Consider the following 72,089-nt stretch of genomic DNA (forward strand, 5'->3'; position numbering starts at 1 on the left):
TTAGGCAAACCCTGTTTTGCTTGGGTAAGAAAACCAAACAGTGATTCCTCAATTATTTTCTGATATTTTTGCTTGAGCGAAAGTTGTTGTCGCTTGAGCGAGAAGGTGTCTAGAGAGTTGGTCATTTTCTCCTGTGAGTCCTCGCCTAAGCCTAAGCGACTTATCTCGCTTGGGCAAGATCTCTGCTCACTTGAGCGAGATCGCTTCTTGACTGAGCGAAAGGACAGTTGGACCAAGTTTATCTTGTCTCGCTTAAGTGAGACTTATCTCACTTGAGCGAGATCGCTCTAAAATCATGTGGTTCTGAGCAACCAGTTTCGCTTAAGCAAGACTTGTTTCGCCTGAGCGAGACCTCCTGCACCAAACCTCTATCAAACATTCATTAACTAAAATTAAAACACTTTCCAATATTACTCAATATTAAAATAATTTATCAAATAATTAAATATAAAGAGTGTGTTACAAGTATACTCACCTAACATTTGGCGAAAGACATTATTTAAGAATTTTGTTAAATATTCTCAAAGGACCAAAAAGTTACGAAGAAATCAAGACAGTTGGTAGAGTGGCACATCAAACTTTAAAAAAAACATGCTATGCTCTTGAACTTCTAAATCAGGATGTATTGAATGAAACAAGGCATTGGCCATTACCTTGTGAGTTAAAAGAATTATTTGCTATAATTCTTCTTTTTAGTATAGTAAAAATTGTCAAGAAACTATGCAATAACAATTAGCATACACAATTTAATGACATTCTTTATAAAAGAAAAGTAAAGCTATTTCATTACTTTGGTTTGTGACTCACTGAACAACAAATTCAAACTTATTGTTTGATTAAAATTAACTAGATATTGATTAGAAACAGAAAGATTCTCCTGGACATCAATAGAATGCCTTTATTGGATAAATCAACAATAGAAGTGATGGACAATATACTTATATACTTATTAGAGAGAACTTAATTATAATATTGAAGAGTTGAAAAAGAGTATGAAAGATGCTACCCAATATTAAAGACAGATATACAATGCAGTTATTAATGTTGTATCTACTAATATAGTATAGGTGAACTTTATTTTGTTTATGGGTACAAAAATACCGAAAAAACTTTTCTTCATAGGACTATCATTTCTAAATTAAGGGTAGAAAAAAGAATAGTACTTGTTGCATCTTAGGTACTTAACCATTTGCTTATACTTGATTTTATATTTTTATTAATTATATATTTTCCATTTTCAACACTTTCGTACTTGTTATAAAACTTTTAACAAAAGTGTGTGTATAATTACTAACTTTCGTATTTACACATATGATATTTAATTTTTATTTTTAAAATTTTAAAAATTTACATATCTTAAAATTTCAAATCAAATTATTTGTTTTATTATATTATTATAAATTAAATTTACCATTAATAATTGCAATAAAAAAACATTATCTATAGAACTTAAAATTTTTTCATATATTAAATAAAATAAGACGGTAAAAACTATTTTTCTTATTAATAATACACAAACATATATAAATTCAAAATTTTAATATTAACATCATCAAATTTTTTTAATTTGTGATAAATATATAAAATATGCTTTAATATTTATATTTTTTATATTTTAATGAATATTTTAATAAAATATTATATACATGATTTTATTTATATCTCATTTATTCATACTTTTAAATTTTATATATATTGCATCACTATTACTTCTAGGTGGTAGAACAACTCTTTTAGTAGATTTTAGATGTCATTAGATATTTTTTAAGACAACATATGCTTGATTTTTGTGAGATTGATAAAGCAACTTATAAAATTACTTAATTAAGAGCTTATCTAGTAAAATTTTAGAACTTTAAATTTTAATAGATTTCTCCACCACTATTTATAATTTAAGAGGAAATGTCAATTATGCTACTTAAGAACATTAATTTAGTATTAAGAATGTGCAATGAAACACAACTCCTTATTATGCATTTAGAAGAGTGGATAATTGAAGAAAAAAATAATTACAGGAAATAATATTAGTGCTAAAGTACTTATTTTGTGGATAGTTTTAACATGTAACTAAATATAAGTGACCTTTTATGTTAACAAGAAAATAATTTTTAATAAAAATATGGTATACAATAACAATAAACAGAAGTCATAAATAATCGTCAAATTATAATGAACTATATTTAATTATGGTCACTTGTCCATTACATTGTTTAGAGTAACGTCAATAAAAGAAATAAAAATATTTATTGTTAAAGAAGTTAAAAGAATATATAAAATATAAAAAACTATTATACATAAAGAATCTTCCTTAACATAATTAAATTTAATATTATAAAATTTTGTTATCATAAATTTTTACATTTAAATCATATTTTTATTTTAAAAAAAATAATTTAATAAAATAAATAAAAGAAACATGAGCAAATGTATATACATTTTTACTAGTTATTTGTAAATGAGCTCGTTCTTTTTAATTGTAAAATTAGTACTATAATATACATAATAAATATATATTTTTTAAAAATAGCCTAATCATTGTTTTAGCACTATATGTATTTTTTATGATAATTTATTTAAATAAACTAATAAATTATATTGATAACGTAATTAAATTAATTCTTAGACTTCTTTCTATATATACAAAGTTTAAATTTAGATTAATTGTTTCATGAATTAGTACTTAATTTCATTACTTAAAATTTAAATTTCTTATTTTTTATTGTTAATTATAAATAAATTACTAAAATATAAATATTTTAAAATAGTTTTTATTTATTTATTTTTATCATGTGTCATAAATCTTGTTATTATTGTTGATCAAATTCTAAAATTTTTTATTTTTAAAAATGAATTACCATTAAAAATATAAAATTAATAAAATTTTAATAGGCTTTTTTACTATAATAAAATAAAATAAATTTAAAATTACATAAATGTTCTATAATGAAAAGAATTATACAAATGTTCTGTTTAGCATTAAAAAGAATACGATTTAAATTGATTTTTTTGAAAACACAAAAGGATTTGAAATCAATTTCAGTTTTTTGTGCACTGCGCCGTATTTGCTTTTACAAAAGTCGATTCTAATTGACTTTGGCTACATTTTTTTACTATGTGAGACAATTGACTTGAATTGACTTCAGTGTAGAGTGTAACACCCTTGTTTTTATTATTTATTGGTTTTGTATTTGGTATGAGATGTTAATGCATGTTGCTTAAGATTAGAAGAGTTTTAGATGTTTAAATTGCAAGATTTTTCGCTGTAATGAGATGTGTCTTGCTGTAGCAAGAATCAGTGTCCAAAATCAGACATTCTGATACTCTCGCTGTAGCGAGGAGCTCTCGTTATAGTTAGAATGACAGATAACAAAGTGCAATTTTATCTGTTTTTTTGCTGTAGCGAGAGGAGATTTCGCTGTAACGAGAATGTCGCGAGTTGAGGACTATTTAGAAGTTTTCAAGTTAAGAAACTTGAATTATAATCCAAGTTACGATCCTCATACGTTCTCTCTGACTTCTCTTCTCATTTTCTCAGCAAATCTTTAGAAAAACCCTAACTTTTCTCTGATCAAAGTTTAGAAGATCACTTTCCTTATTCTTTGGTAAGTTTTTGGAGCTTTGTTCTCTATTTCTTTGGTTATTTTTTTTATTCTTCCTACTCTAAATAGAAACTCTTGTGATATTTAGGAAGAACTCAGCCTTTTAAGCAAGATCCTTCGAAAACCCTTTACTAAACTTTTATTTTAAGGTAATGAAAGCTCTATTTTGTTACTAAAAAGTAGTATGCTTGTATTCATGAAGATTTTGTCGTGAAGTGTATGATTTTAAGTATATGTTGAATAAGAACATGTTTTTGTTATGATTAAAGCTTGTTTTGTGATGTTTGATGATACGTATGATTTTTATTTTGACTGTATATGCATGTACATAGTGGACAAAAAGGACTAATTCTTGGCAATGAATAATATGTTAATAAATAGATAGTGAAAAATATAGAAATGAGAATGAAATATGATAAGGATGAGTATGGATAGTTCATAGGCACACTGAGAGTGTGGAAAATGGAGACGACTGAGAAGTCTTAGGGAAATGAGGGTGGTGGATGCTCCTCTTGAATTGCGTAAAACAAATAAAAGTAGGAGTACCATAGGCTTCACACTCGTTTTTTGACTAATACTCCTGACCATGCTTTTGCTAAAAGGGGCCGGGTCAGCACACATTGTATCAGTGTAGCTGTGGCTATCCAGCGACTATCTATGCTAAGGAAGATCTCGAGGGATCACAGGAGCAATGAAAGTGAAATGAGAATCCTAAGTATTAAGAAAGAAATGAAGATTAATAAGTTGAATACTTAAAATTTTTTGCATGGATATGAGTATGACTTTGTAACATCATCGATGTATTATCTTTGTTTTACTGTGTGAATAATTGTGAATGTATGCTTGGTAATATGAATAGAGACTCATCCTTATGTAAATATTTCAGGGAACCCAGATGACAACACCCACCGAGAGAATTAGATTAGTAGATAGCTCTGTAACTAATAGACTGAATTATGTATTTAATGAGTATCAAAGAGTTTGTTTCTTTAGGATTGCTATAGACGTAAATAATGTACCTAGTGATACTATTATGATGGAAATAGAATTAGCTTTTAGTGTCCCTTTTGATTTTCCCTCAAGTAGAGTCCATTATACCCTTTGTATATATATCTTTCCTGGTACTGAGAGGATCCCAGTAACTTTGACCTACTTGTTCATATACCATGACCACAATCATCTTGGGAGACCATCTCATTGGACATTTAAGCGAATTACTGGTGCCCAGGTTACTGCGGACCCTGGTGATCTGTATCTCAGATCGAATGATGAGCTCAACTTTGATGATATCGCGATGATAGAGGGATGGCACGGGGATGGCTAGTGTCTCTTTGGTTGCATGATAGATAGACTGCCTATCAGGACTTATTATATTTTGTATTTTGTAAATGTTAAAAAAGAGTACTAATGTATTTTAATGAATATTTTGTAAATGTTAACATCTTGTAAATTATGAGCACAATGTATGTTCATATTATTTTAATATTTTCTCTTAAAATTGTTTAATTATTATTATTTTGTTATTTAAAGTTCTCATGCATTTAAGCAAGATAAACATAATATATAATGATTTCATGTGTTTCATTTGATCGGTAATAAATTTAACTAAATTTTCATATAAATTCCAAAATTATACTATTATTATTTTGAATAAAAGAATGATGTTATATAGAGGGGAAGTGGACTTAAATCGACTCCAGTGTAGAGGGGTAGTCGACTTGAATTAACTTTGGTAGAAGGAAAAGTTCAACTTGATATTTAGGCAATGTGATTTGGTGGTTAAATGTAGTCAAGCCATAACATCAACATTTGACATAAATGATGAATTTAATTATATAAATGTATAAAGTCCATTAAAATAAATAAACAAATTACTATAACACGAATGAACAATTAAAACTTTTGAAATATAATTAATACTCACTAAATTTAAATTTATTCTAATTTACCAAGTTATAGTCTAAATGTTTACTTGCCTAAAATTATAATTGTTTAATTTATTGTAATAAATAGTAAAAATCTTAATATAAAATACACTAACAATTTTATAACCCATAATTAATTAAATATGTAACAGATGTTTATACAATATATGTAACAAGTTATTTTAATTAGATAACTAAATATTTAATGATAGATTAAATTAAAAAATTCAAAGAAAATTAAATAAATTTTTAAACATTTACACAATAGCTTACTTGCAATATGATCAACAAAATATAGTCAATTTAAATTATTATTCATTTCCATTATAGTTGCACTATATTTTCTTTCTCTTTCTTTCTTTCTGCATATTCTTCTCAAGGATGTTTCTTCCTTATAGGGTAGTAGGGCAAATTGATTGAAGTTGAATCCCTCTCTCTCTCTCTTAAAGTTGACTGCCTCTCTATATTGAAATCGACTTCCTTTCTCCACTGAATCAACTTCCACACAGCAATAAAAAAGCAACTACAATCAATTAAAATTAACTTCTCTAGAAACAATTACTATGTAGTGTATAATTGAAATCAATTCAAATTGTTTTCTATTTTTAAAAGAAATCAATTTAAATCATCCTCTTTTAAATACTAAATAGGACATTTATGTAATTCTTTTCATTATAGGATATTTATATAATTTTTATTTTATTTTATTATGGTAAAAAATTCTTTTAATAGTGTTAAAATTTTATAATATTAATTTATTAAAATAAAATCTCGCTATCTTTCTGGTGAAATTGCTATGTCCTTGGAAATGTTCATAATTGTCCCGTAATTTAGAAAGGCAACGATTGAAAGATGGAAAGCTGAGAAATCAAACTTCCGTACAAGAGCCACCACCAGCATAAAGTCCAGCACTATTCGGATTGTGACAGAAAATCTTGACATGGATCAAATTTTTATAAAATTTATTTAAAAATAAGAAAATAAAATTTCATAAATAATGACATATAACAAGAAAATTTAAAATAAAAAATTGTTTTGAAATATTTTATATTTTAATAATTTTTTTAAAATTAACAATAGAAAATAAAAGAGCATTAAAAATTACTCAATCTAACTTATTTTGTAAACAAAATTGCTAAATAATCTCTTATAAGCATAAGTGTGTTCAATAGTCATTTTCTTTATTTTTCCGTACATGATCAATTTTTAGAAGGATAAATATGTATCGATTTAATTTTAAAAAAAATAATTAATAACCCAAATTAATCTTCAAAATATTAATTAACATAAAAATTAAAATATTTCACACTTAAAATTTTAAAGAATTATTCAATAGCTTTAATAATCATATTTATTTTTGTTCTTAAAAAAATCAGACATATATTTCAACCAACTAATTATGACCCACGATATTTAATAAATTAGTCAAAAATTGTATCCAATATATTAATTAAAGGAAATAAAATTTGGGTAAAACTTAAATATTTTTAATTAAAATTTTATATTAATATAAAGGTAAATGGTAACTAATATCATCGATTAAAGTTAATAAAAAAATAAAAAAATGATTAAAGTATTAAAAATATTTTTATAAAAAATATAATAAATATGTCTTTCTTATAATTTTTAATACATTCTAACGTAATTTTTTGAATAAATTTTTTGCCAGTAATTCTTTAATAAATGTTCTGAAGGTAATGATTAGAATAACCTAATAAAAAATATACAATATGTATTCTATTTACTGTTATTATAAGTTATTAAAATAAATTTATATTTTTAATTAAAAAATAACGTTAAAAAAAAATTGTGTTGTTCAGTTATTATCGACCAGCGCTTGTGATTTTTCGAGCTCACCTCAGAGGCTGTTTGTGTAGGAATTTCCGATGCAATTTATGTGAGAAGCTGAAAAATTTCAAATTTGTATAACTCAGTTTGAAGCATTACACAAAAAGGCTCTTAATTTCTCCCTCAGTTCTTTCAACCCATTTGCATGTTTTTGAATCAATCGAGATTCAAATCTAAGCGCCAGCCATGGATTTCCCAAACAACCTTCAACCAAGACCTTCTTCTTCTTCTTCTTCCTACATTCCACCCCACCGTACCCAGCTGCACCCTCGCATGATCTCTGTCTACTCATCTTCACTTTCTTCTTCATCTTCCAATCAAAAACCCCACACCACCAAATGCCTTCTCTTCCTCTTCGCCTTTCTCTTCTTCACAGCACCTTTTCTCTTCTACCTCTTCTCCACCGCCCTCCAAATCCACTCTTCTCCCAAATTCTCCGATTCCCACCCCGCCTTCTCCGCCCTCGTCCTCCGCGCCGGCCCCTCCGCTCTCCGCCTCTCCCTCTTCCACTTCCTCGGCCCCACTCTCCTCGCCGGCGCACATTCCGCCTCGGCCCGGCCAGGCTTTGCAGCTGGTCCGGCCGGGGTTCGCGGCGCGGCGGCGGAACTCGTGGAGTTCGCCCAGGGGAGGGTGCCGAAGAGGGAGTGGGGGAGCACTAAGGTGCAGGTTGTGGCCACTGAGGAGTTGGAGGGGCTTGGCGCTGAGGCTGTGGAGAAGGTTCTGGAATGTTGCAGACAGGTTTTGAGGGAGTCTGGGTTCTTGTTTAAGGATGAATGGGCACGCGTTGTTTCGGGTTAGTTGATGTGTGTTTGGTTCAGCTTATTTTAAAGAATGTTTATTTAGTTTTTTGGTAGTGTTTTTTCCTTTTTATATGGAAGTGATTGTTTCTTTAAAATTAAGTGAAAATGGTTTTTTTTTTTTTTAAATGTTTTTGGATTTGGTGAGGTTGTGAATGTTGATGTGATGCCTCTACGGAAGTGTGCCAAAATATGATTATAGTTTTATAGATACTTGTTTTGTACTCTTCAATCTTTTTGAGATAATGCGTAGTTTAGTTCCTGAAAGTGGTGACTTGTATTGTTTTGGTATAGTACATGATCATTGTTTTAAATTGCGGTTTTGCTCATGGTTGCAAATTAAGCAACACGTTGGGGAATATTTGCGGGCAAATTTGGCAACAATTGCAGTTGAAATGAACAGGGATCTTAAAAACTGCAAAATATGGCTATAATAGTGGCTGAGACAGCAATTTAGAGCCATGGCTACATGTGTATACTAATTGATCTTGGAAAGTGTCAACTTCATAGGAAGTTTACCCTACTACTTTCTTAATTTGTAAACAATTTCTTTCCTCAGTGGACTAGTCTGTGTAGATGTCAGTGAACACGATTTTTCACTTTTTGAGACCAAGTTATATTAACTCAGATTTTGGAATGTTTATGTTTGCAGGAATTTTTATGCTATAATTGGTGGATTCTGTTCCTGTCTTAAAATGAAGTCATGGTCTTATTAGATAGCTGTTTCAGAAAGTAAATAATTTAGTAAATATATTATTTACTTTCTGAAAGTGCACTTATAGACAAATTGGTTTCCGAAGCGTCAATTTGCTAACTAGTTTATCCTATCAAGTTGTTAATTTGTAAATAATTTCCTCCCTCAAGGGATTAATTTATATAGATGCAAACTTTTGGGATTAGAGCAGCACAAGTTGCCACTTTCAAGGATGAAATTGTAGATTAAACTATTTTGTTTACAGATTAGGAGATGAATAATGGTTTTTGAAGCTGGTTTGCTCATAATGTAGCTGTGGGATTAACTTTTGCATTTCAAAAGCCCGTCACAATTGAGGTTGTTGTTTTTTTAGATTCATTGGAATTAGGACTTTTCCTGAAATGTAGTAGACCTTGCTGCTTGGTAAAATTTGAATTTGGCTGTGGTTAGTTAGTGGTTTATGTATTAGGGTTGCGGTGAGAGACTGTTGATCATTGAAAGTTGCAATTCTTTGCAGTTCATGCTGTTGTCTTTACTGTGTGCTTTGGGTGTTGCAAACAAGGTATTTAAAATTGGGATTTTACTTTAAATCGTACAGATGAGTGAAAATCGTAGATTGAATCATAAGATTTTACAAAATTCATATATATGCATATAAAATAGCATAAATTGGGGGGGGGGGGGACCTTTAAATCAGTAAAAGTAATAGAACCCTCTATTGTACTGAATATGAAAGACTGTTCTTTATTGCTGAACCTAATTCCCAATGCTACACCAATTCTATTCCAACCCAGAAAACTGAAAACTAACTATCTTTGTGCTCTTATTTATTTACTAACAGAGCCAGCTGTCTATTATTAATAGAATTGGTTATTGACACTTTTATTTTCTGACTAGTCTTCTTTCTCCTAGTATATACATGTTTGAATCTATCAATACCCCCCCCCCCCCCCCCCCCCCCCCCAAAAGAGCCACCTTGTCCTCAAGGTGAAAGTTAGGAAAAGCGTCTTGAATGGTGCTAGCTGATTCCCAGCTATTCTCATGATCTGACAGCTGCTTCCACTTGATAAGGACTTCTGTTTCACCTGCCACAGTCTGGCGGGTCTCCAATAGCTTGTCAGGACTTACTTCCAGTTCATACTCTGCAGACAACATAGGGGGTAGAGGCTGTGCTGTTGTAGTTGGATGAATGACCTTTTTAAGGAGTGATACATGAAAAACCAGGTGTATATGACTGTTTTCCGGGATCTGCAGTCTGTAAGCTACCTTTCTCCATAATCTGATAAGGCCCATAAAATCTGGGATTCAACTTAGCATTAGGCCGTTTAGCTAAAGATCTCTGTCTATAGGGTTGTAATTTCAAGAATACCCAATCACCCACTTGATAAACAACATGACATCTATGTTTATTTGCCTGTAATCTGTTTTGATCTTGAGCTTTACACAAGTTATTCCGCAATTCCTTCAAAATCTCATCTCTTTGCTCTTGTAACTGGTTGACCTGCTCAATCTTAGATGGAATAGTAGTCCCCTTTAACAAAAGTGGAGGGTCTTCGTCATACAAGGCTTTGAATGGAGTCATTTTGGTGGAAGCACTGTAATTAGTGTTGAACCAAAATTCTGCCCAGCTCAACCACTTTGGCCAATGTTTGGGTTTAGACCCTGTCATGCAACGTAAATATGTTTCTAAACAGCGGTTCACTACCTTTGTTTGACCATTAGATTGAGGATGGTAAGCAATGCTAAAGTTCAATTTAGTGCCAGCTTGTTTGAATAATTCCTTCCAAAAAGCACTCAAAAAGATTTGATCCCTGTCAGATACAATGGTGGAAGGAAACCTGTGTAACTTTACCACTTCTTTCACAAAAGTATGAGCTACCTCCACTGCTGTGAATGGATGACTGAGTGCCATAAAATGGGCATATTTATTAAGCCTATCCACTACCACCGTGATGGTATCTTTAACTTGAGCATTGGGTAAGCCACAGATAAAATCCATGGAAATGTCCAACCAAACCTGCATCGGGATAGGCAGTGGCTGCAATAATCCTGCAGGGGAGAGGGTCTCATGCTTATTTCTTTGACAAATCTCACACTGCATCACAAATTCTTTGATATCTTTCCGCATTCCCTCCCAATATAACACTCCAGCCACCCTTTTGAAGGTTCTGAAATAACCTGAATGTTCCCTAGTTGGTGAACTGTGGAGTTTATTCATGATAGCTGGAATCCTTGAAAACTGTTTAGGCAGAACCAGTTTTCCCTTGTAGTACAATTTGCCGCCTCTCATGGTGTACCTAACATTTGTATTGGGATCAACTAACAACTTCTGCATTATTGCTTGTAAGTGAGCATCTTTCTGAACTTCTTTATCCCAATTCTCCCATTCATCTAATTGCAATACTGTCATTGTTGAAAACATGGGTTTCCTGGAAAGTGCATCTGCAGCAGAGTTTTCTTTCCCAGGCCTATATTTAATCTCAAAGTCATATCCAATTAATTTAGAAACCCATTTTAACTGTTCCTCTGTCAGTAATCTTTGTTCAGTAAGGAATTTGAGACTTTTTTGGTCAGTAACAATGGTAAAACGACTGCCCAATAAGTAGTGCCTCCACTTCTGCACGGCTTGCACCACTGCCATCAATTCCCTTTCATAAACTGACTTATTCTGCCCTCTCTTAGATAGTGCTTGACTCCAAAAGGCTAAAGGTTTACCTTCTTATAACAAGACAGCTCCTAAACCTTCACTTGAAGCATCGGTCTCCACAACAAAAGGTTTCCCAAAATCAAGGACCGCTAGAATAGGTAGCTGGGTTACTGCTGTTTTTAACTCCTCAAAAGCCATTTGTGCTTCTCTACTCCACTTGAAGCCATCCTTCTTCAATAGCTGAGTCAAAGGTTGAGCGATTTTTCCATAACCACGCACAAATCTTGGGTAATAACCCGTTAAACCCAAAAATCCCCGTAACCCATTGAGATCTTTAGGAATGGGCCAAAGCCACATTGCTTCCACTTTTTTTAGATCTGCCGAGACACCTTTCTCTGAAATAATATGACCTAAATATTCTAAACTTGGCCAAAGCCACATTGCTTCCACTTTTTTTAGATCTGCCGAGACACCTTTCTCTGAAATAATATGACCTAAATATTCTGAACTTGGCTGCCCAATTGTACATTTCTTCTTGTTCACCTTTAATTTATGTTCTTGTAACACCCACAATACCTCTTTCAAATGGGACAAGTGCAGCTCAACAGTGGGGCTGTATACTAATATATCATTGAAAAAAACCAACACACACTTTCGAAGGAAGGGTTGAAATACCTCATTCATGAGAGCTTGAAAAGTGGATGGTGCATTCGAAACCGAACGGCATTACCAAGAATTCGTAGTGGCCTTCATGTGTTTGAAAAGCAGTCTTTTCCACATGTTTTTTCATTAGAATCTGATGATAACCAGATTTCAAGTCCAGCTTAGAAAATAATGTAGCTTCTCCCAATTCATCTAATAATTCTTCTATAACAGGGATTGGAAATTTATTGGGGACTGTGACCTTATTCAGAGCCCTATAATCTACACAAAATCTCCATCCTCCATCTTTTTTTTTTTTCACCAGAATAATAGGACTAGAATATGGGCTAATGCTAGGCCTTATAATCCCTGCTTTCAATATCTCTTGCACCAGCTTCTCTATCTCATTTTTCTGATAGTGAGGGTATTGGTATGGCCTAATAATCGGTATAGATGCTCCTTCCTTCAAATATATTGCATGATCATGGTTTCTGCAGGAGGTAAGCCCTCTAGATCCGGAAATAACTCGTTGTAGTGCTGCAACACTTCCTCAATGAATGTAGGGATTGCCACTGTTTCTGCTGAAGGTTCAGTTTCTACTAATTTCACCAAATACCCTTCTCTTCCTTTTAATTTTTGCATCATCATCTTCATTGAGGTTTTGGTTCTGCACAAGGTTGGATCTCCTACTAGAATTTGTTGTTGCTGTCCCTTCCCAATAGTCAGAGTTAACTTGCCAAAATTAGCTCTAACTTCTCCTAGACCAGCCAATCATTCCAGCCCCAAAACTAAATCTGCTCCCCCTAGCTCAAACAGGAAAAAATCTTGATTAATTTTTAATTCTTGCAACTCTAGTATAAACCCTTTACACACCCCTTGACTTTTCACCTTGTGTCCATCTCCTACCTCCACCATGTAGGGAAGAGTTTCTTCTTTGACTAGATTGCATCTTTTCATTAACTCAGGGGATATGAAGTTGTGGGAAGCTCCACAATCTATCAAGATTATCACCTTCTCCTCTCCTATCCTTCCCCATACCTTCCAAGAATTTCTAGATGTCAACCCAGCCATCGTTAACATAGACATCTGCAGTGTTTTCTCGGCCCCTTTTTCTTCCTCTTCTTCCCATTCTACCCCCGGCACTGTCTCTGTCCCCCCTGATTCCTCATCCTCTATCAGCAACATGTGTAATTGTTTATTTTTGCATACATGGTTCGGACCAAATTTTTCGTGACATTGAAAGCATAATCCCTTTTTAATCTTATCTTGCATTTCCTCATCTGTCAATTTCTTAAAAGCTGCACCTCTGTTTCTGTTCCCTCCATGATTATTACTGCCAGCGCTGCTTGTCATGTCAGAACTCTCCCCCTTCCCTCTATTGTTACTGAAATTTGATGATTGCATCCCTATTTCTCTGGTATAACTTTGTGTCCCAGTGTATGACCTGAATGAATTTCCTGTCTTGTTCACTTGCTGTGTTGCCGCTTTCATTGTAACTTGATTTTTTCCTCCACCATTTGGGCTTTCATCATGAGTTCTGCCAAATTGTCAGGTTTGTGCAATTTTACCTCTGTTTTGATCTCCTCTTTAAGACCATTCAAGAAAATTCCCACCAAATAGTCTTGATTAATTCCCTTCAAGAAACCTGCATATTTCTCAAATTGTTCGACAAACTCTTCCACTAAATCTGTTTGTTTCAGCGCAAGCAAAATCTCGAAAGGGTTCTTCATCATAGTTGGTTGAAATCGCCTTACTACCACTGTTTTGAATGAATCCCAAGTAGGATTGGGATTGCAAGATTCCCACCATTGAAACCAATTCAGTGCCTTTCCTTCCATTGCTACCATAACTGCCTGGATCTTCTTGAACTCCCTTCAACCGAAAATACCTCTCTAAACGATTCGTTCACCCATATGCCTCATCACCTGTAAAAATAGGAATTTCAAGTTTTCGCCATTGCATATTTTTTGGTCATTCTTGTTCTGAATCGGAATCAGAATCTCTCGCTGTTCGATCTCTTCCATGACTGCTATCTCTTTCTTGACTGCGATCTTTCCCATGACCTTGATTCCTCCATTCTTCTGCTACAATTCCCCTACGATTTCTGTGAGATTTGAAATCATATCCTCCAACTTCTGAAATCTTTCATCTTGCACGTTTTCTTGTAAATCACGATCATGATTCCTGATTCCAGTTCTGCAGTGTGCGCTCCAAGGCTTCGACCCTTGCCTCCATTCTCGTTCTTCCCATGCATCAATCTCCCCCAAAATCGTCGTTCAGCACAGGATCGGTGCTTTGATACCAGTTGATAGAACCCTCTGTTGTACTGAATATGAAAGATTGTTCTTTATTGCTGAACCTAATTCCCAATGCTACACCAATGTGGTACAGATTAGGAATAGGAAGAATCGTTACAAAATTCCAATAACCTTAGGTAATTCAAGAGACCTCACTCTCCAGACCAACATATTCTATTCCAACCCAAAAAACTGAAAACTAACTATCTTTGTGCTCTTATTTATTTACTAACAGAGCCAGCTGTCCATTATTAACAGAATTGGTTATTTACACTTTTATTTTCTGACTAGTCTTCTTTCTCCTAGTATATACATGTTTGAATCTATCAAAAAGCACTTAAATAAAGTAGCACTCAAAAATCATAATCTATTCCATAAGAATGTAATGCATAGACATAAATCGGTAAGGCTTCCAAAATCATAAAATTGTAGGATTTTACAATTCAAATCGGGATTTTAACTACCTTTGTTACAAATATTTGTAAAGGTGGTTTTGTAGTGTTGGAGAAGGGCTTCTAGTTTGCTGGAGGGTAAACTAGGAAGGGTATGGCTGTTGGAGTCTGTTCCATTTGTCTGGTATTGTTTGAAGTTGTTTGGCATTTCACATATTAATTTACTTTCGATAGTGATGTAAAATCTTTGAAGTAAATCAATATTCAACAGTACGCTTCTGAATTCAGGTCAACGATGAAATTTACTTTCATTAGCGATGTGAAAAAATAGTTTCACTGATTTTATATTTTTTACTATTGATTTTGTTAGTGTGTGAAGTTATTCATGTCAATGATGAGATTTATTATCCAAATATAGGGGAGGAACAGGGCATCTCTTCTTGGGTTGCTGTAAATTATGCTCTTGGAAACTTGGGACGCGAGCCTCAAGAAACAACTGGAATAGTTGAACTTGGTGGGGCTTCTTTGCAGGTTTTTTCATTCACTATATAATATATGACAATTTCATTTGTATACAAACAAATCCATATGCATCAATTCTTATTTCTGCATCAATCCATATGTATCATTGTGGGGGTATTGTCTTGTACCTGTTGTAATTACATATATGTGATGCATTGGTGTGGAGCAAGGTTTTTTTCCTCTGGAATATTAATGATGGGCCATGAGGAAAAGATTTTACTGACCCAGGAACACGTGGTCAGGATCAGAATCTTTAACAACCATTTAATCATTTTTGGTGAGTTTTGCTTTTATTTGTGGTTACTAGGTCAAGGGTGTATGATTTTTATAGGGGTTGGGATTGGATTATAATTGCAGAATATAAATCTTGAATCATTTCATTATTATATTAATATTTGTTTGGTCCATAAAAATCCTTGTCGTATTCCTTTAAGTGTTCAAGAAGAAATCCTCAAGATGTAGATAATCCCTTTTTCATTATCGATTAGAAAGAAAATAAACTCCTAGCATACTGTTTCTTGTCCCAATTCTACTGCTTGGTTTTGCTAGGAAGTATCTAGTTACTGTCAGAGTTTATCCATAGTTACAGGTATTGTTGGAATCTTTAGTTACTTTGTGAAAACATATTTGTATTGCTTTATAGCCATTGTTACAAGCTTTATAATTATAATCGAGGGTCACACATTCCTAAAGTTCCTTTCTTGATTTCTTTTTTGTTCTATGATGTATTTTTATTTTTCTATTTTGAAGATATCTTATTCCCCTTTAGCTCATCTTTCCCTTGTTTATTCTTTAATACAAAACTTGCCTACTGTATCAAAAAATAAATTATTCTCTATGGACATATCTGGAAAATTTCTGAATAGTTTTTGAACTGTATGCTGATATTTTCAGGTTACATCAGCTAAACTTAATGCAGAGTTAGTTCAGTCTTCTCGGACTATAAGATTATCTGGGGTTAAATACAACCTTTACACTAGGAGTTGGCCACAATTGGGTCAGGTGCCCTCTTGCTCTTTTCTGATGTAAACCATTTACTTGTTTTTCAAATTTCAATGTTTTTGACAATGCATATTAGTATATGTTATTAAATTTTATAACTTTCAGTTGTTTTACTAATGCTATTGAAATTCTAATTTTATCACTTATCTACTTTTTGCGAAAGTATAAGTATGTGGATGATCAGGTGTCCTCTAACTCTTCCAATTTGTGAAATCATTTATACGTTTGTCAAATTTCTATGTTTTTGACAAGTATATATGATGCTATCAAATTATATAATTTTTGCTTGCCGTACTGATGCTAATGAAATTAAGTTTTATGATTTATGTTGTTAGGGACCAGAATCTATGTTCAGGTAATTGAAGAAAAAGAAAAGGATATTTTATTGATTATGATAGGAATCAGGATTACAAGAATCCTCCAGAGCCAAAGCTCCTCCCAGAGAATGTTATTCTCTTCTCCTAAGTCTAGCTGAAAAACTCCCTCTCCATTCCTCAAACTAACATTTAAATAAAGAACAATAAAACAAACAGAATCTGATAACAGAATATCCTAATTGACTTATTCAAATTCAAAACTTAATCTAATACCAGAATATCCTAACTGACTTATTCAAATTCAAAACAGCATTCTAATAACAGAATAATAATAAAACAGAATAATAACAGACTTCCTAATTATTGATTATTGACTTTCTTCCTACGAGAGTAAACCCGCCACACAGTGGGCCTTGTAGGGCTTGTATTCCAAAGGCCTTCATTGCTGTTTTGGGGTCCCATCAATACCACCCCCTAAACTTCCACTCTTGTCCTCAAGAGTGAATGAAGGAATGACTTTTGATGACAGTCACGTTTTAGGGGCCTCACTTTCCTCTTCTTCCGCTAGCAGAGTCGCGACAACACCACCCTCTCCTTGCTCCTCTTCTTCATCTAAGAGGATTACTCTCAACAATTTTTCGGGGCATTGATGCCGAGGGCCGAATTTCTCTCCACAGCGGAAACAAAGCCCTTTGTTTTTACGATCCATCAACTCCTCCAAAAGAAGGTGTCTTACACCACGAGATCGCCCCCCGTTTGTTTGGGAAATGCGCATGAAATTTCCTTTTGAATTTGGATCTCCCGAGGAACCCAAGGGCCCTGTCATTGAGTTTCCTGCCCGCAAATTCTCTCCAACCTTGAGATTGTCGTGGACAAAGGGCGTGATACTTCAATTCCTATTAGATGGTCGATTCCCTAAGGGAGTAGGTGCATAATAGCCCTTATTCTTTGCTTTCGGCGCTTCTAACCTTCCATCAGCGACCAGATCTTCCTCCACCCAGCGAGCAATGCGTATCACGGCTGTCCGGGAGGTTGGGGACAGCAACCGCACCTTTCTCCAGATTTCTGGCCGGAGAACATTCATACAGAAGCCCAAAAAAATGAGCATCCGATAATGGGGGTGACACCTGCGACGCAAGGATTTCAAAGGTTTCTATGTATTCCTCAACCAAACCGGTTTGCTTAACCGCAGCCAACTCTTCAATGGGATTGTCAAGCCTCCCGACCCCAAACCTTGTTACCATGGACCTCTTCAAGCGCTCCCACGTTGCATTGTCTTCTTCATCACGCCATAGATTAAACCAATGGATAGTATTACCACCCATGCTCAACTTTGAGAGGCAGATTTTCATCTCTTCCGAAGTACCATGGGCATCGAAGTAAGTTTCAGCCCTGCAAATCCACCCAACAGGGTCAACCCTGTCAAATTGAGGCAATTCTACCTTCTTGATTGAAGCTCGGTAATCGTCCCCATCATTGGGTGCAGTTCTGGGAGGATGCAAATTCAGATTCGGACCCTCTTCGCTTTTGGTTTGAAATAACCTTTGTATGTCCTCCAAGAGCTTCGCATCTCTTCTCTCATCAGCGCTCGATAGTCAGCAAAGGCTGTCTCCATGCTCTAAATTCTTGCCATCCTCTCTGCTGATCTCGTGTGCATGGAAAGGTGATCCGGCTGGTCGGACCAATTGTTAGGGACCAGAATCTATGTTCAGGTAATTGAAGAAAAAGAAAAGGATATTTTATTGATTATGATAGGAATCAGGATTACAATAATCCTCCAGAGCCAAAGCTCCTCTCAGAGAATGTTATTCTCCTCTCCTAAGTCTAGCTGAAAAACTCCCTCTCCATTCCTCAAACTAACATTTAAATAAAGAACAATAAAACAAACCGAATATCCTAACTGACTTATTCAAATTCAAAACAGCATTCTAATAACAGAATAATAATAAAACAGAATAATAACAGACTTCCTAATTATTGATTATTGGCTTTCTTCCTACGAGAGTAAACCCGCCACACAGTGGGCCTTGTAGGGCTTGTATTCCAAAGGCCTTCATTGCTGTTTTGGGGTCCCATCATATGTACTTTTGGGAAAAGGCAAGTAAGTATATGCATGCTTGTGAAATTATGAAGCAGATGGGGAAATAAAGAAGCAGTTTCCCCATTTGGTTTTACCCTGGACCTGACCAGGTCTATAATAATATAAATGGTGCAATGCAATGGGCAACAGAAATTATATTGTGGCATGATTTCGACCAGTCTGTAGATGCCAACCTTTCTTGATTCTTATACACAAGTTAAACACCCACACTTTTAATTTGAATTGTGAAATATATGAATACTTACTACCATGTTATATTCATTATCTATGGTACACATGGTCATGCAGTTTTTTGAATTTACCTTAATAACTTCAACTCTGATGAGTTAACGATACTTTAAAGTGTTTTTTTTTTTTTTTTTGTTGGTGTTTTCTATTGTTACAACTATTTGTTTACATCAAATTTGGATCATTATGTTTGAAGGTATCTATGCCATGTTTTGTTGTAAGACCAAAATCCAAAATTCTTGTACAGGATGTGGCATGGAAATCATTAGAGGAGCGGCTGAAATATAGAGAATTGAAGCTTTGTAAGTATTGAGTTACTGATTTTATTTGTTAATAAACATTTGTCTTGAGCAGTAAGCACTGCCTTGAGAAAAGATATTTGTTTTTTCTTTATATGTGAGATTGGAAAACGTGTATTTTTGCTGTGCAAAGAGCAAGTCGATTCCTTCAATAGTATATTGTCCACCTTGCACTTTTCCATAATTGAGGGACTACATTTTTTAAAACTTTTTTGGGAGGATCAAATTGTTGCACTTGTATATGAATTATGAGGACTGAAGTGGATATTTCCTTTTAATTTGTCAACAGCCTCATTCGTATTTGAAATAAACTGTTTGACTTTCTTGACATTATTTTCTTTGTTCCTTTGGTAATAATATTCATTACCAAGTTCCATGATTTGCTATGCAGAAGAAAATGAATTCAGCTTTCTAGTCAGTTGATATGCTGGTTGTTAGCATTTATTTGTGCATATAGAATAAGCATAAAGAATTAGAATTGTTCAACATATAAATATATATTTTGCTTGGGGTTGGGATACATGAGTTCTAAAGAAAAACACCATTAATAAATGATTATTTTGATATACTCAAATGAATAATTGGCATTAGTTGTTTATTGATTTGCAGCTTCAAAATCCAATAAAAGAAATTTAGTTAATCCTTGCATTCCTAGAGGGTATGAGTATCCTTGGATCTCTAATGCAAGTTATGTAAAACACCCGGTCTTCCAACCAGCTGGAAATTTCTCTGTGTGCAGATCTGAAGCTCTATCATTGTTGAAGAGAACAGAAGGTTGTGTAATCTTTTGATATTTTACTGGTTTAGCATGAATTTGATCTTGATCATGTATGATCCCTCTTTCTTTTTTCTTGAATGTTTTTTAACATGATCTGCATCTTGTAAATTAATCGAGCCTTGTCCTGTGTTGGTTGGACATCATACTTTTAGCTGGCAGTCTCCCATAATTCCTTTTTAGTTCTTAATTCTGGTCCAGTCTTGAGGAAAAAGGTTGGTTATGTACTCGATTGGCCCTGCAAACTGTCACATTCATGACTATATGTATAATGAGGATATGTTTTATGAGTAAAGGGCAATGCCTATCTTCATTTATAATTAGATGCTTGCTAAAGAATGTGTTGAAGAATCTTTTGTTGAACAATGGGTATGTCCTCAAATACTGGAGAATGGAGACATGTTGATGACTTGATTTAGGGATTCTAGAAAAGGAAAAGAGGGAAGATATTGAGAAATGCAATGTGTATGGTACAAAGTAATCTAGCATCAAAGGTCAACTCAAATTGCTGAAACTTTATTTAACTATATATATATATATTTAGACAGTTTTTCTGGTTACTTTTAAATTTCTCTAACTTTGCAAAACCTGTTATTTAACAATTTTATTTCCTTTTTTTATCCTTTTTGCTCCTGGGAAGGTGTCTGATTCTCTATATTTACATGACGGTTTATTTTAAATATATTCACCAATAATTTTTGCTCTTTATATCTTTTTACAGAAAGATGCCTGCACCCACCTTGTAAAATCACTTCATCCTTTTACGAGTCATTAGGTGAACAAGTTTCTTCAAGAAGCTTCTTGTATACTTCTGAGGTTTGTAATAACTTCACTTTGTAAAATCACTTCATCATCGTTGTTATTTCATAAGTTATTATCAAGGTAGTCAAAATGAAGATCCTACCTAGGATTGGAAAGGTTAGAGAAACACGAAAGTCGTGTCATTGTAAGATCCTACTAAAAATAAAAAATGATTTTGAATTCATATATATGCATAAAAATTAATAAAAATAAGACCAAATAACTTACTAACAGCCATAAACTTATAAGTCACAACAATTTCAAATTCAGAACCCCCACCGGCAGCATCATCCTAGCTGCTTCCAACTCTAGCAGCACCTGAACTTCCATTACCCCCGCTAGAAGCTCCTTTTCCACTTAAAAGACTTTTGTAAATAACTAAACAGATTAAAAGAGTGTAACCTAGTAGAGATCAGAAACTTGAATCCAGGGTCCCAAATAGTATAGCAACTGAACCAAAGCAAGGAGTAGTTAGGAACCCTCAAAAAAATGAACCAAGAGTTCAACCTAGAAGCAACAGAACTGAAGTGAATAGGGCCAAACTCAGAAGTAGAAAAACCAAGAAGGGGTTTAGAACTTTTGTGTGGATAAGAGCAAAAAAAGGTGAAGAAAAGTGCCAAAAAGAATGAGTTAATGGTTTTTTTTCAAAAGAAACGAGTTCGAGCAGGATCAGAAAAATTGTTCAATCCTACAATCTTAGGAGGAAGATCTTACAATCCTACCTATCCTAGCAAAACGACTCACAAAGTGTGATTGGGATCGTTGAGGTAAAATTGCGATTTTAACTAGCATGGTTAGGATTGTTATGAGTGCTGGTTAGCTGTTCACTACTCCTGTTTTCTGAACAATAAAGCTCTTACAAACACAAGACGGACTTTGTTTTCTGTTTCCCCTTTTTTTGTACATTTATATATGGCACTGATATGGCTTAACCAAACATAAAATAATACACTAATAATTTTTTTTTAATTAAAATGACTCTGTTAATGTCTCAACGTTTCTTTCCTCCACTTCTACAAGTTGCTACTGCTTGGCACAACTCTTTTATAGCATGTAAATAAGGGAAATAATGTATTATATTCCTATTATGGGCAAGGGAGAAATATGTAATCAAGTATTTTTGTTATGATCGCAACTTCACAGGTATCTTTTTGTCAATTGTGATCTTCCTCTACTAATATGGTTAATGGTTACGTAGTAATGAGAAATGATCAATGTATCTTTACTAATATTTATTCATCCATGTAAAATATATGCCCTTTTAATAAATTTGTATTGACTTATATAGGCCATGTTATATTTTGAAGTTTTAAGAATTCACCATATCACTGCATATGTGTTGTATTATACCTTTGTTGTATTTAGTATGGGATTTCATAGGTTCTAAAATAGGTAAAGGATTTGTGTATTTTAAATATGTGAAAAATTAGGGCCATGTATACCAAACCTAACTTCTTACTATATCCTTGTGTTGCTCTCGCACTGTTTCTTTTCATTGTTGAATGGGAAAAACAAAACTGAAAGCTTCATCTCTAACTATTTTACACCGTGTCTGCTAATTTCTATCAGATTCTTAGGATGGCTCCTGGGACTTCTTTGTTTGAACTGGGGGCAGCAGGCCAACATTACTGTGAAAATCACTGGGATGCTCTTAAAGATCAACATAATGAAATTGATTATCTAGATTTGTTGAAGTATTGCTTCTCTTCTGCATATATGCTGGCACTATTACATGATGTTCTTGGGATTGCAGTGGAAGAGAAAAGGTATTGCGACTGTGTTCCTAACTAAATAGGCAAAATGGAATATTCTTTTAAAAAAATTATATTTGACAGGCAGTTAAAATGACATAAAGGCGCTGTGATTCTTTTGGTAAACCACCCATTAAAAAAGTTTACAGCTGAAAGGAGAGTGATAACTGTGTTTTTTTGGGAACCATATATGCAGGATTGGATTTGGGAACCAGAAGATATACAGTCATGTTGACTGGACGCTTGGGTCTTTCTTAATTGAAACAATGGCAGAACCCCTTGACTTGGAACATATAGATACAGGGATGATTGTTGGGAATGAATCAGTCACATATTTTTCATTATTTGCATTTCTTTTCTTAATCATACTTGCTGCGTTCTTTGTAATGCAATGGAGAAAGCCACAATTGAAGACAGTATATGACCTTGAGAAGGGACACTATATTGTTACACGTATACCCAGGTGATTGTGTTACTACTGCTTAGAATCTGTTCAATTCAATTGTCCACATTTGAGAAGAACATGCAAGCTGATGTGATTTCATGTTCATACAATATCGCAAAGAGAGTCCAAGGTCTAGCGCAATCTTGATATTTATGTAGCAGATTACAGCCTTCATTATCAGCAAAATATTCTACGAACAGAAGGGACCATTCTCTGGAATATGGAAAGCTAGCTCATTGATTTTTTGTCTGTTTCATGATTGTAATTCTTTTTCTCCTACTTTGTGGCTTTGTCTTCCAGATGTGGGATTGGGATGGTGAAGAAAAGACAAAATCTGGCAGGTTATATACATTTGTAACTAAAGGGGATGTTATAGTTGGATGGTTATGATCAATTAGATAGTTAATTGCATTTTCTGGTATTTAAGTCGCACTGTATCCTAATAGTTAATATAAATTCATTCATCAAATTCTCAATTTCTTTGGGGCTTTTGCTATGTTTCCATACAGGGCCAAGAGGCCTTAAATACTGCCATTGTAAATTTGTAGTTGATAAGCATTTTTATTGGTTCAATTAAATACCAATACTAATACTCTAAATTTATTATTTTAATCGATGCACGAATGATTTATTTATTTTATCCAGTAAAACATTTCAAATTACAACTCGCAAAGTCAAATTTAGCATACTAAAATTTTATCTATCAGGAAATGATGTCAAAGCTTTATTTACTTGTTCAAAATCCTATGAATTCATCAAAGTTTCCAAGCTCACATCTTAAGCTACCTAGTTCTGATTTCAAATTTGCTAGCTCCACTTTGGCCATTTGGAGACAAACCTCCAGGTCCTCCATAACAGCATGTTGTTCCTTTACTTGCATTTCAAGTGTCTTCATGTGATCAATGGTTTCCTTGTGTATTTGGCTTTGCTTAATCAATGTCTGTGTTCCTCAACCATTGAATATCAAAGCCAAAGGTCTCCAACTCACATACTAAAGACTCAAATTCAACCTATTTTGTTTCAGTAAGGTCTCCCCACCTTGTCAATGTGAGGAATTCCAACATATCACCCAAAATGGTGTATCCAAATTCTCTCATTTTTGGTCGCATGAATTTCTCACGCCATGACCAAAGAGAAGGGTAACTTGATATAGCTTGCTCTAAAAGAGGGACGTGCCTTTTCTTGATTGGCCCTATATCCCTAAAAGCAGCATATTCTGTTGGAGTAATATCCCATTGCCCCATTGAAGAATCCAACGGATCAACCTCAGTAGGTATTCTATGATGAACAAGAGGAAGTGAAACTGATGACTCTAGATCAATGGAGGGAGCTATTGGAGAGGAATTTGTAGCTTCTGAATCCAGAATGACAACAGGTGAAGGATCATAACCATTCAGAACTACTGGTATAGAAGTAGACAGTTTTCTAAGCCTTAGGCACTCCAGAGTGGGAAGTGAAAGTGTCTGCTCTTGTTCAATCTCACATTCCTCCCCAAAGACTTTCTCTAATAGAGAGCAATTTTCTATAAACAGGTATTGTAGCTGAGGAAACTCATGAGATGAGGAGATAGATAAAAGACATTTCAAGTCATTGCACTGCTGAATATCAAGGATTTCCAGCCTTGGGAAACATACACGCTGACAATGATGAGATAAAAAATTTGTATCACCTTTGTCTTCAATAATTTGCATCAATTGGTCACATTTTTTAATAGTGAAGGACATTAAATGGGGAAGGCTTCTCAAGACTGAGGAAGAGAAGATGTGTTGCAATTTTTGGCACTCAACTACAGATAACTCTATGAGATTTTCAAGGTTCAGAAGTTGTAGGGGACCCTTCCATATATGCTTCAATTCAGGTAAATTGTGCAGATCTAAGTAGCTTAAGCTTAAGGTCAGTGGATCTTGATCTCTATTAATTGAAGGTCCTTCTATTTGGAAAATGGCTTCTATTTCACAGTTACAAAGCGAAAGTTTGCCTGAATCTTCTATGGTTTGTCCATATTCAACTTCTTCCAATGACACCTGCGTACATGGTGGAGAAAATTAAATACATTAGTCCTTTCAATTTATAAGTGATAGTTGATGACTGAAATAAATTATTGAATTTATTTATTTTTGTTGAAAACAATAACTATTGCCAAATTCTCATTCAAATTCTGACCACCATCTATCTTAGCCCCAGGACTGCACATATCTACTGGTGGTACGACATCAAAGCCAAATAAGCTCTAACATGATATTCGAAATGGACTAAAACTGACTCAACCCCAAAAGCTAGATGTCCAATTTATAAGGAGTATTTTAACTGTATTCCCAATCAACGAGGACATCTTAACCAAGACATTTTTCTACACAACATTAAAAACATTATAGATTTGAAGTTCTTAAGTTGACACTCTAATAGTAAGACTTTTTCTTCTTGTTTTGGACCAAAGTAGCTAGAGTTCTCTAGTAAAATGGTAATACATTATTGTTGTGCTTTTTAATGCTTTCCTATCCTATTTTAGGGTGTATTTGTGTTGGGGTATGAGAGTTAAAATCAAGAAAAAGACTGAGGAATATTAACAATTGTTATTGACCTCTTTGAAAAGAATCAAGATTACAAGAATCCTCCAGAGCTATCCGCTCCTGAACAGAGAACAATTCTCCCTAACGGTATTTTACAGAAAAACCAAAAGTCCCCCTAGTTCAGTCTAACTCTATTTAAAGGGTATTAACAACTAACTAGCAGTTGGCTCCTTCCTTCCCTTCTTCCTAACATACACTTTCCACACTTAAGGTGTCTTGTTAGTGTCAATCATATGTTCTTCTTCCCTGGTCCTAACAATTTGGATATACTACTTAATTAAGTGCTTATTTATAAGTTGTTTTAAAATGCTGATTTATGTCATAAATTTAATCATGAAGCTTTTTGGAATAAGCTAAAATAAACTATTGTAATAAGCTATATCAAGAAGCTAATAGAAATAAGCTAAAAAGAGCTTATGGAGATCATAAGCTATTTATAAGCTCTTCCAATAAGGAGTGTTAACACTAGGAGTCTAGAAAAAAAATACGGAAGGGCACAAGGAATCAAGTGGCTATCCCCTTTTAGTTAGACCTTTTGAGAGTTGACATTGTTAATCAGATGTTAAAAACCGTTTAGTTGGTTAGGTTGTTATACATGGAGGCAGAGAATGTAATGCAAGTTGATTAGTTGGTTATTGAGTTCTGCAGGACCAAAATCTCTAAGCTAGTATTGATCAGCCAATTTGAAGATTTGATTGGAAACTTGACACTGATTTTGAAGTCTTGAAAGACCTGATTTGTTACAGTCAAGATGTGTGAGTGTGACAATGGTGGAGCATGTGTGTTGACAAGAAGACCTGAAGATTATTTATATTTTTGTTGATGATGGAATTTTATCGCATGGTTCAGTGTTCAGATAGTTTGGCAACCTTTCTTTGCATTCTTAAAGCACACAGTATTGTTCATAAACTAACAAGTATTGATACTTCTCAGAAAAATAGTCTTCGTGAAAGAAAGAATCATCATTTACTTAAAATCACTAGAACTATATTTTCCCAAATTTTTGTTGCTACCTCATTGTGGGGTTGTTGTTTTTGGCAATGTAAGTTCCATACAACTCATGATATCTTTCTTTCCTTATGTTTTCCTCTTATGCAAAGTGGACTAATCAACATACTACATGTTCCTTTAGGGGTTCAAAAGACAAATATTTCATGAAAAGCTACAGTGAGGTTTTAAGAATTTGTTGAAAAGCTAGGAATGATGGATATTTATTCACCAACTTGAAGGGATTGTTGTAACAGTCCTACATTGTCTGCTAACATAACCATTTGTTATTTTCTATTACTAGTGTAGATTATTAGTTACCATAAATTGAGTCTTATTTTAGGAAAGACAAAAATTAGAAATTCTTTACTCTAGTCTATACAGTGTCCTGTAGTGTGCAATTTGGTATTCGTTGATATCCCAGAAATAATATTCAATAATACTTCCTTTTTATTCAAGTCAAGTCAGACCACATTAAATTATGCCTGATTTGTTTGAGATGGTTTTCTCCAATTTCAAGATTTATGCGAGCATGTGAAGAAGGGGATGTGATATTCCCCAATTATATTGAAGGAGATATGTTATTTCCGAAAGAGATTGAAGAAAATGATGTTTCCTTCAACAACAGAAGCAGCTAAGAATTTCTCCTATTTAAGTCTGGTACAAATCTGAGCTACAGAGATCTTTATTCATTCAACAAATTAAAGTAAATAGACAGATAGAGAGAGAGAGAGAAGCTTACCTGGTTGGATGTGGAACCCCACTGTGATGCTTTTGAAGATATCAAATTCCTAGTCAACATGTTGGGTAATCCAAGTGAATCAAGAGAAAATCGTCGCAAAGATAAGCATGAAACATAAAACCTTTCTGGGCAAATGCTAATAATTCTTGATAGACCTCTAAGACAAAGTTCAGTCAAAGCAGGAAGCTGAATTTGGATCTGACTTTTGTTTTTATTGGAAGAATTCTTTCTGTGCTGACTTTCACCAAATATATACTTTATCTGGGGAGCTTCACATACAAACATAATTTTCAGTTCCACTAGACCGCGAGCATAATAAACTGGAAATAAGTACTCCAATAAATCACATTTTTCAACCCTAAGAACTTCCAATTTGGGGAACAATACATCACAGTTCCCTTCATTAGCCTTCATAATCATCTCCTCCCTGTTATTTTCTTGAACTGCCTCTTCAGTTACTATGAATTTCAATCCATGACATTCTTCTATTGTCAAATATTGAAGTGACGTCAAAGTTTTAGCAGTGAATGGGGTGAACAATGATCTCAACATAGGACAAGATGCTATTTTCAGCTGTTTAAGATTGTGCAAACGAAATGGCCCTGAAACAAAATGCCAAGAGGATCGATCAGGAGTTTATGCATTCTAATGGTGCAATAAATGTAACATCTATTATGTTTTTCCTTTATAGAAAAAATATAAAATGCTAAATTGAATTTTGTTTTGGAACAATGTAAAAACATTGCACATGCTGTGAGATCACTGTAATTCACTTAAAAAGTTTAAAGCCCAATTTTAGTGAACACAGATAAACATGTATTCAGCCCAATTAAATTTTTGGCCGTTTGCAAAGATATGCAATGAACTTTCAAGTCATTATAATTAGTCTCTAACTATTATTTTAACAGACGCTTCCATTAAATTTGTTAAATAACTTACAAAAATGATACATGGAAAAATCCAAACCATATATTTCTAACGTTCTATCCAATCTCAAACCTTGACTAATTTTAAACTTTTTAAATTAAAAAAAAATTTAAATACTTTCAAAATTCAAAATAACTATTGCAAATCACCACTTTTCTCTTCCTCCTTCCCATTCTCCCTTCCACAGTGACAGTGCCACTGCCATCTTTGGAAGTAGGCGACAGAGACAATGGGAGCTCCTACAGAAAAGTATTATGTGGCCATGTATAGAGACAATGGAAGCACCTACATTGACACTATCATAAGCTTAAATGGATACAAATCTAATCTTAAAAACAAAAAAAAAAAAAACTATACTGAGAAACTAAAATCTCCTACTTCTAATAACATGTTGAAGCTAGGTAGTCCTTGTGCAGGCAATCCATTGGGCAGTCCCCCGTTTGCAGATATTATGCAGTCGTAATTGACTGCTGGGATGAAGTTACAAATGGTTGATGCAGCATAAAATAGATCTGGCAAGAAACATGAGCAATAGTGCCCACGGACTTTTTCTACCTTTTTTGTTTCATTTTCTTAATTTCTCATTATTTTAAAGTATTTAAAATTTGATGTGTTAAAATTTAATATTAATCAATGCTTGCGATTAAGCAGAATTATAAGAATGGGATTTAGTCAAGCATCAGTTCTATTAGTTATTTAAAAGAGAATTTTACCTGAAGGATCTATTACATAATAGTTGAAGTTCAGAGACTAATTATAGTTTATGGTTTCTCTTTGTAAATGGACAAAAGTTTGGGGGGTCCCTTAAAAATAATTTGAAATTCAATCTATTTCCATGTTCACTTTAAATTCCCCAGAAAAAAAGTCCCTAATACAATATATTTAAGAATTAAACAATTGACACAATAAAAAACAAAATTATTAAGATGAAAGAAAACAAAGAGACATGAGAGTAATTCTGTATGTTTCAATTACATCACGGGATGTATATTTATATTGATAACGAGAATCGTAATCATAGCTACAAAATTAAAGACAAATATACGATTATTTAATTACTATAATTATACGGATATTGTTTTTCTAAATAATATATTTAACAGATAATAGTTCTCTAAATAATATATTTAACACTCCCTCTCAAGTTGGAGCATATAAATCATATGCACTGAACTTGTCACATATGTACTGAATACAAGGACCCCTTAAAGACTTTGTAAATACATTTGTCAGTTGATCATTTGAATTGACAAAACTTGTGGCGATAACTCTAGATAAGATCTTTTTACAAAGGAAGTGATAATCAATCTTAATATGCTTTGTTTGTTTGTGAAAGACTGAATTCGAAACAATGTGTAAGGCTATTTGGTTATCACAAATGAGTGTCATTTGTGTATCTTTTTTAAATTTCAATTCTTTAAGTAGTTTCAGTCATACACATGTGATTGAAGACATGACTCAATATTTTGCTTCTGCACTAGAAAGAAAAATCACATTTTGCTTCTTGTTCTTCCAAGAGATTACCTCCAATTAAAGCACAATAGCCAGAGATAGATCTCCTATCATGAGAGCTTGCATAACCTGTATCAGAATATCCAACAATCTTATCATGACCCTTATCCTTGTACAGGAGACCTTTTCCTGGAATACTTTTGATATATCCAATGTCCTTCACAGGGAGCATTAAGAAACTGACTTACCACACTAACAGCAAAAGAGATGTCGGGTCAAATAACTGAGATAATTTAGTTTACCAACCAATCTTCTATACTTTTCTAGGTTAACAAGAGGCTCTCCCTGACTTGGTAGAAGTTTAGAATTAGGATCCACAGGAGTATCTATATATTTGGCCTCCATTAAACTTGTTTTCTCCAATTTATCCAATACATACTTTCTTTGAAAAATTACAATACCATGCTTGGATTTTGCCACTTCTATTCCCAAGAAATATCAAATTTTTTCAAGGTCTTTTGTCTAAAAATTGTGACATAAGTGGTTCTTCAACTTTGTAATGCCATGATGGTCACGGCCAGTGATAACAATATCGTCCACATACACAACCAAGTAAATGCATCCTATAGCTGAGTGGTGATAAAAAAACTGAGGGATTAGCTTCACTTTGAATCATCCCAAACTGTTGGACAACAATACTAAATCTACCAAACCAAGCTCTTAGAGACTGTTTAAGACTATAAAAAGATTTCCGAAGATGACAAACTAATCTTGAAGACTCCCCCTAAACAACAAAATCAGAAGGTTGCTCTATATAAACTTCCTCAGCAAGGTCGCCATGAAGGAATGCATTCTTAATGCCATATTGATGAAGTTTCCAGTGGTGGATGGCAGCCATGGACAAGATCAAGTCCACAAAGGTCATTTTAGCAACTGGAGAGAATGTGTAACCAAAATCCAAGCCAAAGATTTGAGTATAGCCTTTTGCCACAAGACAATCTTTAAGGCGATCCACTTGACCATCAGGACCCACTTTGACAGTGTATATCTATCTATAACCAACAACAAATTTACCTGAAGGAAGAGGAACGAGGTCGCAAGTGCTACTGCTGTGAAGCACACACATTTCATCAAGCATTGCTTAACACCAAGTAGGATGTGAGAAAGCTTTTGTTGCATTCTTAGGAATAGAAACAAAGGACAAAGAAGAAAGATACATATAATAGGAAGAAGATAGACGATGATATGATAAAGCAGCATAATGAGAAGAGAGCTTACGAATGGAACGTATACCTTTTCAAAGTGCAATAGGGAGATTAGTGTCAGGTGATAGGATCGGAGGAGGGTCACATGGTATGCCAATAGTGGGCAAAGGTGGCCAACGATGATACACTTGTAACAGATGTAAATGAGGGTCATCAATAGGTGTGACCTTTGGTGGGTAAAAAACAACCAGAACTGGTGGCAAAAGTATGACGTACTCTAGTTCTAACTCAGACATTGTAGGAGAACTAAAAACTGGAACAAACTCAAAGAAAGTAACATCAGCAAATATAAAATAACGTTTAAGACACTTATAATTCTTTTGAGAATGACTATAACCAAGAAAAACACATTTGTGGGCACGAGGAGAGAGTTTGTCATTACTTGGACTAAGATTATAGGCAAAGCATGTGGACCCAAACACATGGGGAGGTATAGGATGCAAAGGCTGTTTAGGAAACAATATAGAATGTGGTACCTAGTTATGGAGAACAAAAGACGGCAACCAATTGATAAGATAACAAGCTGTCAAGACGGCATCTCCCTAAAAACGATGTAGGACACAACTAAAGGTGTCTTTTTTTTCAGTAACCCCATTTTGTTGAGGAGTATGACCATAAGAAGTTTGATGAAGTATGCCATTAGACGCCATGAAATTTTGAAAGGAATGTGACACGTACTCCATAACATTATCACTGCACAAAATGCGAATTGGAAGACCAAATTGAACTTTAAACTCATTAAAAAAATTTTTAAAATAGAAAATAATTCAGAATAATCTTTCATTAAAAATAACCATGTGCAACAAGAATAATCATCAGTAAAAGTAACAAAATACCTAAAACCTGAAGTAGAAATAGTACGATTAAGACTCCAAACATCAGAATGAACCAAACTAAAAGGAGATTGGCTTGCTTAATTTGACAACTCGGAAAGTAATTACGGACATGTTTTTTTAGTTGACACGACTCACAAGAAAGTGTAGATAACTGAGAGAGACTTGGTACCAATAGTTGTAGTTTCTGAAGACTCGGATGTCCTAACCTAGCATGTGAAAGAAGAGGGCTAACGATCAGCATACCAACAAAAGAAAGCGTTGAAGAATGCTGGTGGAATGTTGGGAGGAGCAGGAGTCGCCATGGATCAAACTAGAAGAAAGAGAAACACAACCAAACAGTGGTAAAACAAGGTAAACAGCAATAGTAGTGGTGAGAAGCCAGTCAAGAAAAGGAATACCGAAAAAGTCAGTAGCGGTGTGAATAGTAGCGGCTGAAAAAGTCGCCGGAGAGTGAACAGTGTGGCCGGATAAAATTCGCCAAACAATGAACACATGTAGCCGAAAAAAGTCGTCAGACAATGAACAGCAGCGGACGGAAAAGTTGTCGGAGAGTGAGCAGTGGCGGTAAGTAAAAGTATCTGGCGAGTAAATAGTGCGGTTGGAAAAATATCAGAAAACGGAGACACACGGTTTCTTAAAAAAAAAAATTACACCTATGAGCAATGGGCCTGCAGAGAAAGAATGGATTAGGGTTTTCTTCTTGTTAAACTTTTGATACCATGTTAAGATGAGAGAAATAAAAAATGCATGAAAGGAATTCCGTGTGTTTCAACTACACCACGGGATGTATATTTTTAGATTGATAACGAGAATCTTAATTATAGCTACAAAATTAAGGACAAATATACGGTTACCTAATTATTCTAATTATACGAATACTATTTTCCTAAATAATATATTTACATATATTTAATAAAAATGATAATTGATAGAAAATAACATGTAGCATCTTGTAAAAAATCTTACAAAACAAATTAGCATCATAAAAAGTTTAGTGACCAAATCAATAATACATAAGGTAAAATACTTGAATTACAGTAGTAATTTTTGCCTATAAACCATTTGGCTTGGCAGTACTTAGGTTGGCATGTAATTTAGTGCTCTAGTACTTTTGTTACTGTTAAATATATGTAAATATGTCATTTAAGAAACAGTGTCCATATAATTATCGTAATTAGGTAACCGTATATTTGTCTTTAATTTTGTAGTTTTGATTACTATTACCATTAGTAATATAAATATATATCCCGTGGTGTAGTTAAAACACACGAAATTTCTCTTATACCTTCTAGCTTTCTCTCATTTTAACATGGTATGATTAAGAGCTTAACAAGGAGGAAACTCTAATCTGTTCTTTTCTTTCTGGCTGCCATTGTCCACTCGCCGACGACTTTTCCGGCAATACTGTTCACTCGCCAGTGACTTCCGGCATGTTTTTTTTTTACCAGTTTCTCACCATCACCGCTACTTTTTACCTTGTTTTACCATTGTTTGGTCGCATTTCTCCCGCTTCTAGGCTGACCCATGGCAACTCCAACTCCTCTAGAACCTGCTTTGAAGCTTGTTTCTACTGAGTCTGCTTCCACTCCCAACATCCCACCAACACTCTTTAACGATTTCTTTCGTTGGTATGAGGATCGCTAGGCCTCTGGTTCCACTACTTCTATTGTGCACATGGGTAATTCTTTTATTAGTATTTCTCATTTCCCATCTCTTGGTCCATGGGTGCTTGATTCAAGTGCCACTGATCATATTACTGGTAACAAGTCCCTTTTTTCCTCCCTCTCTACATCTGGGTTCTTACCTTCAACTACTATGACCAATGGGTCTCAAACACAATTTCAGGATGTCGGCACTGTCTCTCCTCTTCCACTATTATCTATCGACAATGTCTTATATGTTCCTGGGTCTCCTTTTAATCTTTTATCTATAAGTTGTATCACTCGCACACTTAATTGTGTTGTCTCCTTTACTAAAGATTTTGTTTTTCTCCAGAACCGGATGATGGGGCAGATAATTGGCACCAGCTGAGTCACATGAACTTTGTCAAATTCAACCCTTGACACATGCTGGTTCGGCGGTGAATTCCCCTCTTCTTTCACATGCTAGGTTGGGACATCCAAGTCTTCAGAAACTACAACTATTAGTGCCAAGTCTCTCTCAGTTATCTACACTTTCTTGTGAGTCATGTCAACTAGAAAAACATGTCATAGTTCCTTTCCGAGTTGTGAAAATAAGCAAGCCACATCTCCTTTTAGTTTGGTTCATTCTGATGTTTGGGGTTCTAGTTGTACTATTTCTACTTTAGGTTTTAGGTATTTTGTTACTTTTATTGATCACTCGCACACTTAATTGTGTTGTCTCTTTTACTAAAGATTTTATTTTTCTCCAGAACCGGATGATGGGGCAGATAATTGGCACCAGCTGAGTCACATGAACTTTGTCAAATTCAACCCTTGACACATGCTGGTTCAGCGGTGAATTTCCCTCTTCTTTCACATGCTACGTTGGGACATCCAAGTCTTCAGAAACTACAACTATTAGTACCAAGTCTCTCTCAGTTATCTACACTTTCTTGTGAGTCGTGTCAACTAGGAAAACATGTCATAGTTCCTTTTCGAGTTGTGAAAATAGGCAAGTCACATCTCCTTTTAGTTTGGTTCATTCTGATGTTTGGGGTTCTAGTTGTACTATTTCTACTTTAGGTTTTATTTATTTTGTTATTTTTATTGATCATTATTCTCATTGTATGTGGTCATTTTTAATGAAAGATCGTTTTGAATTATTTTCTATTCTTCTGCAGTGTCTAGGCCAAGACCAAAATCTATCATACCTTCACCACCAATTCCGGTTGTTTTTCACCCACCAGAGGTCACACCTCCTTTAGATGACCCTCCTCAACGTTTGTTATAGGTGTACCATCATTGTACGATATTGTTATTATTGGCAATGACTATTATGACATTACACAATTAAAGAACCACTTATGTCATCATTTTCAGACCAAAGACCTTGGAAAACTTCGATATTTCTTGGGAATAGAGGTGGCACAATCCAAGCAGAGTATTGTAATTTCTCAAAGGAAGTATGCATTGGATATATTAGAAGAAACAAGTTTGATGGGGGCTAAATCTATGGATACTCCTATGGATCCTAATTTTAAACTTCAACCAAGTCATAGGGGCCTCTTGTTGACCATGGTAGTCAAAATAGTGTGCCAGATCATAAAATTGCACGATTTTACAATCTCCGACTCCCTCTTCGTGCTAGCTCGGTGCCAGGATTGTGATTTAGCAAGATCGGTTGGGATTTCTATGCCAGAACATAAAGCCGGTAAGCTCGGACGATCTTCCCATGTTTTCAAACCCAATTTTTAACCCAATGACCCACGACCTAGTTTGCTTGAAACCCTAAAATTGATTTCATTCTATGTTCCCTAAACCTTTCCTCTGATCTGCGACTTCATTCATTTAATCCCTATAGCTTTATGATTATATCTGCTCCAACATCCTTGTCTGCACCGGCAACCTTGTCATAGCGGAGCATTTTGGTGTGGCAACCATCGTAGCTGTATTTGCAGCCATTGTTGTGGCCTAATTTGAAGTGCAACAGTGCTGCTGGTGCAAAAGTTGTCGACTTTTCCTTTCTATCCCCAGAATGAGGCAGATTTTAGGGGGTTTTTAAGGGTAAGAAAGACTTCTTAACTTTTAAAAATAATTTGACTTTCCCTTTTTGCCCTTAAAATGATTCTGCTGTAAGTTTTTTAAGGGTAAAAGAGTTCTTCCATCAGAAGACATTACCTAATCTATCTTTCTCTTCTCCTCTTCTTTGTCTCTGTTTTTAATGGGCATGTCCCTGTTTCTATTATGAGTTAAGGGTGGTTCCCTTCTCCCGTTTATCTTTGTTTAGCTTCTTTTACTTTTATATTTATACTATTTTATATGTATTTATATAATTTGTAAGATCTTATGATCCGTGTAACGATCTTACAAGTTATGATCTTTCACCCCTTCTCCAATCCTACATAAAATCTCAATTTTGACTACCATGTTGTTACCCGAAAAAGTATAGAAGAATGGTTGATAAACTAAATTACCTCACGATTACTCGACTCAAAATCTCTTTTATTGTTAGTGCGGTAAGTCAGTTTCTCAATGCTTCCTGTGAAGGACACTGAGATGCATTGATTCGCATCTTGAAGTATATCAAAGGTGCTCTAGGAAAAGGTCTCATGTACAAAGACAAGGGTTATGATAAGATTGTTGGATATTCTGATGCAGGTTATGCAGGGTCTCATGATAAGAGGTCCATTTCTTGCTACTGTGTTTTGATTTGAAGTAATGTAATTTCCTAGAAAAGCAAGAAGCAAGATGTGGTTTCTCTCTCTAGTACAAGAGCAGAACATCCAATCATGGCTTCAGCCACATGTGAACTTATATGGCTGAAACAACTACTTAAAGAATTGAGATTTAGAGAAGACACACAAATGATAATCATTTGTGATAATCAGGTAACTTTACACATTACCTCGAATCTAGTCTTTCACGAATGAACGAAACATATTGAGATTGATTGTCACTTCCTTCGTAAAAAGATCTTATCTGGAGTTATTGCCACAAGTTTTGTCAATTGATCAACCAACAGATGTATTCACAAAGTTTGTAAGGGGTCCTTGTATTAAGTATAGATGTGACAAGCTCGGTGCATATGATTTATATGCTCTAAATTGAGGAGTGTTAAATATGTGTAAATATGTTATTTAGGGAAACAATATTAATATAATTATAGTAATTAGGTAATCGTATATTTATTTTATATTTTGTAGCTATGATTACTATTACTGTTACTAATATAAATATACATCATGTGGTGTAGTTGAAACACATGGAATTCCTCTCGTACCTTCTAATTTTCTCTCATATTAACAGTTACATAACAACTTTGAGGATCCCAAATTTCTACCATTGTTTAGCATTTCATTATATTTAATAGTCGAGCTTGAAGGGTCAGATAATTTTATTTTGTTTTACAAATGAAACGATGAAGAGGAGGTTCTTTAGAAATGCACATCCATTTTATCAGTCTATGGAATGATATTATGGTTTGTCTATATTTTTACTAACATTGTCCTACTAATTATTTTATACAAAAATTAAAGAAAAAAGATCAAGGGTTCTGTGTATTACTATTTTTAAAGTGTACCTGTGCTTCTGTTGGCATGAGTCATATACTCAAGAGGAGTAGAAATCACAGTGATCTCCACTTCATTGGATTCCTTACAATGATTCAAACAATTTTGTTGTTCTTCATCATCAACAATCTTCTCTAACTGATCACAATGTTTTATGTCCAGCACTTCCAAATGAGGTAGGCTTTCAGCTATACAAGCTGAGAAAATAGATTTTAATCTTCCACATGCATGAACACATAGTTCTGCTAGACAAGGAAGGCTCAGAACTTGTAAAGGACCCCTAAATATATAACCCAGCTCGGGTAGGTTCGCCAAAGACAAATGGTGTAAGCTTAATGTCAGTGGATCTAGCACCCCATTGATGGGAAGTCCAGTCAGCTCAAAAATGCCTTCTATTTTACAAAACCCAACCACAAGCGTTTCTACATTTTGCAGAGATAGTAAAGATGGAACTCCATTAACCACTTGGCTGAGCTGTATAACAAGTGGCCTCAAATCCTGCAAAAGCGTGAATAATAAACATGCTAGAAATCCATGATGGAAAGAAATGCAAGGTGAATTTAAGATTCATATGTGTGTTTAACACAAATTAAAAACATCCAAGACAAGATTTGGCTGCAACGTTGTTTCAACAAAGTGGTTAACAGTCTATTGAGTATACAAGCTACACAAAGGTGTATTGCCCATTTCCCTTTTCTCACATACTTGGATACGTCAAACTAAAAAGACGTAGAATAAAAACCATTGTTTTTGTTCCTAGAGTTAGAATTAAATCTGACTAAGATCACAATTTGTGTGTGACAGCATCTCCAACCACCACCACCTTGAGCTGTAGAGCTCTACATTTTGAAATCTCCTACCACAGGTGCAGTAAAATCTCTAGGAAAGCTACAAGTTGCTACAGCCTTAGGTCCATAGGTTTTGAAAATTGGAATCTCCAACCACCACTGCCATGAAATCCCCAGCGATGACCAACTTTGGTGAAGCATGCATACCAGCCTCTCACCAATGAGTCATGCAGTGATGAATTCACTACGTATTATACTAGCGTCCCATTGTGAATCTTACCAATGGTGATTTCTCTTCTCACTGATGAGTCATGCTCATGATAAGTTTTTTCCAGCTATAATGCACACCTTAGTGTTGTGTTACCTATGTTTTTTGGATTGCTAAATGTGTTTAAGGTATAAAGCTTCCAAATACAATTATTGATTAATTCAGAGAAGTTTTAGTTATTTTTGGATATAATTTGCTGACTAGAAAATTCCTGCTGATGGTCATTCCAGTGATATCTCTTCTTCCTTGGCATGCACTATTCCAACATCCCTTTTGGACAGATAATCATTTCAACCATTTTGCTAAGTTGCCTTTCTAGCTATGTTTGGCATGGTCGTTATATTTTTTTTTTTCTTAAAGGGGGTTTATTTGTAACATGCTTCAAGCTTTAACTTGATAGGGAGTGAAAATATATTAAAATTATTTTATTATCTTTTAGGTTTAGTTTTCTTATTTCCTTATCTACTTGGGGATACTAGCATTGGTATAAATGAAGGTTGGTATTTTATGGTGTGACATTGTAATACATCACACCACATCCAGAGTATTCAGTTTCTACTCTCCCTGTTCTTTTCCACCTATAATACCTAAAACGCAATAATTTCCAAAATAATATTTTAATTTTCAAATGAATTATTTGGGATTTTTTATTTACTTATTTCAGGTAATTATGGTAAAATCTCCTAACTAGATATTATAAGAGTCAGAACTCACAACTCATATTATTGTATTTTATGATCTTTTACTTTTTGAGAAAATAGCCCAACTTATTTTCTTTGCACTATATCCAAAATAAGTAACCCCTGCCCCTTATTCAATGCATGTTGATGTACATACAAATCAATAACGTAAAATACCCTTTCAAGGGAAAATGGAAAAGAAATTTCACATTAAAAAACAATATATAATTTATATGAATTGATGAGTAATATCTGACTAGTATTTGAGACAAATGTTTATTTTTATACATGATTTAGTGAACAGTAACATAAAAGGAATGATTTACCAGCTCTTACACATGAAAATCATGCATATAGCAGAAACTATATTTATTAAGAGTACATTGATGATTGAACACAGTACCTTTGTATCACCTTCTTGTCTCATTGAACCAAAAATGGAATGACTGACAGACATGACGTTTAACTGGGGACATTGCTGCAAATATAAGTTTTGCAAACATGGCAACATTGGATGATAACTTTCTGGGCAAATGTTGATGATATTTGGCAAGTGTAAGAGCTTCAGTAATTTCAAAACAGGAAACTCAATGACATGTAATTCATTTTGATTTTGACAAGATAGCTGATCTTGGTGAAACACATATTTCAACTCAGGAGCTTTGTCTATTTCCAAACACTCCAATTGCTTAAGGCCCTTAGAAAAAGTGACTGGGATTAAGCTTTCCAACTTTTCACACCATTTGACAACAAGATGTTTTAATTTTGTGAACATTAATCTATAACTCTGTTGACCATTATCATCTAAAACAATCTCTGCATCTTCATCTGTCATTATATGCTTCAGACCATCACAACGTCTTATGTTCAGTACTTCCAGTTGCCCCAAACTTTGAATAACAGCAGGGGAGAAGAGAGACGTCAACATGGGGCAATTCTCAAACTTTAAGACCTTAAGACATTGCATGTTCAGCTTCTCTAAAGATGATATGCTACGCAGCTGGCTGCACTGGGCAATACGCAACTCCTCTAACTTCTCAAAAAGGCCAGGCGGAGGTGGACCATGGAACAGTGCCTTCAAATGCTTCATCCATGTGACTCTTAGCTTAACCAAATTGGAGAAGACAATCCCAACACAAAACAAATTGGAAGTGTCAATCAAACACTCCATCTCATCAGAACGATCAAGGTGAAGCTCAATCAACTCATTTGTACTTCTTCCTTCTATTTGAGCTATGTTAGGGATAAAATTTTTACAACTTCCCTTTATGTTTCTAAGAAAAAGAATTTCTGCTCTTTGTACCAGATCCTTGATTGCTGCACTTGATGTGGAGACATCAAAATGGTCTACAGATAAGAGTTTTGATCTCATATCACCTTTAAATTTATAATCAGAACTTCCAATATCTAAATGATACCTTTGAAATCTATACAAAGAGCTGCTCTTGTGAAAGAATTTGACCAGATTTTGATCATTTAATACCCTTTCTGGAAGATCATTTTTTATAAAATACAACTCTTCTAGTTGTGAACATCTTCCCAGAACATCATAAGGATTTCCTTCTATACTGCACAATGATACATCTAACAACCTCAATTTCTTCAGTTCTGCTATGTCATTTGACAATTCATTAATCATACAGTTGTAGAATTCAAGAGTCTCAAGTTTCTCTAACTTTCCCAAAAAGGAGAGGTCATCCAATCTGCATCCTCTTAGGCATAAGGTTCGAAGATTTGTTAAGCAAGGAATTGACTGTGCCAACAATAGACTCGGGATTCCTTTTAAAATTCTATGATAATGCAAGACCAAAACTTTAAAAGAACCTTCGCTGTCTTTGTACATGTATAGAATCTCAAGATTTGGACAATCCAATTGATCTGGAAATTCATTTATGTTATAACAATACAAGAACTTAATTGTACCTTTTATGTCTGTATCTTCTTTCAATGTCTTGGTATCCATCTTTGGATCCATAATGACATGAATTTCTTTCTTTGCTATCCACAAGGCTACATCACAGACCAAGTCATTCATGATCACAGCTGGTCTTTCTTCAGCCTGAAGCAACAAACCAGAGTTTAGGAGTTTATTAATGGTTGCAGTCACTTTGGTCCTTGCCCTCTCGAATGAATTAACATCTTCGAACAAGCCTAGCCCAAACCCAAATCTGATTAGAATTTCAAGAGGAATTTCTGAATCTTCTGGGAAAAGAGAACACAACAAGAAAAGTGACTTGGCCTCTTCATTCTTCAAATTATCATAACTTAATTGTAGACATTTATAAGGATTTTCCAGACCCGGTTCGATATCCAGTGGTTTAGACTCTCTCAATGTTTCCAGTGCTTCTACCCACTCAACCATCTTTTTGCCTTTCAAAGTGCTAGCTACAGCTTTGATTGCAACTGGGAGTCCTTTACATTGATTTGTAATTTCTTGTGCCAGACCTTTTAGGGCTTCAGATGCTTTATCCATTATATGTGCATGTTTTTGGAACATAGCCCACGCTTCTTCCTCAGTTATGAGTGTTAGGGGAATTATTCTTTGACAATGCATCATAGTACATACATGTAGACTTCTTGTAGTCAAGAGAATGTTGCAACCCCTGTAATTTTCACCAAAGGGAATCCCTATGGCTTCAAAATCAAGCATTTGCCATACATCATCCAGAATTATAAGAATATTTTGTCCACTAGTTAATCTCAGATACAAGCGCTTGGCTCTCACTGAAATATCTTCTTCCTTCAACTCAAAATCTAATGCGCTGGCAATATTTCCTTGAATTTTTCTAACATCCAAGGCACTGGACACAGGAAGAAAGACAACTTTGTCAAAGATTTGCTCTGCTTCTTTACCAACTTCCTTTACCAAGGCCGTTTTTCCAATGCCTCCCATGCCATACACTCCAATCATGCGAACCTCATCATCTTTTAGTGCATTTAGAATTTGATTTTGTACTCTCAAAGTATATAAAACCTTCAGAAGAATAGTATTTCATGCCAGGAAGTGTAGGAAGGCGTGAAAATTGCTTAAATTCACTATTTGTATTGAGCTTTCTTATGGTAAGCTTCTTCTTTGCTGCCTCCTTTCCAAGACGGTATCGCCAGATCCAATTGGGGCAGTGACCAAGAAAACAACTTTTTTTTGTTTCTGCTTTCTTTTCCAGGATCTCCACTTCTTCCAAGAGAATATCTGCATTATTCAGCCACTGCTCAACATCATCAGCAATCTTTTCAGTTCTCTTTTTAGCTTTATCCGCTTTATCCAGTACACTTTTCCTTGTTAATGTCAACATTTGTTTTTCTTTTCCAACATCTTCAACAAAACTGCTGAAGCAGACAGAATAACGATCTTGACGTGTTACAGCATATATCAAATCCTTTACAATTTCAGTCCCAACAGATGTACCAAAATCCATGGCCAATAAGAGCAATGATACCCGAATAGAATAGTTAACTGTTCCAATAAGAAATCCACATAAACCTTAATTTCACAATCAAGTTATGCTATAAGTAATGTGCAAAGAGGCCACACAGCTATAAGGAACACACTTCTTGACATTGATTCCAAATGAATGCAATTTCAAAGTAAATTGCTACCGTAGCTATAAGATAATCACGATACACAATTTGACATCTGTTGTCCAACTTCATACGGTTCATTCTATTCTGTGTTAGTTTGCAATTGTTTACCAACAAACAAAAGGCAATATTTATTACTGGCAACTACAGGAAGGTGTATGCAAGAGTAAAAGGAGTTGTGCTAATAGCATCAATGCTTAGATCAATGTTGGTTTGCAAAATATCAATATGGTATGCGTAAATCACTTTTCTTAAAAAATAATTTAAAATATATTAAGCAAGATTCATTAAAAAAAACATTCTTTTTTCCTTTTGTAGAACAGTTTTTGATCATGTAATATTAAGAACTAAAATTATCATCAATTTACACTTTGGTCTTCTTGATCATGGTGATACTAAGTACTACCAATTAATGACAGAAAACAGTTCTTGGGCATCCCTCTAACAGGTTATGCTTTTGGGAATGTTTCTCATCGACATGATAATAAAGCCTCTGTAAACAAGTGCCAAGGAGTTCAATTTTCGGCAAACCCGAGTGGGAAAACAAAACTAAGACTTTGATCAGATTCAAAAGGGGTTGAAAATATCAACAATGAACTACCAATTTCATACTGATAAAAGTGCACTCATATTTTCAAGTAAAACAGAAACTCTAAGCAAAGGGAAATCAACCTTACCATTATATTCAGTAGTCAATAGTAAGGAAAATGTGAGCCATGCCCTGTTTGGCTGTGTTTGGGCCTTTAAAGCCGGAGAACCATTCCTCCAAAAAGTGCATGTGTGCAATAGTGCTTTTACACAAATCCTCCTCCATATTTCCAAGTAATCACTAACATTTTAAAAAGCACGTTCAAAAAGCTACAAAAAATTAACGATTATTTTCTAAAAATATACTAAACTAATCACAAACTTAGAATCAAGATTGGTGAGAGTGAGCACTAGCACCAGTTTTTATTGAAATCTTAAACTCAACTTTTGTATAAAGAATGAAAGCTATCATGCTCATGTGTCTTCAGAGAGCGTACAAATAATAATTTCAGCAACAGAAGAACACGAAAAGATGTGGGTTCCACTCCATTTTTTTATGTCTCTCTCCCCATTTTATGAGTTCCAACTAATTTAAATTACTAAAATTAAAGAACATATTAGAAAAAAGGTCATATCTCACAATACATTCTACTTAGCACAAGCTGATCCTAATATGCATAAATTAAAAAGAACAAAAAGCAACTCAGACATTGCATAGGTACAATTTTACCTCTTCAGTAGAATTATTCTCAGATCAGCACTACCTTCAAGTATGCTATTTTTCTTTTTCCTCTTATGATTTCATTATGAGAATAATTAAGCAAAGAGTAGCGCAAGAGCACAGGTCAACTACTGAGTCTACGACAAAAATAATTAAACAAGTACAGAACTCTATCATAACCATGGGCTCTATCCAACTCTAATAATAGCGTGGGCCATGTCTAGCAGATACCAACTTATTTTTAAGAAACGATGTTTTGCATTTTCCAAATAAATATTTAACCTAAAAATAAAATTATCGTTGTTATGATTATTAGTAAAAATAAAATAAAATATTTTTCTATACAGAAAAATTAATAATTTCATTTACTAAAAAATCGTATATTAAAAAGTTATAATTTTATATTATCAATGAATTCCGAAAACTTAATGTATACTATGGAAATAATAACTAATAAAATTATCCGGAAATAAGAAATCTAATCTTTAATTCAAAATTATTAGCTAAAAAATATTTTTTTTAAATTAATGTATTAAATCAAAAGTACACTAATTTCTACTTAGTATTAAATCTAGGTAGTATTAAGATCTAAGGTTCTTGAGTCCCACTTTCAAACATTTGATTCTAGTGAAAGATTTTGAGGCATGACCTTTCCGCTAATTTTTCTAGTACAATTTTCCTAAAGTTCTTATAATAAGCTTCAAAATCACTAAACTTCAAATTCCTAAAAATATTACAATTTTTTAATTTGGTCTCTTATTTGTAATTTTTTCAAATATATATATATATATATATATAACCAAACGGTCCCCTTATAATTTTCATAATTCTTTTTGATCCATTTAAATATAATAAATTTTCTATTTGGTCCTTATAAACAGCTTGAATTCCCTTTTGGTCCCCCTACAACACATAACTAAATAAAAAAATAAATAAAGATATTTAAAAGGATTAAATAGAAAAAATAAATGGAAGGAACCATTTTGTAACGAAAAACATTTAATGAGGGAATAGTTTGAAAATATTAAAATTGAAGAACCAAATGAAAAAAAAATTGATAGTTTTTCAAGAATAAAAAACTCATTCATTTAGTTATGCATTCTGTAGTTTGGTAAAGGTTACAAGTTTAAAAAGTTTCAAAAACTAGAACTACTTTTCAATTTTATTGCTTTGGTTTTCAAACTTTGAAATCAAATTTTAAATCAATTACATATAAATTACTCGTTATATATTTAAATTATTTGTTAATGATAAAATGACTAGTAATAATAATAGATGGTTAAGATAATAGGAGTGGTAACAATCAACATTGAGTGGTGGCTTTGACATTAATAATGGTGAGAGTGATAGCAATAGTGAGAATAGTGCAATAATAGTAATGGTGGACGGCTAAAATGACAATAATTAATAGTAGTGGGAACAAAAATTATAAGGTGATGATGCTGGCTAACAATGGTAATGTAGTTCATATATCAATTTGAGATATTTCAGTTAGTGTGATATATAAATATTGTATATAAGCTACATTATAAAAAAAATATTTTATCAAATTTTAAAATTATGTATACAATAATTCATAACTCACTATAAATATTCATAATTTTTCATTACAACTCATTAAAAAAATAATAGTGAAACTTAAGACACAAGAATCACATATATTCAAGACATCATTAACTTATGTTTTTTTGCTTTGTTAGAAGTTATCTCGTTTATCTTCTCAAAAACTTTAAAAATACAAATTATTTTTAATTTATGAAGAAATTTTCAAATTTTATATTAATTTTTTATATAATGACTTATCTAGAAATTATTCAAATTTAGCCAATATTAATGTCTCATGAGAGTTTTAATTTAACAATGGCTTATTTATACTAATTTATAAGATAAATCTTATTATTTTTTATACAAATTGTGATAATATTTAGAATATTAAATTTAAAAAATTAAATTTAAGAAAATTTGATATAAATTGTGATAATTATTAGAATATCTAATAAAAATATTTATTTCATATAACTTTTTATTATAAACTTGTAGTCCAATAAAATTACTTTAAAAAAAATAAAATTTATATAATAATAAATATTTATAATAATTATTTTTATTAAATAAAATTAATAAAAATAATAATTATTATATAATTTTAACAATTTTTATATAATTTTTATCTGTATTATTGACAATTATTAAATAATTATAACAATTTTTTATATAATTTTATAAATAAATTTTAAAATATTATTTGAGTATTAATTATAAATTTTTTCATATTATAAAAGTTTTATATTATTATTTTTCTTAATTTATTTTTATAAAAAATATATATTATAAGGATCATATTATATTTGTGTAAGAATATCTTATATTTAAAAAATAAAGTCATAGTAAATATATAAAATTAATAATAAAAAATAACACTGAAAAAATTTGTTAAATATACTGAATAAAAGTTAATATATTTAAAAAAAATATTTTTATTGTATAAATTGTAGATATAAAATATTTTACATCATAAAATTTATAGATGCAGAAAAATAACTTGTGTTTCTAAATTTTTATCTTAATAGAAAAATTTTGATAAAACTTAATACAAAATTTCAAACTAAATGCTATATATATATATAATATTTAATTTTATTTTATTCATTAATTTAGTATTTTAAATTCATAAATATACATAAAATTAACTACACCATAACATTAATTTAATATAAAACATAGTATGTATATGATAAATTAAAATACATATTTATATATTACATATAAATTAACTAACAATTTAATTTTTTATTTATACGTTGATTTACATAAATATTTACTAATTATTAAATTTCAAGTGTATATTAACAACTATATTTTTTTAATAATAAAAAATCTATCTATATCTATATATATATCTATATAAAATATATTAAAATTAATCATTTAGGATTTTATATATTTATATTAAAAATAACCATAACATGTATAAATCTAAGTTATAATGAATCTATAATTATTAAAAATCATTAAAAAATATATATAAACATACTTGAATTGATTAAATTTATTAAAATAATTATAAAATAGTATTTTATAAAATATTATTTTATCATTTAATTATTGTTTAGTTAAAAATATTTAATATTAATTGTAACGCCCCAGATTTTAGTAATCATATTTTAATATGTTAATATAAGTGTATATGTGTTTTTCATGTATTTGTGTATTTGATGTACATGTATATATGTGCGATGATGTGGGTGATTGGAATTGAATTGGAAAATTCGGCTAAGTGTCAGGTGCAGGCGTGAAACTGTTGCCTTGTCGCTGTACCAAGAGGCTTCTCGCTGCAACGAGAGAGCAACAGTTTGGGATGTATTTCTAGGTGCAGTCTCGCTATAGTGAGAGGACCTCGCTGTAACAAAATTCTGCAGAAACCAGAATGCAATTCTCTCTGAGATTTTCGCTGTAGCAAGAGAGGGTGTCGCTGCAACGAGGATCTCGCTGTAGCGAGAGTGTCGCGACCAGAGAAGATTTAAAGGACCTAGGGCTTGGGAAACTCAGTTTTCCCTTTTCTCTCTTCAAGGTCCCTTCGATTCTCTCGACCCAAAACCTTATTTCATCGATTAAATTGCCTCCAAGCCATTTAGGAGCAAGATTGAAGGTTGAATTTGTGTGGGGAATGCTTAGAGGTAAGTTTTAATGGTTAGGGTTTTGATTTTTCATCCCCATTCTCTTATTTCTTAGTTTTCCTTGGTTCTCACGAGAAGTTTTCGTGTATTTAGGACTAAGTTCATGTGGGGAGCCTTCTCATTGCCAATTTTGTGTGTGGTCTTCATTTGAGATAAGAGGGGACTCTACCCTATCTCATTTTGCTTGAAAACCTGTTTATTTACTATGTTTTATAATGTGATTGAGATAGGATGTGTGGACTGATGTATTCTAATAGATAATGTGTGGTGCATATGATTGTGATGATTTGAAAGTTGATTTTTAGTGAACTTTTATGAAGAATTGATAATTGAATATGGATGACATGTTGAAATGTTGTGTGCATGGAATGAGCATATGTGTCATGTGTGGTAAACAAATGTGGGTCAGCGGGCCATATACTGCGAATGAATGTGGGCACTTGTGCCGTGTGTGCAAATGACTATGGGCCTATGTGCCATGTAATGTTAATGATTATGGATATTGTGTGAATGAGGCATGTAAATGCCGTTGTAATGATGCTATGAATGGTTCAGCGATACACTGAAGGTGTGAAAGATGGAGACGGTAGAAATACTTTAGGGAAGAGAGAATGGTGGTAACATCAACAGTGAGCGTGGGTGCACCACAGGCCAGACACCGTCCTCCTGACTAGACCTCTGACCACTACCTTTACTGAGTGACCCGTGACTACCCACACGATATCCGTGAGGCGGGATAACCGGCGACCATTCATGATGTGAAACTGTGATCACAGTGCCACAGTAAGCGTAGCTAGGTGCGGTAAACACACGTGTGTGAAATGTTGGTGCAGTGAGTGCATCGGTTCTATTTTGAATTGGAATAGATGATGAATGATGATTGTGACTAAAATTGAGATGCTTGTCTTGTGAATACATGATTTAAAATATGTTAGTAAACGAGTAGTATTTAAGGTGAGTCTCTATTTTTTTTGTGTTGGGTAGTGTAAAGTACTCACCCTTACATTTATTTTTCAGGTGACTAAGACGATCAGCACCAGACTCAGTGAAGGAAGGATAAACTCAGTGAAAGAAGAATGAACTGTTATAGTACTTAAATTATATTTTGAAATTATGATGTAACTGAATTAGTCTTGTCGTAGTCTTTGATATAAATTATAATCCTTTATTGTTTTAAACTGTTTTATGAAACTCTATGATGAGATTTTTCGTTAAATAAAAATTTTATTACTCTCATTTTGCAAAATTATTACTTGAAAATTTTATTTAAGATGTTACATTAATTCTTAATTAAACTCATAAATTATTAACGTACTATATTAAAAATTTAATTAATAAAATTAACAAAATACAAAAGCTAAATTTAATTTAATTTTATAATATAATTATATTTGATATTATTTTTATGATAAAATTTTAATATATTGAATAAAAAATTTATTTTTATATTTTAAATATAATTTTTAATTCATTTAAATAAAATAATTTAATAAATATTATAAAAAAATAATATAATAATTATTACTTACTTTGTAAAATAAGTGGGCTAACCTAACTCTGGCCCTAATTCACTATTTTCTTTATTTTGGGGCTTCGAGCCAATGTAAACCTACTAATTATAGGGTTTAAAAAAAAAAACAGGACTATATAAGGAATTAACAGGGTAGGGCTTAGGGCTTTAACCCATTTTGACAGCTCTATTAATATCACATAAAGTAACTAATGTAAATATATATTATGATACCTTTATCAAATAAATATTTATATTAATGTAAATATTTTTTTTGTTATATATATATATATATATATATATATATATATATATGCATTCGTTTGTACGAATAAGGTAAATTTTTATAATAGATTTTTTAATATCTTATTTTATATAGAAGAGATTTTTATAAATAAAAATTTATAATTTAAAATATACAATAATATTATTGAAAATAAAAAATCTTTTAATTGAAAAAGTAAAATAATAAAATTTAATAAATGAGTATGTCAATTTTTTTATAAAATTAAATTTATTTAATTAATAATATTAAAAAATAGATCTAAATTATTTTAATATAATAACATGTTGTTAATCATATTTTTTATGTGATTCAGTTAAATTTTTATTTTTGTATTTAAAATTAAATTAAACTAAATAAAATTTTACACATAGGAAATTATAATTTATAATAAAATTTACTATATTTAACACTTTTTATTAACTTAATTCAACACATAAAATATAATAAATAATATTTTGATTAAAATAAAAAAATTAATAATTTTTGTCATTAACTTTTTAAAGTATATATTTTATCTATATTATGATAATTTTATCAAATAAATATTTATATCATATTAATTTTTAATTGTTATGTTACTTTGAGATAAATATTTGTATATTCTAAAATTGATTTGATTTTTGATTGACAAATGTAATGTGCATGTGGTTTAAAACTTTAATATATCAAGTTGTTTTACATTTGTATTATATTTACACTATTTTAAAATAATATATGGTTTATTAAGTATAGCAAAAATTAAAATAACATCATTTTTACAAATAGTTAAAATATCCTATAAATCTTAATTCAAATAATTAAAAATAATGTCATTTTTATATTTCTGACATAGTTATACTCTTTCATAAAACAAAAATGATTTGAATTCAAGTTAAAAAAAGAGAGTGTGTAAATCTTAATTTAAACAATTAAAAATATAATAGATTTTTATATTAAAACTGAAGCAGCATTGACGAATTTGATTTTGAGAAGAAAAGCACAAAAAAATCTATCATAAAATAAAAAAAGAATTTATGTTAAAAATAAAAATATAACAACTATTTGTTAAATAATTTATGATTTTTTAATATTACAAATAAGATAAATTTAATGTATGACATAATAATAAATATTTTGTTGATAATTTTAACTATAGTTATTTATTTATTTATATAACAGATAATTTACTACATAAATATATAAAAAATTTATAAGAGAAAATTAATAGTTATTTGATATAAATATAATAATAATAATTATTAATATAAATTTAGTTATTTTCTTATCTTCTAATAAAAATTAATTAATAATATAAATATATCAACTTTTTTTTACTTATAATATATTAACTACTTTTTACTATTGAAATAAAATATATTTTGATCATATTTAAATATAGTATTATTTTATGTAATATAATTTAATAAATCTGATATTAACTAATAACCGACAATATCTACATATTCGAATCTGGGAGAAAGATCATAACAAACGCTAGCTATAAAAGAGTCACTGCATTTCCCATCTAATCTGTGACAAAAGCTTTGTGATCTGAATTCTGAACAAGCCCCTCAATCTTGTTCAAGAAAATCTATTTAGACACCGCAAAGACATGGACGCCGGTTTGACCGCTGCAGTTCCTCATGCACCCAACACAAACCCCAAGTACAGAACTCAAGTGCAACACCAAGAACAAGAACAAGAACAAGAACGACAAACTCTAACCCAGAAACGCAGGTTCGCTCAAATAGAAACCCACAACAACAACAACAACGTTAACAACGACGAGGAGTTGACAGGGACAGGACTTGGGTATTCTTGTTCTTGGGTTTCAAACGATAACAAGACGATGATGATGCATCAACGCTTAATGGAGATGGAAAACCAGCTTCTAGGAGAAAGAGATGACGAAGAAAGGGACGCGGCTTCGACGATTACAAACTCAGAAGTGTATCGGACAATGGAGAGGCTGATGGGTCCCACTCAAACTCCAACTCCCACACAGAACCAGAAACCATTGACATCATCGAAGCAATGGTTGATGGAGGCCGCATCCGCGATTTCACAAGGGAATTTGGATGCTGCGTCCAAGTTCTTACAAATCTTGGCGCTGAGATCATTTTCAAACCTCAATTGGAATGGGAAGAATATCACCAATTCAGATCAACGCTTCACGGCTTCCATGATTTCTGCCCTCAAATCTCGAATGCAACTTCCCCCACATCTGCCCCAACAACTGTTCTCTGTTGAACACGCCGAGTCAACTCGTTTGCTGCTCCATCACTGCTTCTGTTTCAATGCAGCTGTCACGGCTGCAAATATCACAATCCTCCAATCTGCTTTTGACATTCAAAACCAGAAAGTCAATTTATCTGTCGTGGATTTCAATATTGGCAATGGCATGCAATACGTTCAACTGCTCCAATTATTGTCTGTAAACGTCAATGGGATGATCGCCGTCGTCAAGATCACCGCCGTCGTCTTCGCTGAGAGGAGTTTCAACATGTTAGAGGTACAAATTTAATTAAGTAAATAATTGGTCTATTTATGTCCCTGCATGAAAAGAGTGTAACTCTTAATTCAAGAATTGTTGTTCTTATCTCACCTGATTTATGTTTTAATTATTATTTTGAACAGACCATGGTTGGCCCATTGCTCAGACAACTAGCACTCGCACTCGGGATTGTTCTTCTATTCAACGTGGTGACACTCACCAGTGGAATCGCTGAGTTGACTCGCGACTCGCTGGGTTGCGACGCAGACGAAAGGCTTGCGGTTAACTTCGTTTTCACGCTTTCTAAAGTCCCCGACGAGAGCGTTTTGGTGGGGAATCCGCGCGACGAGCTTCTCCGGCGCGTGAAGGCACTCGCGCCATGCGTGGTGACTTTGGCGGAGCAAGAGATGAACGCTAATACGGCGCCGTTTACAACTCGCGTGGCTGAGTCGTGTTCTTATTATGCCGCGCTTTTTGAGTCAATTGAGTCTTACGTGTTCACAGACACAGTGCGAGTGAAGATTGAAACGGGACTGAGTCGAAAGATAAACAACACGATTGCTTGCGAAGGAAGGAATCGCGTGGAACGGTGTGAGGTGTTTGGAAAATGGCGCGCACGCATGAGCATGGCTGGGTACGAGTTGAAAACCTCCACTGAGTCAATTTGTTACCAACTCGCTCCTCCCGAGGGATTCTCTGTCAAGTTGGATAACGGTGCCGTTTTCTTTGCATGGAAGGGAAAAGCTCTCACATTCGCATCTGCTTGGCATTAAGCAACTTCACTCCCCATTTTCTTTTTTATTACTCTATACGTTCACTCTTTGTTGTTATAATATAAAAAACACACTCATTGATGTAACTTTTTATCGGAAGGTATAAGTTACCACTTTTTGTTGTTATAATATAAAATACGCACATTCATTAACAGTCTTCGCTCATCATATTCTTATTTATATTATACCACATTTATCTGTTAGCTTCTGTGTGTTTTTGCTTGCATGCATTGTTATGTTATGTTAATTCCGTGTATATATGGTAATAAAATAAAGACGCTGTATGTACATTTAAATTTCTTGGGAGAGGAAAATTGAATTCTTGAATGGGTTTTCCTTTTCTTGGAGCCGAAAGTAATTTTAGGTTTAGTCTGGTTTCATTCAATTGAGCATTGGCATGCTTCTTCTTTTTCAAAAATCTAGAGAAGCAGGCTTCTCTTGATGCAGGGGCAGTATTTGCATGCAGTTAAAGGACATCGATTTGGAATGTTTGAACTTAATTAAGCTTATAATCAAATATATTTCATATATGATAAATTATGAAATTATTAAAATATACTGAATTGATTTTTTAACCAATGCTAATTATTTTGTATTTTACATTAGGAGTGAAATATGACTTATTTTTTTGTTGTCTCCTTGCATTTTGTTTTATATCTGTATTTCTTACACATATCTTAAGTCCCTCCGTGATGTTGATGTGGTTTGTCACATTATTATTTTACTAGAAGATAGTTTATTCAGAGCCCTGGCTGTAAGGAAAACTTGGAAAGGAGGCTGTTATTTTGTCCACCAAATGTCATGTTGAGGGGGCCAACAAATAAGGTGTTTGCAAAGTGATCCATTTTACACACGTACAAATTGTTAGAAATAATAATTAAAAATAGAGTTTTATATTAGTTACAAATTGAAAAGTTGTGAAGTGAATGTGTGTTAGTGTGAGTTAATGACCATAATTCCTTGGTTAAGAGTAATAATTTTTTTTTTGTAACCATTTGATATTTAAGGAGTAATTATTCTTCAATGTAACTTAAAGGTTGTAATATCACTATTATAAATAGTGAATTATACTCATGTATTTGTGTGACAAAATAATAAAATCCTCCTATTATAATAATTCTTCTCTTTTTACCTCTAACAAAGTGGTATCAAAAGCTCGGTTCGATCTTGAGAGTTGAGAGAAACACTTCAAGAGTTGAGTGAAACACTTTGAAAGTGGAGAGATGACAAACAATGGCCTAAATATGTTTCAATTTCCACGTCTTACTCGAGAAAATTATGATAGCTGGTGTCGACGCATGAAAGCCTTACTAGGGTCTCAAGATGCTTGGGAGATTGTAGAGAAAGGTTATTATAAGCCTCAAGATAAGGCTATTTTGTCACAAAATAAGAAAGATGCTTTGACAAAGCAAAAGAAGAAAGATCAACAAGCACTTGCATTTATTCATCAAGGCTTAGATGAAGCCATGTTTGAGGTAGTGTCTAATGCAACCACAAAAACGAACCTTAAAGGGGTTGACAAGGTCAAAAAGGTGCGTTTACAAACTATACGAGGGGAGTTTGAATCCTTGCGTATGAAGGAAGCTAAACCTATTTCAGATTTTGGTAATAGAGTAATGGTTATTATAAACCAAATGAAGTGATATGGAGAAAAGGTGGAAGATGTTCGCGTAGTAGAAAAAAATACTTTGCTCCTTAACCACAAAGTTTGATTATGTGGTTTGTGCTATTAAAGTGTCAACAGATTTAGACTCAATGTCTGTTGACCAATTGATGGAGAGATTTAATCGAAGACAAGAAGAGCCTTTGGAGCAAGCACTTAAAACCAAAGTCTCTTTGAAAGAAAATGGAGGAGAAAAAAATCAACGAGGACGTGGAAGGGGACATGGTCATGGCCAAGGAAGAGGAAGAAGAGGAGATCATGATAATTTTGACAATAGGGATGATTATCAACCTACTAGAGGTCGTGGAAAAGGAAAAGGAAGAGGCAGAGGCAATTTTGGTAGGACATATGAAAGGAGGTATGATAAATCTAAAGTTGAATGTTTCAATTGTCACAAATATGGTCATTACTCTTGGGAGTGTAGAACAAATGTTGAAGAGAAGGCCAACCTTATTGAAGAGAAAGAAGAAGATGACGAGCCAATATTGTTGCTAGCACTTAACAATGAAGAGAAGCGTGACAAATGCTTATGATATCTTGACAATGGAGCAAGTAATCACATGTGTGGTTATAGGGAAAAGTTTATGGAGCTAGATGAGAAGGTGAAAGGCAATGTTTCCTTTGGCGATTCTTCCAAGGTGCAAATTGTAGCACCTTATAATTATAATTTCTAAATAAAATGAATTTCGTAAAAATGTTAGCAAAATGGAGGTTTTCATTCAAACAGTAGTTCAAAAACTCAATTTTATAAAGTGGTTTATAAAAAGGAAGTGATTACAAGTTTGTTTCATAGCTTGCTACGGGACTCAAATATACATTAAAACTTCCAAAATAAACTTCTAAGTCCTATAACAGTGTCATCCATCCTTCCTTTAGGGGGCCCGGTGCTGATTGTCTTGGTTACCTGAAAAATAAGCATAAGGGTGAGTCTTCTACTCTAGCATAAGCACACAAACAAGCATAAGACTCACCTGAACTATCTCACTCAAGGCACGCAACAACAATCATAGGCAGGTGCGCTCATTGCACGTAGCCACGCTCACGGTGGCACTGTGATCACAGATTTCTGATGCCCTCAACCTCAGGGACTTACTCAGTTATGCTATGGATGGTCAGCCGAATAGCTCCCGCTCCACGAATATAACATGTGCAGTATTGAGCCCCCCAGGCAAAGGTGTTAGTCAGAGGCCGAGTCAGGAGGAGAGTGTGTGGCCTGTGGTGCACCCACGCTCACTGTTGGTGTCACCACCACCCTCTCTTCCCCAAGGTATTACTACCGCCCCTATCTTCCACACCCCTAGTGTATCTCTGAACCATTCATAGTTCCAACACCCAAACACATCATTATTCATTCAATATGCCATCCACACTCATTTTCAACCATTTACATTATTCAAATTGCAATCAAGGGCATGTCGACACAATTTCCTTCATATTACAACCATTTCATCACAATCGTCATACTTACAATCACACACATTTCATTTCACACAAGATTCCAATAAAATCCACCTAGCATTCAATCTTTCTACACCACAATCTACCCATTCGCACTTCTACCATGCCATTCCACACAAAACATACAACATGCCTGAGGTCGGGCACCTCCAGACTCAGTCCAGTGCGTTCAAATCATCAATATATACATTTTCTACTCTCTACTTCTAATATATTACCATACTCAATCAAATAAACTAATTTATAAGAATAACTAGAGCAAAGTCCTCCCTTTACCTCAAAAACGAAGACCCGACACGAAATGTTGATGGAACCACCTCCCCACACGGATTTCGTCCCTAAAGCACATAGAAATCCCAAGGAAACTTAGGGGAAACCTCAGAAAATGAAGGAGAGGGACGAAAACCAAAACCCTAACCATAGAACTTACCTCCAAGAGCTCCAAACACTTTCCCAATCCTCAATCTAGCTTCTAATCGGTCTTGGAGGGGTCCTAAACGGTCGGAATAGGCTGGATGGAGAGAATCGTGGAAGAAGGAAGGGAAAAATCATGAAAATTCCCCACTCTTCGAGCCCTAACCCCCTTCAAATACCCCTCTGGTCGCGACACTCTCGCTACAGCGAAAAAACCAGAGAAAACTGTACTCTAGTTTCTGCAGAATCTCGCTACAGCGAGACTGCACCCAGAAATGCACCCTAAACTGTCGCTCTATTGCTACAGCGAGACGTCTCTCGCTACAGTGAGAAGGCGACAGTCGCATGCCTTCCTCCCAGGGACCTCTCGCTACAGCGAGAATTATCTCGCTACAGCAAGAATGCCCTGCATTAGAACTTAACCTATTTTCTTCAATCCAAATTCCAATCACACACACACATATATAAATACATTTACATATATCTGTATTTACACACACATTCCCATTAAGCTAAAGCACATCCTTACATCCATATCACCATCAAATCAATCAACACACCACAAAATAAAAATATCAATATATATATATATATATATACACACGATTAATTAATAATACAAAACTCGGGGCGTTACACAAATCCAATAAAAAGTACCATTTTAATTTCTTTAAAAGATGGTACTCACAAATTGATTATGGATGTTTATTATGTTCCTAAACTAAAAGGTAATATTTTAAGTTTGGGACAACTTGTTGAGAGAGGATATGAAATCCTTATGAAATATTGTTGTTTGTGGCTTAGAGATCAAAATTCTTACTTGATTGCCAAGGTGTTTATGTCAAGAAACAGAATGTTTATTTTAAACATTGAGACCATTGAAGCTAAATGTTTGAAGACTAGCACAAAAATGAATCATGGTGTTGGCATAAGAGATTTGGGCACTTAAACTTTGGTGCACTCAAGGCTCTAGGAGATGAGAACATGGTGAGAGGGATGCCTTCCATCAACCATCCCAATCAATTGTGCGAAGTATGTCCCATTGGCAAGCATGCAAGGAGGAGTTTTCCTAAAGAAGCCGAATCAAGAGCAAAAAAGCCTCTCCAACTTGTTCACACCGATGTATGTGGTCCAATTGATCCTGCCTCGTTTGGTAAAAATATATATTTTTTGCTCTTTATTGATGATTTTAGCAGAAAGACTTGGGTTTATATTTTAAAGAAAAAATCTGAGGCATTTGTAGCTTTTAAAAATTTTAAAGCACTTGTAGAAAAAGAAAGTGGTTATGAAATCAAAGCTCTACGATCCGATAGAGGTGGCGAATTCACATAAAAGGAATTTAATGAATTTTGTGAAAAATATGGGATTCGTCGCCTTCTAACAGTTCCTAGAACTCCCCAACAAAATGGGGTAGTAAAGAGAAAAAATAGAACTGTTTTGAATATGGCAAGATCTATGTTAAAAGCTAAAAATATGCCCAAGGAATTTTGGGCTGAAGCTGTTACTTGTGCAGTTTATTTGTCTAATCACTCTCCTACAAGAAATGTCAAAGATCAAACACTGCAAGAAGCATGGAGTGGAGTGAAGACAAAAGTTGACCATATTTGAGTCTTTGGGAGCATTGCATATGCTCATGTACCAGACCAAGGAAGATCGAAGCTTGATGATTGGAGTATGAAGTATGTGTTCATTGGCTATGATGCAAACTCAAAAGGCTACAAGCTGTACAACCCAAGCACTGGCAAAATAATTGTGAGTCGAGACGTTGAATTTGATGAAGAAAAAGTTTGGAACTGGGAGAAGGAAGTAAACAACACTTATGATTTTTTCCCATACTTTGAAGAAGGAGATCAAGAAAGAGCCCAACCACCGAATGAGTTTTCTACTCCATCTCTTTCACCAACTTATGAAATCTCATCATTTTCTGAAGAAAGTTCAAGTGAAAGGCCAAGAAAAATGAGAAGTCTCTAAGAAATAAATGATGAAACTGAAATGATAAATGATTTATTTTGTTTATTATTTGTTGATAGTGAACCAATGAATTTTGATGAAGCTATGAAGAACCAAAGGTGGAGAAAAGTCATGGAGGAAAAAATTAAAGTCATTGAAAAAAATGACACTTGGGAACTATCAAATCTTCCCAAGAATCATGAAGCAATTGGAGTAAAATAAGTGTTCAAGATTAAAAAGAATGTCAATGGAGAGGTAGAAAGATACAAAGCAAGGCTCGTTGCTAAAGGCTATAGGCAACAACATGGAGTTGATTATGATGAAGTGTTTGCACCAGTTACTCGCATGGAGACAATTCGTCTTCTTATGTCCTTGACAGCTCAATTGAAATGGAAAATTTTCCAACTTAATGTCAAATTAGCCTTTTTGAATGGTTATCTCGAAGAAAATGTTTTTGTTGAACAACCAATGGGCTTTATAGTCAAGGGACAAAAAGAAAAGGTCTTGAAGCTGAAGAAGGCGTTATATGGATTAAAACAAGCACCGAGGGCAGGGAATAGTCACCTTGATAAATACTTTCAAGACAATGGATTTATCAGTTGTCAACATGAGTATGCCCTCTATGTTAAAACTTTTGATAATGGTGATGTTTTGTTTGTTTGCCTTTATGTGGATGATCTTATCTTTATTGGCAATAATCCATTTTTATTTGAAGATTTCAAGAAAGTTATGTCTTATCAATTTGAGATGATAGATGTGGGGCTTATGTCCTATTACTTGGGATTAGAGGGAAAGCAAATGGAGAATGGTATTTTTGTCTCACAAGAGAGGTACGCAAAAGAAATTTTGGAAAAGTTTAAGATGTTTGATTGCAATCCTGTGAGTACACCCATGGAAGCTGGATTAAAATTGTCAAAGTTTGATGATGGAGAAAAGATAGACCCCACGATCTTCAAGAGCCTAGTGGGAAGCTTAAGGTACTTAACAAGTACAAGGCTTGATATTTTGTATGCAGTTGAAGTTGTGAATTGTTTCATGGAAGCTCCCACCTCTACTCACTTAAAAGCTGCAAAGAGAATTCTTCGTTATTTGAAAGGTACAATTGATTTTTGGTTATTTTATTCTCTTTGTAATGACTTCAAGCTTGTGGGATTCTATGATAGTGATTTTACGGGTGATGTTGATGATAGAAAGAGTACTATTGGATTTGTGTTGTTCATGGGTGATTGTGCTTTTTCTTAGAATTCTAAAAAGCAACCTATTGTCACACTTTCTACTTGTGAGGCTGAGTATGTTGCTGCAACCTCTTGTGTCTGTCATGTTATTTGGCTTAGAAGATTATTGAAGGAAATTTGTTTGAAACAGAAGGAGAGTACTAAAATTCACATTGATAATAAATCCACACAAGAGCTAGCCAAAAATCCAGTGTTTCATGAGCGAAGTAAGCATATAGATACGAGATATCATTTCATTAGAGAATGCATTGTTAAGAAAGAAGTGGAGGTGATTTTTGTAAAGACTCAAAATCAAGTTGCTAATATTTTTACCAAACCACTTAAGTTTGAAGACTTTAGAAGATTGAGAGAAAGACTTGGAGTGCAGGAGAATTTTTGAGAATTTTTAATTAAGGGAGGATGTTAGAAATAATAATTAAAAATAAAGTTTTACATGACTTACAAATTGAAAAGTTGTGAAGTAAATGTGTGTTAGTGTGAGTTAATGACCATAATTCCTTGGTTAAAAGTAATAATTCTTTGTTTGTAACTATTTGATATTTAAGGAGTAATTATTCTTCAATGTAACTTAAAGGTTGTAATATCACTATTATAAATAGTGAATTATACTAATGTATTTATGTGACAAAATAATAAAATCCTCCTATTATTATAATTCTTCTCTTTTTACCTCTAACAAAAACAGAATGGTCACTTTTGTTAATGTATTACCAGAGTATATAAAGCTAAGAATCTTGAGTGTCTCCGCTAGATGAGATAAACTTTTGTAACCAAATATACCCAGTATTTATAGCTGACCAGCTGAAGCTAATGGACTCAAAATGTAGGGCCCTTCAATGGAGACATCAAGGTGAGCATTGGAGATGAAGATGATAGCTTCTGGTACAAAGCATGGGACCAGCTTCCTGAACTTTTTATGACAACACTAAGGTATCAGAATTATTAGAAATTGATACAAATTTCTAGAATAGTCTAGAAAAAATACTAAGAACAATCTAGGAAAAACTAATTGTATCTTCTAGTATGTAGATGCTTCTAGAGAAAGTTCTAGAATATTGTAAATCTTTAAGTTTCTAGATAGCTCAAGTATATTGAACCAAATGGTGGATGATGCCTATAAATAGGCATGCTACCTCATTGTAAAGGACATGAAGAAGAAGTAATCAAGACATAAATTCTCCATCTCTTGAGTCTTTTACTAAAACATCTTCAACTACTATTTTTAACTATTCCTACTAACACATTTAAACTATCTTACTCATCTCACCCACACTAAAAACTATCAGTGGTATCAGAGCTACGTTCGGTCATCTACTGGGCGTAGAAATATTACTATACTATTTCAAAATTAAAATACACTACTTCCAAAAATTTCCTAACCCATGGCTAGCACTACTCAAGCATAATCTCTTTCCGTCCCCATTTTCAATGGCGAAAATTATGATTTTTGGAGCACAAAAATGAAAACATATTTCACTTTCCAAGATTTGTGGGATGTTGTGGAAGAAGGATTCACTACTCCCTCAGACATATCATCCCTTACTGCAGCTCAAAGAAAAGAATTGAAGGAGAATAAACAAAAGGATTCAAAGGCCTTGTTTACTCTACAACAAGCTGTGACTGATGCAATTTTTCCAAGAATAATGGGTGCTACAACAGCCAAAGAAGCATGGAATAAGCTGCAGAAAGAATTTGAAGGAAGCGAAAAGGTACGCGCTATAAAACTTCAAACTCTACAACGAGAGTTTGAATTATTAAAAATGAAAGAGTTTGAGACCGTCAAGGATTACTATTCCAAAATAAAAGAAATGGTTAATCCAATGAGAGCTTACGGAGAAAATATTCTTCACAAAAAAGTTGTTGAGAAATTACTGATTACAGTTCCCCGTAAGTATGATCCAATTGTCACCACTATTGAGCAAACAAAGGACCTATCTACTTTATCAGTGATAGAGTTGGTAGGGTCCCTTGAAGCTTATGAGCAAAGGTTGAAAAGGCATGATGAGGACTCAATAGAAAATGCCTTTCAATCAAAACTCAAATTACGGTCTCAAAATAAAGGGAATGAAGCAAGAAAGAATAATGGAGAAACTTCTAGAAACAAAGAGAATTATAGAAATTTCTCTAGAAACAATCAAGATAAATACCCTCCATGTGGTATTTGTAAGAAGACAAATCATGCTGAAGAAGAATGTCGGTATCGTGGAAAACCACAATGTCGACACTACAAGAAATTTGGACATGTGGAAAAGTATTGTCGCAACAAAAACAAGTATCAAGCAAATTTCGCTGAAGAGGATGATCGAGAACCACATCTTTTCTATGCTACCCAAGATCCCAGTACTGAAACAAGCAGAAATTGGTACTTGGATAGCGGTTGCAGCAATCACATGGCCAAAGATATAAACATCTTCAAGGATATCGACGAATCCATCAAAGTGAAAGTTCGAATGGGGAACGGTATTATCTCTGAGTCAAAAGGCAAAGGCACTGTTATGGTGGAGACAAAGAAAGGTACGAAACTTATTACTGATGTCTTACTAGTCCCTAACCTCAAGGAAAATCTCTTAAGTATTGGCTAAATGATGGAGAAAAGTTATTCTCTTCACTTCAAAGGGGACACAAAGATATATGACAACAAAAAGCAAGAGATTGGCCAAGTAAAGATGGAGAAAAGAAATCAAAGTTTTCCAATAAGCTTTCAACAAGGCGCTAATATTGCCATGAAAGCAGAAGTTGATACTTCACGACTTTGGCATCGAAGATTTGGCCACTTCAATACTCATGCCTTAAAACTACTACATCAAAAGAATATGATGAAGGATCTTCCATATCTTGAAGAAAATAATGAAGCTTGTGAAGGATGTCTCCTTGGCAAGCAACATCGATTGCCATTTTCTACTGGAAAAGCTTGGAGAGCAAAAGACTTATTGGAGCTTATTCATACAGATATTTGTGGACCACTGCGGACACCATCACTGCATGATAACAAGTATTTTATCCTTTTCATCGATGATTTTTCTAGAATGACTTGGGTCTACTTCATCAAAGCAAAGTCAGAAGTCTTTGGAATTTTCAAGAAGTTTAAGGCCCTTGTCGAGAAGCAAAGTGGTAAACAGATAAAAGTATTAAGAAGTGATCGTGGCAATGAGTATACATCTCAAGAGTTTGATAAATTTTGTGAGGATGAAGGCATTTAATGACAACTTACTGTCGCATATACTCCACAACAAAATGGAGTAACTGAGAGGAAAAACCGCACGGTAATGGAGATGGCTAGATCCATGCTGAAGGAGAAAGAATTGCCAAATACTTTCTGGGCTGAAGCAGTTTATACTGCTGTCTACATACTTAACAGATGTCCAACTAAGGCTGTCCAAGATAAAACTCTAATTGAAGCTTGGAGTGGGCAAAAACCATCAACAAAACATCTAAGGGTTTTCGGATCAATTTGCTACATACACATTCTAAAAGAGAAGAGACACAAACTAGAAGACAAAACTGTACGAGGTATCTTCTTGGGATATAGCACACAGTCAAAAGGATATCGAGTCTACAACTTGCAAACCAAGAAGCTCACCATTAGTCGAGATGTTGAAGTTGATGAAAATGCTGCTTGGAATTGGAAAGATGAAAAGGTTCAGGAAAATGTTTCCATACCAATGCAACAACCTCAAGAAATTGAAGAAGTCTTAGGTGAGAATTTTTCACCTCCACAACAACAACATTCCTCACCAAAGTCTACTCCAAGACGAGTTAGATCTTTGGTAGATATATACGAGACCTGTAACCTGGCCATAACTAAACCTGAGAGCTTTGAAGTAGCGTCAAAACAAGAAGTATGGGTCAAGGCAATGGAAGAAGAGATAAAAATGATTGAGAAAAATAACACATGGGAGCTAGTAGATTGCCCCACAGATAATGATATCATTGGGGTAAAATGGCTCTATAAGACCAAGCTTAATCCCGATGGCACCATACAAAAGTACAAGGCAAGGCTGGTAGCTAAAGGATACTCACAACAACTTGGAGTTGATTACAACGAGACATTTGCTCCAATTGCTCGCCTGGATACTATAAGAACTCTGATTGCTCTTGCTGCACAAAAAGGATGGAACATTTATTAACTCGATGTAAAATCTGCCTTTCTCAATTGCATTCTTCAAGAAGAGATTTATGTGGAGCAACCGCAAGGCTTCGTCAACAAAGGTAATGTAGGCAAAGTACTAAGATTGAAAAAAGCTCTATATGGATTGAAGCAAGCTCCACGAGCATGGTACAACAAAATTGATCAATACTTTGCAGACCAAGGATTCAGGAGGAGCAAAAGTGAAGCAACTTTATACACCAAGATCTAAGGTCAGTATAATATACTCATTGTCTCCTTGTATGTAGATGATCTTATCTGCACAGGAAATAATGTGGAGATGATAGCTAAGTTCAAAGAAGATATGATAAAGACCTTCGAAATGACCGACTTTGGCTTAATGAACTACTTCCTCAGAATAGAGGTAAAACAAAAGAAAGAAGGAATATTTATCTCACAGAAGAAATATGTTGAAGCACTACTCAAGAAATTTAAGATGAATGGATGTAAGACGGTCATCACTCCATTGGTGACAAATGAGAAATTGAAGAAAAATGATGGTGCATCGAAAGCTGATGCATCACGTTACAGAAGTTTGATTGGAAGCTTACTATATCTCACAGCTACACGACCAGACATAATGTATGCTGTAAGTCTTCTTTCAAGATTTATGCAAAGTCCAAGCTAAATTCATTTTGGAATAGCAAAAAGAATCCTAAGATATCTACAAGGCACAAAAGAGTATGGTATATGGTACCAAACTATGAGCAACTCAAAGCTACTTGGCTACACCGACAGTGACTGGGTAGGATCGATCGACGACATGAAAAGCACATCTGGTTATGCCTTTTCACTAGATCAGGAACAATCTCATGGGCTTCAAAGAAGCAATCAACAGTTGCGCAATCAACAGCAGAAGCAGAATATATAGCAGCTGCTAAGACTACAAGTCAAGCAATATGGTTACGAAGAATACTTGAAGAAATGGGAGAAAAACAAAATGAGCCTACTACAATCTATTGTGACAACAAATCAGCTATAACAATGACAAAGAATCCAGTGCATCATAGTAGAACAAAACACATAGCAATCAAATATCACTTTATCAGGGAAGCAGAAGGAACTAAAGAAATCAAGCTCGAGTATTGCACAACTGAAGATCAAGTTGCAGACATTTTTACTAAAGCACTACCAAGACCAAAATTTGAACAGCTACGCACGAAGCTTGGAGTTACAGAAATTTGCATCAAGGAGGAGTATTAGAAATTGATACAAATTTCTAGAATAGTCTAGAAAAAATACTAAGAACAATCTAGGAAAAACTAATTGTATCTTCTAGTATGTAGATGCTTCTAGAGAAAGTTCTAGAATATTGTAAATCTTCAAGTTTCTAGATAGCTCAAGTATATTGAAGCAAATGGTGGATGATGCCTATAAATAGGCATGCTACCTCATTGTAAAAGACATGAAGAAGTAATTAAGACATCAATTCTCCATCTCTTGAGTCTCTTACTAAAACTTCTTCAACTACTATTTTCAACTATTCCTACTAACACATTTCAACTATCTTACTCATCTCACCCACACTAAAAACTATCAAGAATTAGTACTGCTGCAAGAGGTGATTGTAAAAGGGTGACATTGCAACTTGGAAACAATAGGAACATTTATGAAAATGATACTTGTAGGAGCATAACACAATCTTGTTATAGCAAAAATGAGAAGAAAAGAAAAATTCAGTTCAACAGCTTCACAAGGTAAAACACGGCAGAAACCAACTGAATTTTCTGCTGGGACTGTAGAGAACAGGTAAAATCCAGGAAATACTATGAAAGAACAGGAAAATTCCACATGTACACAAACAAGATTGTGACGACATGTAAAGGTGATAAATGTAGAAGAAAAGCTCAAAGACTTTTCGCCTTATGAAAGGTAAGGTAACAGCTCACATGCTTAATCTAGCAAGCAGAGCAACTGCTCCAGCCACACTAGAGATGCCAACTTTCTTCCATTTGAATATCTGCAACGAAAGTTTGTGAATAGTGATGTCTGGTCAGAAGTATAGTTTGAAGATGGCCTAATAATAATTAATGATTGAAAATTGGCCAAGAGAAAAATAGGAAATTTATTTTGATCAAATTGATTGGAATCAATGATTATTTACCTGTGAGATTTGATGTGTATTGTCTTAGAAAATTATATAACATAGTCCTTGGGCTCTGAATAAGGCCTTTTCAACATGTCCTAGCCAGATATGATACTTGATACTTCCTTCTAAAGTTAAGCCAATGAACCACAAAACTGAAGACCCTTTTGAGACCGGAAAGAACAGAAATGCTAAGTAAATATTCCCACCGGTGCAACAAGAACCATTTTGTTACAAAGATGAAGCCATTTTATGACATAAAAATTCATATCAAATTACACATGTTCTCTCTCGTTAGCTAATTCCTGCAGTGGCACGCTTGTAAACATGCTATGTGAGTAGGAAAACAAGGATCAAATTAATAGTAAAACAAACATTATTATGAAAAAAATCTTTGTTATGAAGAAAATCCCAAGAGCACCATTTACAAGCAGTGGTCTTCTCCATGATGCCAATGGTAAAAGTCCCACATTGCTGAGAACAAGAAATCAGTCATATACTGGGTTTTGGCCGGGCATTAATATGTTAAAAGGAAATGATTAAGCAAACAAGGTATGAAGCAAATAAATGAAGTTCATTTAACATCGACATTTAGTTCAACTCCTTTAGATTCTGTTTCTATTTGGGATTTGGCCCTTCTGGAAGAATCAATCACCAGTGAAAGTAACCACTCTAAAGAATAAAAGAGCATGACTATAAAAGAAAAAAATTTGCCAATATCAATTTTGGAATAAATGGTTCATTTTGACTGCACTAATGACAAAATTCAGCTATAATTTTGTGAACATTAAGCTTTCCAACTTTTCACACCATTTGACAGCAAGCTATTTTAATTTTGTGAACATTAATCTATACCTTTGTTGACCATTATCATCTAAAACAATCTCTGCATCTTCATTTGTCATTATATGCTTCAGACCATCACAACATTTTGTTTTTAGTACTTCCAGTTGTCCCAAACTTTGAACAATAGCAAGAGAGAAGAGAGACGTCAACATGGGGCAATTCTCAAACTTTGAGACCTTAAGACATTGTATGTTCAGCTTCTCTAAAGATGATATGATACGCAGCTGGCTGCACTGCACAATATACAACTCCTGTAGCTTCTCAAAAAGGCCACGAGGAGGTGGACCATTGAACAGTGCCTTCAAATGCTTCATCCATGTGACTCTTAGCTTAACCAAATTGGAGAAGACAATTCTAACATAAAATAAATTAGAAGTGTTAGTCAAACACTCCATCTCATCAGAACGATCAAAGTGAAGCTCAATCAACTCATTTGTACTTCTTCCTTCTATTTGAGGTAGGGACAACATTTTTACAACTTCCCTTCATGTTTCTAAGAAAAAAAATTTCTGCTCTTTGTACCAGATCCTTGATTGCTGCACTTGATGTGGAGACATCAAAATAGTCCACAGATAAGAGTTTTGATCTAATATTACCTTTAAATTTATAATCAGAACTTCAAATATCTAAATGATACGTTTGAAATCTGTACAAAGAGTTGCTCTTGTGAAAGAATTTGACCAGATTTGATCATTTAATACCCTTTTTGGAGGATCATTTTTTATAAAATACAACTCTTCTAGTTGTGAACATCTTCCTAGAACATCATAAGCATTTCCTTCTATATTGGACAATGATACATCTAACAACCTCAATTTCTTCAGTTCTACTGTGTCATTTGGCAAGTCATTAATCATACAGTTGTAGAATTCAAGAGTCTCAAGTTTCTCTAACTTTCCCAAAAAGGAGAGATCATCCAATCTGCATTGTCTTAGGCATAAGGTTCGAAGATTTGTTAATCAAGGAATTGACTGTGCCAACAATAGACTTGTGATTCCTTTTAAAATTCTATGATAATGCAATGCAAGACCAAAATTTTGAGGTCTTTAATCCCTTTCAAAAGTGAATGTGACACTTTAAAAGAACCTTCGCTGAGTCAAGATTTGGACAGTCCAATTGATCTGGAAATTCATTTATGTCATGACAATACAAGAACTTAATTGTACCTTTTGTGTTTGTATCATCTGTCAATGTCTTGGATAATGACATGAATTTCTCTCTTTGCTATCCACAAGGCTACATCACGGACCAAGTCATGCATGATCACAACTGGTCTTTCTTCAGCCTAACGCAACAAACCAGAGTTTAGGAGTTTATTAATGGTTGCACTCACTTTGGTCCTTGCCCTCTTGAATGAATTAACATCTTCAAACAAGCCTAGGCTAAACCCAAATCTAATTAAAATTTCAAGAGAAATTTCTGAATCTTTTGGGAAAAGAGAACATAAGAAGAAAAGTGACTTATCCTCTTCATTCTTCAAATTATCATAACTTAGTTGTGGACATTTATAGGGATTTTCCAGACCTGTTTCGATATCTAGTGGTTTAGACTCTCTCAACGTTTCCAATGCTTCTACCTACTCAACCATCTTTTTGTCTTTCAAAGTGCTAGCTACAACTTTGATTGCAACTGGGAGTCCTTTACATTGATTTGTAATTTCTTGTGCCACCTTTTAGGGCTTTAGATGCTTCATCCATTATATGTGCATGTTTTTGGACATAGCCCACGCTTCTTCCTCAGTTATGAGTATTAGGGGAATTATTGTTTGACAATGCATCATACGTACTTGTAGACTTCTTGCAGTCACCAAGGGGAATCCCTATGGCTTTAAAATCAAGCATTTGCCATACATCATCCAGAATTATAAGAATATTTTGTCCACTAGTTAATCTCAGACACAAGTGCTTGGCTCTCACTGAGATATCTTCTTCCTTTAACTCAAAATCTAATATGCTGGCAATATTTGTAATGCTCTGAATTTTTGTCTAGTACAGGGTATTCTCGCTGTAGTGAGAAGGTCCTGGGAGGAAGGCATGAAATTTTCGTCTTCTTGCTATAGCGAGAAAGCGACAGTTTGGGGGTACAATTCTAGGAGCAGTCTCGCTGTAGCGAGATTCTGCAGAAACCAGAGTGTAATTTCCTCTGAGATTTTTGCTGTAGCGACAAGGGGCGTCGCTGTAGTGAGAGTGTCGCGACCAGAGGGTATTTGAAAGGGTTAAAGTTTGAAAAATTCATTGCTCATTCCTCTCTTCAAAATCCCTTCGATTCTGTCAATCCAAAATCATATTTCTCCGATTAAATTGCCTCTAAAACCATTCGTGAGCTAGATTGAAGGTTGGATTTGTGTTGGGAACGCATAGAGGTGAGTTTTAATGGTTAGGGTTTCGATTTTCATCCCTTTTCTTTGTTTTCTAGATTCTCTTTGATTTCTCATAGAGTTTCTCATGTGTTTTAGGATGAAATTCGTGTGGGGAACGTTTTCTACAGTTAGATCATGTTGGATCTTCAAATCAAGATAAAAGGGGGACTCTACCCTATCTTATTGTGTTTGATTTACTGTTTATTTTGCTAAATATTGCAATGTGGCTGAGATAGAGGGTAAAAAATGTGTGTTGATCGAAATTATTATGTGTTTGAATAAAATGTGATGTGTGATGAGATAGTTGAACCTATTATGGGTGATTGTGTATTGTGAAATGCCATTGATTGATGATTTAATAATGTGATTGAATGTGGGCCTGTGTACCGTGTGCAGTGAATGAATATAGGCCTGTGTGTTGTGTGTTGTGAATGAATGTGAGCCGGTGTGCCGTGTAAGAACATGAATATTGTGTGCAATTGAAATGTGTGTGCATGAGGCATGTTAAATGCGATTGTGAATGTGCTATGAATGGTTCAACGATACATTGAGGTGTGGAAGATAGGGACGGTAAAAATACCTTGAGGAAGAGAGTGGTGGTGACACCAATAGTGAGCGTGGGTGCACCACAGGCCACACACTCTCCTCCTGACTAGACTTCTGACCAACACCTTTGCCGAGCGACTCGTGACCGCACACGTGGTATTTGTGATGCGGGGGTAACCGACAACCATCCATGGTGTGAATCTGTGATCACAGTGCCATAGTGAGCTCTGCTACATACAGTGAGCGCACATGTGTGTAAAATGTTTGGTGTCGTGAGTGCATCAGTTATGAATTGAAATGAAATGCTTGAAGTGTCGTGTGTGATTTTATGCTTGTGTAGAATGTGTTAGAAATTATATGAAATTTGTGAGGGTAGACTCTATGTTTGTCTATGTTTGTTGGATTGTGTAGTGTACTCACCCTTACATTTATTTTTTCAAGTGACCAAGACGATCAGTACCGGACTTAGTGAGGGATGGATGAAACTGCTATAGGGCTTAGATTTTATTTTGAAAATGTAATGTATTTGGATTAGTCCTGTAGTAGTTACTTGTTCAAAATTTGTAAACCCTTACCATTTTGAAATACTTGTTGAAATTATGCTTGGAAAAGTCTATTTAAATTGAGAATTTTTATTATTCTTATTTTGTGAAATTTATTATTTCGAATTTAAACTTTAGGTGTTACAATATTTCCTTGAATTTTTCTAACATCCAAGGCTGGACATAAGAAGAAAGACAACTTTGCCAAAGATTTGCTCTGTTTCTATACCAACTTCCTTTACCAAGGCCATTTTTCCAATGCCTCCCATTCCATACACTCCAATCATGCGAACCTCATCATCTTTAAGTGCATTTAGAATTTTATCATATGTTGATTTTGTACTCATCAGCATTTGTTTTTTCTTTTCCAACATCTTCAACAAAACTGCTGAAGCAGACAGAATAATGAACTTCAAGTGTTGTAGCATATATCAAATCCTTTCCAATTGCAGCCCTAACAGACGTACCAAAATCCATGGCCAATAAGAGCAATTTTACTCGATGGAATAGTTAACTGTTCCAATAAGAAATCTACATAAACCTTAATTTCACAATCAAGTTATGGTATAAGTAATGTGCAAAGAGGCCACACAGCTATAAGGAACACACTTCTTGACATTGATTCCAAATGAATGCAATTTCAAAATAAATTGCTACAGCAGCTATAACATAATCAAGATACACAACTATAATATAATCAAGATACACAATTTGACATTTGCTGTCAAACTTCATACGGGTTTTTCTATTCTGTGTTACTTTGCAATTGTTTATCAACAAACAAAAGGCAACATTTAGTACTAGCAACCACAAGAAGTTGTATGCAAGAGCAAAAGGAGTTGTGCTAATAGCATCAATCGTTAAATCAATGTTGGTTTGAAAAATATCATAGCTCTTGATCATGTGATACTAAGCACTAACAATTAACGATAGAAAGCAATTCTTGGGCATCCCCCTATCAGCTTATGCTTTTGGGAATGTTTCTCATCTTAAACTCAACTAATTTGAATTACTAAAGACTATTAGTGTATGTGATTATGTACTTTTTTTTATTTTGGAAATATGTATTTTTAAAAATATGCAGTTGGAGCTAAATTCGAGAGTATTCAACCTCTGACAAATTGATTAATGATTTAACTGTATTTAAATGACTTAGTATGATAAGATTGTATTATGATGATAAAGAAAAAGAGTGGAAATTGTACTATCATGAGAAAAGTGTGAAAAGAAGTGGAGGATAATATTGAGAATTACTAAGAAAATGTGTGTCATGAAAAATTGACTAAAATGTGCATAGATAGTTATAGAGATACACTGGAAGTATAGAATATGGAGCTGATTGTAGGAAGTCTATGGGAAATGTAGGGTTGTGAATGATATTCTCGTGTATGTACATAATCTATTGATTTCAAATGCATCACATGGCCTCACACTCATTTTCTGACTAACACTCATGACTATATACGTTGTATCCGTGTGTATGGGCTAACTGGCAACTATCTATACTTATAGAAGACCTCAAAGGATCCAGGGGCAATGATTGTGAAATTGTGAGATGTGTGATTTTAATACGTGAGTCAAAATAGATTGATTAGTGTGATTATAATACAGGTACTGTGTAATGCTCTAAATTTTATAATAATATTTTAATATGTTAATATAAGTGTATATGTGTATTTTCATGTGTTTGTATGTTTGATTTACGTATATGGTGATGTGCATATATGTGTATGACGTGGAGATTTATGAATGTGTGAATGTGATTGTAAAGAGGTCTGTATATTGTGGTTGAAATGTAATGTGGATTGTGGCTAGACTGGAGTTGATTGAATATATATGTACATATGTATATATGCAGGTCGAATGTGATTGCTGTAGGCTATTCTCGCAGTAGTGAGAATGTCTTGGGCATAAGGCATGAAATTGTGCCGTTCTCGTTGTACTAAAAGGATCTTCGTTGTAGCGAGAAGGCACTAGGAGAGAGGGGTGAAACTATTGCTTTTTCACAACAGTGAGAGTTCTCTCACCGTAGCGAGAAGGCGACAGTGGAGGGTGCATTTCTGGGTGCAGTCTCACTATAGTGAAAGGGTCTCACTGTAGCGAGATTTTATAGAAACCAAAATGCAATTTCCTTTGAGATTTTTGTTGTAGCGAGAGAGGGTGTCCATGTAGTGAGAGTGTCGTGACTAGAAGGGTATTTGTGAGGTCTAGGGTTTGGGAAAATCATTTTCCCACTTCTCCCTTCGAGTCATCTCTTATTTCTCTCGATTCTCAAGCCATCCTTACTAATTAAATTGTCTCCAAAGCGATTTAAGAGTAAGATTGAAGATTAAAAACAAGTTGGGGTGTTTAGGAGTTAGGGTTCTTAGATTTCATCCCCTTTATTTGATTTCTTGGTTTCTTATGAGATTTTTCCTATATTTAAGACAAAATCCGTGTAGAGGACACTTCTATTATTGATCTACATTGTGGGTCTTCAATTTGAGGAAGGGGGAGGGACTCTACCCT

The 72,089-nt window shown here is 33.9% G+C and overlaps 5 protein-coding genes across 6 annotated transcripts; 3 read left to right on the forward strand and 2 right to left on the reverse strand.

Moving 5' to 3' along the window:
- The first annotated feature begins 7,376 nt into the window (after positions 1 to 7,376).
- On the forward strand, positions 7,377 to 23,555 carry LOC113857165 (probable apyrase 6). Of its 2 annotated transcripts, none has more exons than XR_003503186.1 (8): positions 7,377 to 8,165; positions 15,260 to 15,355; positions 16,258 to 16,365; positions 19,259 to 19,313; positions 19,920 to 20,084; positions 20,807 to 20,901; positions 22,456 to 22,652; positions 22,834 to 23,555. XR_003503186.1 is itself a non-coding variant. In XM_027488943.1 (8 exons), the coding sequence occupies exons 1-8, from the start codon at positions 7,559 to 7,561 to the stop codon at positions 23,102 to 23,104; spliced, it is 1,611 nt and encodes a 536-aa protein (XP_027344744.1). In that variant the 5' UTR covers positions 7,380 to 7,558; the 3' UTR covers positions 23,105 to 23,555. The 2 variants fall into 2 exon arrangements, 1 of the variants encoding a protein (XP_027344744.1); XM_027488943.1 differs by having other exon boundaries at positions 7,380 to 8,165; positions 15,260 to 15,372.
- A 137-nt stretch (positions 23,556 to 23,692) lies between these two features.
- Positions 23,693 to 43,756, reverse strand: LOC113858212. Its single transcript, XM_027490737.1, has 4 exons — positions 43,626 to 43,756; positions 37,064 to 37,550; positions 27,382 to 27,983; positions 23,693 to 25,106 (listed from the first exon to the last, which is right to left on the reverse strand). Exons 2-4 carry the CDS (start codon positions 37,086 to 37,088, stop codon positions 24,093 to 24,095), a joined length of 1,641 nt encoding a protein of 546 aa, XP_027346538.1. The 5' UTR covers positions 37,089 to 37,550; positions 43,626 to 43,756; the 3' UTR covers positions 23,693 to 24,092.
- Positions 37,892 to 42,204, reverse strand: LOC113854917 (disease resistance protein At4g27190-like). The gene is made up of 3 exons (XM_027486256.1): positions 41,826 to 42,204; positions 39,192 to 41,743; positions 37,892 to 37,999 (listed from the first exon to the last, which is right to left on the reverse strand). The coding sequence occupies exons 1-3, from the start codon at positions 42,202 to 42,204 to the stop codon at positions 37,892 to 37,894; spliced, it is 3,039 nt and encodes a 1,012-aa protein (XP_027342057.1).
- Positions 43,757 to 50,680: 6,924 nt separating the features above from the next.
- On the forward strand, positions 50,681 to 52,335 carry LOC113854927 (scarecrow-like protein 8). Its single transcript, XM_027486268.1, has 2 exons — positions 50,681 to 51,580; positions 51,706 to 52,335. Exons 1-2 carry the CDS (start codon positions 50,681 to 50,683, stop codon positions 52,333 to 52,335), a joined length of 1,530 nt encoding a protein of 509 aa, XP_027342069.1.
- Positions 52,336 to 53,558: 1,223 nt separating this feature from the next.
- On the forward strand, positions 53,559 to 54,531 carry LOC113854935. The gene is made up of 2 exons (XM_027486281.1): positions 53,559 to 53,940; positions 54,071 to 54,531. Exons 1-2 carry the CDS (start codon positions 53,559 to 53,561, stop codon positions 54,529 to 54,531), a joined length of 843 nt encoding a protein of 280 aa, XP_027342082.1.
- The last annotated feature ends 17,558 nt before the right edge of the window (positions 54,532 to 72,089 follow it).

This window comes from Abrus precatorius, unplaced genomic scaffold, assembly GCF_003935025.1.
Source record: "Abrus precatorius isolate BTA unplaced genomic scaffold, Abrus_2018 Scaffold1, whole genome shotgun sequence".
NCBI lineage: Eukaryota > Viridiplantae > Streptophyta > Magnoliopsida > Fabales > Fabaceae > Abrus > Abrus precatorius.

Excerpts from the sequence above, each read along its gene's own strand:
- LOC113857165 (XM_027488943.1), top strand. The coding sequence starts at position 7,559 with ATGGATTTCCCAAACAACCTTCAACCAAGACCTTCTTCTTCTTCTTCT. Across the intron at positions 20,085-20,806 it reads ATTGTTGAAGAGAACAGAAG|AAAGATGCCTGCACCCACCT; the intron begins GTTGTGTAATCT and ends ATCTTTTTACAG. Across the intron at positions 20,902-22,455 it reads GCTTCTTGTATACTTCTGAG|ATTCTTAGGATGGCTCCTGG; the intron begins GTTTGTAATAAC and ends AATTTCTATCAG.
- LOC113854935 (XM_027486281.1), top strand. The coding sequence starts at position 53,559 with ATGACAAACAATGGCCTAAATATGTTTCAATTTCCACGTCTTACTCGA. Across the intron at positions 53,941-54,070 it reads TAAACCTATTTCAGATTTTG|TGTCAACAGATTTAGACTCA; the intron begins GTAATAGAGTAA and ends GTGCTATTAAAG.
- LOC113858212 (XM_027490737.1), bottom strand. The coding sequence starts at position 37,088 with ATGACTCATGCCAACAGAAGCACAG. Across the intron at positions 27,984-37,063 it reads TCATGCCAACAGAAGCACAG|GGCCATTTCGTTTGCACAAT; the intron begins GTACACTTTAAA and ends ATTTTGTTTCAG. Across the intron at positions 25,107-27,381 it reads GGGGTTCCACATCCAACCAG|GTGTCATTGGAAGAAGTTGA; the intron begins GTAAGCTTCTCT and ends CCATGTACGCAG.
- LOC113854917 (XM_027486256.1), bottom strand. The coding sequence starts at position 42,204 with ATGGATTTTGGTACATCTGTTGGGACTGAAATTGTAAAGGATTTGATA. Across the intron at positions 41,744-41,825 it reads AAGAAAGCTCAATACAAATA|TACAAAATCAAATTCTAAAT; the intron begins GTGAATTTAAGC and ends ATACTTTGAGAG. Across the intron at positions 38,000-39,191 it reads GACAAGAAGGTGATACAAAG|TGGTGGTTGGAGATTCCAAT; the intron begins GTACTGTGTTCA and ends ATTTCATGGCAG.
- LOC113854927 (XM_027486268.1), top strand. The coding sequence starts at position 50,681 with ATGGACGCCGGTTTGACCGCTGCAGTTCCTCATGCACCCAACACAAAC. Across the intron at positions 51,581-51,705 it reads GGAGTTTCAACATGTTAGAG|ACCATGGTTGGCCCATTGCT; the intron begins GTACAAATTTAA and ends TATTTTGAACAG.